Genomic DNA, 69,711 nt, shown 5'->3' with positions numbered 1-69,711 from the left:
GGAATGGAACAGCTTACTTAAAAAGGCGAAAAGTAGTCCTCAGAAATACTTGTACCATTGACGATTTACTGTATCTAATTCATATGAGCTTTGAACAGTATCCAGAACTTGAAAAAGAGATCAATACATTGAGGAACAGTGTGGAAGCGGTTAACATCTTAATGCAAGTGCGTGATGCCTTTTCTGGAAAAAAGTGGAGTACAGGAAAAATGGAATGGCTGTTGCAATTTGAGAGGCTCAAGGGGAAGAGTTTATGGGACTGCTACGGAACTGAAGAAGAGGTGGTGACCTCACGTCTCTCTTACTCCTGGGCATACCAAGCAGTACTCCACCTGCAGCCACCATGATTGCTCAAAAAAGGAATATCAAAGCGACTCCTCGGAGGTAGTCCTGTGGTGAGCATGCTTTCCTGGAATGTGAAGCTTTTTGGTAGTAAACGGTTGTCTTTGCAATAAACGGTTATCTCTGCAATGTTTCACGTTACTGTTATTGGTGAGCGAGTACAGTAATCTTACTTGGTAATCTTGTTTTTGTGAATGAAGTCTCAGCGATGCCCACTGAATTCATTCCATGTACCATCCTCTTTGCCGTGCACGAGGCACTGTGTCAAAAGAAAACGACCCATCGATGAGCAGAAAGGTTGCCTCCCATCTGACCGCAGTAGAAGGCAAAAGGAGTACTCTTTGTGACATGTTCATGATCACTTCCCGACAGCATACAGGAGTATCACACAAACACTGATGACAATATTAGGGTTTGTAGAATCTTTCGGGCTCAAGCGCCGTGTTCTACTGGAGAAAGTTTTCCTTCCAGACGTTTCGTTCTCAGCTGCGGAGAACATCCTCAGTGGCGTTGCAGCCGGAGCAGGCGCGCTGACCTTCTTGGCTGCTGTGCATTGAGCACATTGATCAATGCACAGCAGCCAAGAAGGTCAAAGTGCCTGCTTCGGCTGAGAACGAAACGTCTGGAACGAAACGTCTGGAAGGAAAACTTTCTCCAGTAGAACACGGCACTTGAGCCCGAAAGATTCTACAAACCCTAATGTTACCAGCCGTGAAAAGCTGAAATCTTTGATAACTGATGACCATGTCGTGTCCAGCCATGTCGTGCCAGGTTGAAGGCTACTAGGGAGCAGGCCTTCTCAGTGATGGCCCCTCGTTGGTGGAACCACCTTCCAGAGATGGTGCGAGCCCTGTGGGACCTGAACCAATTCCGCAGGGCTTGCAAAACATTTCTTTTCCAGCTTGCTTTCGAGATAGAACCCGATTAATCTGACATGTGGACATCTAGCCATCTTGTGGATATTATGATTACAGTATTTAGCACCCATTTTATACATTTTATCTATTTTTAAAATTTATTATGTAATTGATATATTAAATTGTTTACATTGTTTTATGAATCATGGGATCCCCATGTCTGTTAGCCGCCCTGAGCCCGCTTTGGCGGGGGAGGGCGGGATATAAAAATAAAGTTGTTGTTGTTATTATTATTATTATTATTATTATTATTATTATTATTATTATTATTATTATTATTATTATTATTATTATTATTATTATTATTATTATTCCCACTAGAAGGCATGCCACTGAAGCGGGAGTAGTTGCTTTTAAGGGTGTTAATCTGTACCCACCATAGTGATTTCCAGTCCCTATGTAATATACACACCCTTTCAATATTCTCTTGAGAATCACTGTAAAAAAAATGCAGAGGAACGCACCAGCTGGGCTCCCACTTATTTGTCAATGGAGTGCCACCTATGCCGATCATCGCAGCTGCCGTGAAAGGTCCATACAGAAATACCAGCCACTTGGATCCACGAAACTTCCCAGCAGAGCTCTCCGTGCGTGAACGTTAAGCACGTTGCAGGCTCATTCAATATATTACGTTATGTCATTCGAATGTCAATGTGAAGAAGTGATGATTTTGACTATACTTCCTAAAAACGACATTTTAAAAACAAAAGTCGGAATGCATCCCTCCCTTCTTCCCATCACGGCAGCATAGAACATGTGCTGGTACACACAAAAAGTAATAATCTCATCTCTTCTCCCGTTACAAAATTGTTGGCATAACTTGCAACACAGGACAGCGTTTTGTTTGCTTCCACAAATTTGGAAAGAATGGCAGCTGGTGTCTGTATGATGGACTGAAGGAGCAACAACACTCAGGAACTGGCAGCGTGGAAGCTTCAGAAGCCGTCGTCAGCAATATTCTGAAGAAATGTCCACTTCCCAACCACATTGTTGCTGTGCGTCAGTCATGAGTATTAATGTCCCCCCCCCCACATCCCAGGAGGGAACACTCACATTTCCATAGACAATGCCTCAACAATACAATTTGTTTTGACTTGGATCAGCTGGCGGTGATTGCCTGCATCTAGCTTGGGCCACCTTCTTTCCTTTGGATGCTTAGGCTTCAGACAGAAGGATGGTAAAACCAGTGGCTGGTTTTGGTGGAACCAAGAATTGACCTTGGGAATGAATGATGGATCCATTCTCAGCATTACGGTTTCCTTTTGAAATATGCACAATTCTTTCCTGGCTGATAGAACTGCCAGCTCGGAGACTCTCCATGCTGAGGTAATGGCTGTGAGGAAGGCCACCTTCCATGATAGGAAATGAGGCTTCACTGATTTTAGTGGTTCGAATGGGGGTTCAGATAAGGCCCGCAGTATCTTGTGGAGGCTCCATGTGGGGAACCTGTGTTGGACTGGTGGGGCCAACTGACATGTACCTCGTATGAATCTCCTCACATGCCTGTTTGTGGACGGACCTTTGAGCCTGGCTCCGAGGTGCAGCAGATCCTTCGTGGGCACCAGGTGCTACTCGGTGCCATCAAGACTTGCTTCCAAGAGAAGTCCCTGCACTCCCCAGGCGCCACGTTGGTGAAATGATATCCAGAATGTTAACTAAATAAAATAAATATCTGTAAAAGTGGTAGCTGTTCCATACAGAACAATAAAAAAAAAGTTACACGTGTGTGTTTAACAGTCTGGACCAAGTAAGGTTATGAGAACTAGCGAGCTGCGTTGTCATAGTATGACATTTCAGTACGAGGAGCCATTTGCAATAGATGTCGTTTTTTAGCTGGCGCAAGAACAGCTCATTGGGCTATGAGGCAGCACTTGTCCTCTCGAAGGGCGGAGGTGACTGAACGTGGGGGTGTATGGCATGTGGGGTGTAGAGGTGCCATCAAGACTTGCTTCCAATCAAAATAGTTCCTTATTCAACTCTCCTTTGGAATAGAGGCCTCTTGGTGGCACTCCAAATAGAAGCTTGTGGTGCCAGAAGCAGTGTTTGGACCGGGCAGCACTGTAGGGACGGTGGCTCAGTGGTAGAGCATCTGCTTGGGAAGCAGACGGTCCCAGGTTCAGTCCCTGGCATCTCCAAAAAAGGGTCCAGGCAAATAGGTGTGATATGCCTCAGCTTGAGACCCTGGAGAGCCGCTGCCAGTCTGAGAAGACAATACCGACTTTGATGGACCGAGGGTCTGATTCAGTATAAGGCAGCTTCATATGTATGTCCTCTTGAAGGGGACAGTGTCCTGAGAGTGGGGATGTGTCACTTGGGGTGGTCCAAATATTGTTTTGGGATACAGCCTGTCCCCAGTGTCTGTCTGTTTAAGTGTTCTGGGGGCACCTTGTTTTGGAGCAGCTGGCACGAAAACCACTCATTGGACCATGAGGCAGCACATGTCTTCTCGAAGGGCAGAGTCCCCTGAACAAGGGGGTGTATGATATATGGGGGTCCAGGCCTTTTTGGGGGGTTCAGAGTTTTAAAACTCTCTTCAGTGTTTTTGGTTGAATTCACGAATAAGGAATGAATAAGGATCTGTGAATAAGGAACCAACTTCAGCCTCTTTCTTAGCTTGGATTTTAAAAAGAGCTATATAATACAAATAATTAGAAACATTAATGTGATATCTGCATAAATTAGTAATTGCATGCTATGGTTGATGAGGCTCAGGCTGCATCTAAATCGGCAGTTTTTTGCACAGTCTGCCGTAGAAAATAGCAGGTTGCACCCAGGACTTGTCCTTCTCTTCTTACATGACCTCTTTTTGCCTCATTGAAGAAGAGGTACATTCCCGTGTTCTCTGCAGTCAGCAAGATCTTATACCCAGTTAGTTTGATACCTTGCTAACTTTCAGTGGAATCCTGCAAAGAGTTTCCACCCTTGGTAGCCCATTGACTTTTATATTTTATTGCTCACTATTTAAACAATTAAAAACAGCATTTTAAAAATATATATAATAATTCAGTAAAACACAAGCAAATAAGCAATACCAGGGAGGCAGGCAAAAAACCGTTAACAGGAGCATGCCAAACAAACGAAATAAATGTTCACCTGGTGAAAGAGACCGATAGAGTGGTCGTGGTAGTGGAAAGTCACATCTGTGTTATGGTGACCCCGTGGGGTTTTTAAGGCACGAGAGACACTCGGAGGTGATTTGCCATTGCCTCCTTTCAATGTCACAACCCTGGTATTCCTTGGTGGTCTCTCATCGAAAAGAGTCAATCCTACTTAGCTCCCGAGATCTAATGAAATTGAGCTAGCCTAGGCTATCCCGGTCTAACCTAAGTGCCTTCCCTCTGCCAGAGCCGGTCGGAACCGCGTTCCTGTGCGTTCCTGTTAAAAAAAAAAAAAAGTCGTGGCTATAACAGTATGTTAGTGCCAATTTTTAAAATTGCAGGCACCTGGCGGCTGGGGATGGGGGGTGGTAGCCACTGCTGGGGGAATAGGGGAAGAAAAACACAGAGAAACCTGCCATGTGTCTGCAGCAAACCAAGATGCCAGTACATCCTGTGAAGTTCTGCTATGTAAATACTTTGTGTTTTATTTCTGTGACTTAATGTGGGGTTTTTATACGTGTGTTTCTGTGGGTTAAAAAAGTTGGTCTCTAGCAGAGTCCCCATATTTTGAAAAGCAAAAAATAGGACATGTATCCCGATTGACTCCTTCAGACAAGCGATCCCTGTGACAGATCTAATTTTGAATACCCTTATTATTTAAGCTGTGATCATTGCTGCTAACTAGGAATATTCCAAACCTTCAGTCCCCCAAAGAGGATATTTTCATCGGGATTTTTTTTTTTTTTAAAGAGCCCAAAAGAGGACACACGAAAAGAGATAACCCCATCTCTGGAGAAAGAAAGAAGAGGCTGGATGTGAGATTGAAGTAGGCTGTGATTGGGCGGGAGGCGTACTTGAGGGGGGCCTGGCTTGTAGACAGATTGTTCAGTGTGTAGGGAAAGGAGTGTGCAGCGCAGAAGAAATCTGTGTTCTTTGTGAACGTTTTTAGCCTAGGTAGCAAGTAAAGAAAATACGTCTTTTTGACTAGATCTGTTTAAGGAACTTAAGAAGAACTTGTACCTATCTGAAACCATTACACTTAAGAACTTTACTGAACCCATTACACTGTTATACTTCTAATTAAACTCTTTTTAGGTTTAAGTGAAGGCGACTGTTTTATTTCAAGTAAAACAGTCCCCTTTTACCTCAGAGCCACCCACATGCACTAACCATTCTGTTATACTACCAGCTATAACGAAGCCATTCTCTACTTTTCATTTGACTGAGTATTCTAAGGCAAGAGATCTTGGTGGCAGCAAAAATAAGAATAAAGTGTTAAGGAAGGCAAGAAGACCGCATAACACCATCACTTCTGAACACTACAGAGAGGTGCCGTTGCAAATGTTACGTATAGGAAGCCAATGAAAAGGCAGTACACGCATACTTCTTTAACAGTTTTGAAGATATGTTTGATGATCATGATGAAATCCCCTTCCAGCAGGGTGGAGAGCATGTTTGGTGTAGTGGTTAAGTGTGCGGACTCTTATCTGGGAGAACCAGGTTTGATTCCCCACTCCTCCACTTGCACCTGCTGGAATGGCCTTGGGTCAGCCATAGCTCTGGCAGAGGTTGTCCTTGAAAGGGCAGCTGCTATGAGAGCCCTCTCCAGCCCCACCCACCTCACAGGGTGTCTGTTGTGGGGGAGGAAGGTTAAGGAGATTGTAGGCCGTTCTGAGACTCTGTCCTTGAAAGGGCAGCTGCTGTGAGAGCCCTCTCCAGTCCCACCCACCTCACAGGGTGTCTGTTGTGGGGGAGGAAGGTAAAGGAGATTGTAGGCCGTTCTGAGACTCTGTCCTTGAAAGGGCAGCTGCTGTGAGAGTCCTCTCAGCCCCACCCACCTCACAGGGTGTCTGTTGTGGGGGAGGAAGGGAAAGGAGATTGTGAGCCGCTCTGAGACTCTGTCCTTGAAAGGGCAGCTGCTGTGAGAGCCCTCTCCAGCCCCACCCACCTCACAGGGTGTCTGTTGTGGGGGAGGAAGGGAAAGGAGATTGTGAGCCGCTCTGAGACTCTGTCCTTGAAAGGGCAGCTGCTGTGAGAGCCCTCTCCAGCCCCACCCACCTCACAGGGTGTCTGTTGTGGGGGAGGAAGGGAAAGGAGATTGTAGGCCGCTCTGAGATTCTTCGGAGTGGAGGGCGGGATATAAATCCAATATCTTCTTCTATCTACTAAAATTTCTTGTAGGGCGGACTATGTTCAGAACTCTGAATATTGTGTCTGAGATGTGAAAGAACACAACAGCGTGCCTAAAGATGGATGAAAGGGAGAACTGTGGAGCCGTTTTCAACTAAGATATGTGTAGAAGTCCAGTTTTGCAGGTTTGCGCCAATAAAAAGTAGAGCAAAAATCTTCTTGGTCTTTAAAGTCCTACTGGACTCATATCTAGCTATTCAAAGTTCTGGGTGTCAGTACCAGCACCCTTTAGAAAGTAACCAGTAAAGTGGCCCATTTCAAAGTACTTTAAAAAAAAATCTAATAGTACAGAAAAGTACAACATGCTTCGCTGTATGTTACAATACTTGCTTTGGTTCAGAACTTACAGTGCGAAAAATTTGAAACAGTCATAATGTCTAGAACTAGGATAGTTGCATAGATGTTCTCATCTTCAGCATGGCTAGGAAACTGAGGAAAATCTTTAAAATACTCTAGAATTGAGCAGGGGTGAAAGGTTTTTTCCCCAAGATGTTCTGCATAACGGGCTCCTTGATGAAGTAGTTCTTGGAATTTATTAGTGCTGGGCATATTTTGGATGAAGCTTTGCTCTTGAAGGGGGAGGAGTGCTAAGCTGCAAGTGATAGGTCAAAAACCAGCTTGGCTGGAGTCAGGATGGGACCCTCCCCCCCCAAAAAAAATAAAATCCCCCCAGCAGTTCATAAAAAAATTGAAATATGCGTAATACTTCCTTTCATTGCATCCCTAGGTGTATTTTACTGCTTTAACAACATGCACTACATTATTTATAACTCAGCCAGCATATAAAATTGTAGTTTGGCATATTTATGTGATTTAAAAGTATAAACGCCTTAGTTTTCTACAAGCAAAATTGCAAAGATATACAGTGCTTAAGAGATCTGCAAACTGCTGTACCCCGCCAACTTAGCACGTGTCTTCCTTTCTGAGGAGCAGAGAAAATAAAACTTGAAATTAGAAAATAAATATGATGGTAAGCAAAAGCAGGTGTATTAATTGGGCAGGAACAGCCCCATGCCATCACAATAGAACCACCGCCGCCACGCTTCAATATCAAATTGAACTTTATAATGCTGGAAGCACCAATCTCCTTAATAGTATATTATCACAAAACATAATGGCATACCGTTGCCTAAATTATTCAGATTCAAAGAACAAATATACCTTTGAAAATGAGTAGCACGTGTCTACTATAAATAGGAATAATTGTTATTTGATGTTGTAGATTGTTACATCAAATTGTCCTATGTATTTCGAGCCAATAAAACCTAATTTAATAAAGCATTTCACACATTCCAAGAGAGGTTTTTTGGGGGGGTTCCCTGACATTCCCTATATGAGGATGTTGTTGGGGGGGGAAAGGTGTAGGAAAAGTCCTCGTGGAGGGAAAATCACTTTCCTCAAATTTTCCCAAGGTTTTTTTTATATGTATATATATAGTCTTGGTTTTTTTAAAGGCCTTTGGAACGGAAGCATGGGTATAAAGCATGGAAGTGCATGCCAGGCTTAAGTATAACTTCAGTTGTCTGAACTACCTTACCTTAGGGACTGTCTCTCCCCATATGTTCTCCGGAGAGTACTGAGATCAGGTTCTCAGAATCTCCTTACAATCCCCGGGCCAAAGGAGGCCCGTTTGAAGTCAACTAGGGACAGGGCTTTTTCGATCACAGCCCCCTGTTGGTGGAACCAGCTGCTGGAAGAGGTGAGGGCCCCGCAGAACCTTGGGCAGTTCCGCAGGGCCTGTAAGACAGTCTTCTTCTGGTTGGCATACAACTGACCGGCATCTGAATATCTGAATTTTAAGGAAGACTGTAGGATAGTACGCTAACGAATTGTGTTTATTTTTATTGTGTAAATTATTAATGTATTTTAATTCTTGATTTTATCTGTGTTGTGAGCCGCCCTGAGCCCGCTTCAGTGGGGTAGGGTGGGATATAAATCGACCGACATACATACATACATACATACATACATAAAATATTGTTCTGACTGGCAGATGTATTCAGGATCTGCTCTCTGCACTGCGGACCAGACTTTGCGTAGGATTTGGCTAGGCTGCCTGAAGACTCTGGATCCATGCCGTGGTGACATTGAGACTAGATTGCTGTAACGTATTCTCCATGGGCATCCCCTTGAAGTCAGTTTGTGCAAAACACCGCAGCTCGGTTATTGTCAGGAAATAGGTGGAGCAGGTGTACGGCACCCGTTCTGCTCTCACTCCATTGGCTGCCCGTCAGTTACCAGTTCAGTTCAGGGTTCTGGCTATCCCATACCAAACCCTGTGTGGCCTCGGTACCCTCGGGACGGCCTCTCCCTGAATTTGCCACCGTAACGGCTTTCGTCATCCATGCAGGACCTTCCGCTGGTGCTGCTCTGCAACTGGACAAAACCGGCAACTGCCTGCATGCGTGCATTCCCTGTTGTGGCCCCTCCATTATGGAGCAGCCTGCCTCAAGAGGTGAGGAAGGCTTCCACCCTCCTGGATTTCCTCACCCCATGAAAAACTAAATAGAACATATGAAGCTGCCTTATACTGAATCAGACCCTGGGTCCATCAAAGTCAGTCTTGTCTACTCAGACTGGCAACGGCTCTCCAGGGTCTCAAGCTGAGGTTTTTCACGCCTATTTGCCTGGACCCTTTGTAGTTGGAAAGGCCGGAGATTGAACCTGGGACCTTCTGCTTACCAAGCAGATGCTCTACCACTGAGCCACAGCCCCATTCATGGCTCTCCAGGGTCTCAAGCTGAGGTTTTTCATGCCCACTTGCCTGGACCCTTTTTAGTTGGAGATGCCGGGGGTTGAACCTGGGACCTTCTGCTTACCAAGCAGATGCTCTACCACTCAGCCACTGTCCCTCCCCTAACATATGAAGCTGGCTTCTACTGAATCAGACCCTGGGTCCATCAAAGTCAGTATTTTTCTTCTCAGACTGGCAGCGGCTCTCCAGGGTCTCAAGCTGAGGTTTTTCACACCTATTTGTCTGCACCCTTTTTAGTTGGAGATGCCAGATATCGAACCTGGGACCTTCTGCTTACCAAACAGATGCTCTACCACTGAGCCACCATCCCTCCCCAAATATGAGGCTGCCTTAACTGAATCAGACACTCGGTCCATCAAAGTCAGTCTTGTCTACTCAGACTGGCAACGGCTCTCCAGGGTCTCAAGCTGAGGTTTTTCACACCTATTTGCCTGGACCCTTTTTAGTTGGAGATGCCGGGGATTGAACCTGGGACCTTCTGCTTACCAAACAGATGCTCTACCACTGAGCCACAGTCCCTCCCCAAATATGAAGCTGCCTTATACTGAATCTGACCCTCGGTCCATCAAAGTCAGTCTTGTCTACTCAGACTGGCAGCGGCTCTCCAGGGTCTCAAGCTGAGGTTTTTCACACCTACTTGCCTGGACCCTTTTTAGTTGGAGATGCCAGGGATTGAACCTGGGACCTTCTGCTTACCAAGCAGATGCTCTACCACTGAGCTACCGTCCCTCCCCTAATTATTCGGCAGGGCTTTGTTACAGAGATAATAAAGCTATTGTAATGGAATGGTTGAGAAAGATGCTTTAATAAAAGGAGATCAAAACTGTAGGCTGCATTACTGTGTATAGCATGTACTGTCTGTTGCTGTTAAGTAACGTGAATTTGAGCAGACTTCGGAGGATGGTGAAAGACAGGAGGGCCTGGCGTGACTCAGTCCATGGAGTCGCAAAGAGCCAGACTCATCTGTGCGACTGAACAACGACACAATGTAATCCCTGCTTGATTTAACATGTCACGTTAACGCTTAGCTTTGTCTCAGCTGGGTTTTTAGATTTCCGCCTTGTTTTGCAGACCTCTGTGATCCAAACCTCATTGCTTCGTTTGCTTGCATTTGACTTAACGCTGCACGATCAGCCTTGAGTCTTAGTGAGAAAAGTAGACTGTAAATAAAGTACATAAATACATAATGGATAGCCCTGTTGGTCTAAGGCAATAGAACAAAGTTTAAGTCCAGTGGTGTCTTTAAGACCGATGAAATTTAATTCTGGGTAGAAGCTTCCGCGTGCATTCATACTTCTTCGCACGCAGGCGCAGGAAAGCTTCCGCCCAGAATTAAACTTAAAACTACCCAGAATTAAACTTCTTAAAGATGCCGCTGGAGTCACACTTTGTCCTATGAATAAATAATGTCGAGGGCAGCAAGGGAGGGTGGTCCTTTGCGGTGAAGTAACTTCTAATTCCCTTTCTCCAGAGTTCAAGACCAAAAGTCAAGGATATTTCTCTTGAGACTTGCCACCATGGAGACGGAGAGCGAGCAGAACTCAAACTCAGCCAGCGGAAGCTCGGGCTCTGGAGGAAGTAACCGCCCTCAGATCTCACAGATGACGCTCTACGAACGGCAGGCAGTGCAGGTGAGGAGCTGCCCCCCCCCAGTGTTCTCCCCCCCCCCCCGCAGTGTTCAGCATCCATCCATCACCATAAAGCCAGGCTAATATGGCAAGCTCACGTGCAGAGAGCCTGTGTAGTGTAGGGGTAAGAGTGCTGTCGGATTAGGATCTGGGAATCCCCTGGTTTGAATCCCCCGCCCTGCCGCAGAAGTTTGCTGGGTGACCTTGTGCCAGTCACACTCACCCTCAGCCTAACCAGCCTTATGGGGCTATCATGAGGATAAAATAGAGGACAGGGGAATGATGGAAGCCGCTTTGAGTCCCCCACTGAGGACACAAGCGAGGTGTAAATGAACTGAATAAATAACTCCATCCAAGCACCTGTCAGAACAAGCGATGCGGTGTTTGGCGTTTTCTGTGCCAGACCAAGCAGTGGGTTCAGTCTTGCCTCTCTTCTCATCACCCGGGATGATGCTCACTCAGCTTCAGGGTCTTTCCTTCTCCTCCTGTCCCCAGTCCCGTTTCTTATCTCCAAAGAGATGACGCAAAGGCAATAATAGCTGCGCAGGTTGTCCTGTTATTGATGCTTGTAGTCAAGATGGGGAAAGGCCAGCTCCTGAGAGGGGATAGGAGCAGTTTGTGTTGGGGCCTGATGTCCCTGACCAGGATGCGTTCCCTTCTTCCCCTGCAGCGGTTTGGCCATAAACAGTCCTCCCCTTAGAAGTTATCAGGGAGGAGCACTGGCAAGGTAGTGCACCTTTGTCCCTTGCTCGTGCCTCTGCTATGAGCAAATGAGGGGCTGCTCTTGAGGTCTCTGGGATGTGGTCCATTCGTAGATGTCCACCACTGGCTTTACGCCTTTGTGGCTTTCTTAATCCAATGAGTGCCATTCTCTTCAGGAAATGAGGTCATTTGGCGTCTGTGAAGCCCTCCAGGTCTCCCAGTGCGCAGAGCTAGGAGTTGGGCCACCTCTTTTAGAGACACCTTTCTGGCCAATGAGGGAAGCAGCTGCTGGTGAAGAGGCTGCGCCCTCCAATTTAGTGTGGAGAGGTGCTGAGAAATCAAGCTGCAGGGCACCCTATAAATTATTAGCTGATTGTTCCTGCTTTCTGTCTGCTAACAAACGCAGCCCAGTATTGCGCTTCTAGTGCCTCTGTTATAGCAAATGGCATCCATTAGTCCACCAATGCTATGCTGGGAATTATTAGGAAGGGAATTGAAAACAAATCAGCCAGTATCATAATGCCCCTGTATAAATCCATGGTGCGGTCTCATTTGGAATACTGTGTGCAATTCTGGTCACCACACCTCTAAAAGGATATTATAGCATTGGAAAAAGTGCAGAAAAGGACAACTAGAATGATTAAAGGTTTGGAACACTTTCCCTATGAAGGAAGGTTAAAACGTTTGGGTCTCTTCAGCTTGGTGAAACGTCAACTGTGGGGTGACATGATAGAGGTTTACAAGATAATGCATGGGATATCCTTTTCTCCCTTTCTCCCAATGCAAGAACTCGTGGGCGTTCGATGAGATTGCTGAGCAGTCAGGTTAAAACGGATAAAAGGAAGTCCTTCTTCACCCAAAGGGTGATTAACATGTGGAATTCACTGCCACAGGAGGTGGCGGCTACAAGCATAGCCAGCTTCAAGAGGGGTTTGGATAAAAATATGGAGCAGAGGTCCATCAGTGGCTATTAGCAACAGTATGTGTGTGTGTGTGTGTGTGTGTGTGTGTATTGGCCACTGTGTGATACAGAGTGTTGGACTGGATGGACCACTGGCCTGATCCAACATTGCTTCTCTTATGTTCTTAAGTTACGCTTCCTGTCTCCTGGGAGTGGTGGCTCAGCTCCTTTGGGTGCCCTTGAAGGGTTTCTCTTCCTCATAGGCTGTTATCAATGGTCCCTCGTTGCCTGTGAGAATGTGAGGCTTGAGATTCTGTGCTCTAAGCAGTGTCTTCTTCCGCTTATGACAGGCTCTCCAGGCCCTGCAGAGGCAGCCCAATGCAGCCCAGTATTTCCACCAGTTTATGCTCCAGCAGCAGCTCAACAGTGCGCAGCTTCACAGCCTGGCTGCCGTTCAGCAGGTAAGTTGGATGCCCCAAAGGGTTGGGATTGCCTGGGATAGGGTGGCCTGGAGGAGAAGTCACAATTGGGGATGGGGAAAGAAGGTTTTGCGTGGAGTGATCCCAAGTTAGCCGGTGTGGATGGGTGGGCAGGGGAGCTTCATTGGCCATTAAAATTGTGCTTTCCTATGTATGAAGATGTTAGAGAGGGGCTGTGCTCAGTGTTCGAGCGTCTGCTTTGCATTCAGAGGGTCCAGGGTTCAATTTTCGGCCTCTCCGGTTAAATGATCTTAGGTAGCTGATGTTGGAAAACGCTTAGGAGGAGATCTTTTTTGGACAAAGTTAAGGGCTATTATATCCTTGCAGAGAGTACAGCTCTTCAAAAGGACAAAGAAATGGGTGACTTGGACTTGGTGTGGTGAGAAGCTGTAACCCGAGTGGAACAGTCCATATAAATGTGTTAGGTGGGGTAAATGCTGATTGATATAAGGGCAGGCATTTATCAAAGAGAGCATTAATTTAAGCTTGGTGTTGTGTTAATTTCAAAGAAGGTACAGTAGTGAAGCATTCACTTGTGCTTTAATATGCCCAACTGATGTTGACTCTAACAATTCCAGAGAGCCAGTTTGGTGTAGTGGTGAAGTGTGCGGACTCTTATGTGGGAGAACCGGGTTTGATTCCCCACTCCTCCACTTGCACCTGCTGGAATGGCCTTGGGTCAGCCATAGCTCTGGCAGAGGTTGTCCTTGAAAGGGCAGCTGCTGTGAGAGCCCTCTCCAGCCCCACCCACCTCACAGGGTGTCTGTTGTGGGGGAGGAAGGTAAAGGAGATTGTGAGCCGCTCTGAGACTCTTCCCTTGAAAGGGCGGCTGCTGTGAGAGCCCTCTCAGCCCCACTCACCTCACAGGGTGTTTGTTGTGGGGGAGGAGGGGAAAGGAGATTGTAGGCCACTCTGAGACTCTGTCCTTGAAAGGGCAGCTGCTGTGAGAGCCCTCTCCAGTCCCACCCACCTCACAGAGTGTCTGTTGTGGGGGAGGAAGGGAAAGGAGATTGTGAGCTGCTCTGAGACTCTGTCCTTGAAAGGGCAGCTGCTGTGAGAACCCTCTCAGCCCCAGCAACCTCACAGGGTGTCTGTTGTGGGGAAAGAAGGTAAAGAAGATTGTGGCTGCTCTGAGACTCTGTCCTTGAAAGGGCAGCTGCTGTGAGAGCCCTCTCAGCCCCACCCACCTCACAGAGTGTCTGTTGTTTGGGAGGAAGGTAAAGGAGATTGTAGGCCACTCTGAGACTCTGTCCTTGAAAGGGCAGCTGCTGTGAGAGCCCTCTCAGCCCCACCCACCTCACAGGGTGTCTGTTGTGGGGGAGGAAGGGAAAGGAGATTGTGAGCCGCTCTGAGACTCTTCGGAGTGGAGGGCAGGAGATAAATCCAATATCTTCATCTTCTTGTTTAAAAATAAATAGTTTTTTTAAAAAGGAAAACACCTTTTCCTGCTTTCGAGCTTGCGGAGCTGTTGCTTGTTGGTGTAGACAGTTCTACTCTGCGCCGCCTTACACATCCTTGAAGTCTTCCCATCAATCCCTATGGAGAACAGGAAAGTGCTGCTCTTGAGAAAGGTGTTGCTGTAAGGTCAAAGCAGTGCAGTTTGCCCCTCCCGGCCTTCAGTAGCAGGGATCCTGCAGCCAGATACAGCCATAAGGGTGGAGCAAGGAAAACGTACATTCTAACCGCCAAACATACAAGGCACCAGTGTTCCCTCCAAGCTGTGCGAGTGACTGGCTGCTCGTTAGCCCCGGAACCCCTGCCTGGCAGCAATCTGGAGCCATGGAGGATCCTGCAGCTGTGCACATGGCCCATTTGAAGATGGCAGCAGTTCCATTTCGCTCAGGATGTGAACTGCTCCACTCGGGGGAGGGGGGGGCGAAGAGGGAACGTTGAATCCAGTACTGGTCAGTACCAATGAGCATTTTGCTGGTGAATTTTTGCCAGTTTGCATTCCTCCCTCCGGCCCCCTTTCGCTCCAGCTCACAAATAAAAATCCCTTGCGTGTGTCTCATGTCCTTGCGTACCCACCGCTCCTTTGTGCTGCTCTGCTGTTGCGTTTTAGGCGGGTAGCATTCGGAGGAAGTCCTCATAACTCAAAGATGAGTGTTGAGAAACTGTATGAAACTTACGCACGTTGAGCTTCTTTTTTTTCCCCTGGCCAGTTTTGAAGCCCTATGCGTAATTCTGGCCGAGAGCCCGTAGATGTCACGTTGCGTTTTCTTTCACAACTGGTGAATATGGAAAGGCAGAGAGAGCCTGTTCTGCCTCTCAGTCCAGCATGGCTCTTTCCATCTGCTGTGTGTCCTGTGCAGTGCTCCAGCCAGCAGCGTGTCTGGCTCAGCAGCAGCCATTGCCTTGGGCAGCTGAGCGCCGTGTGGGACGGGGGGTGCGCAGCTCAGTGACGCAGGCCAGGATGGACCTTGGCTGCAATTAAGCGAACGCACGTGAAGCTGCCTGATACTGAAGTAGAAATCAAAGAAGGAGTCGCAGTACATATGAAGCTGCCTTCTACTTGGTCCATCGAAGTCAGTATTGTCTTCTCAAACTGGCAGCGGCTCTCCAGGGTCTCACGCTGAGGTTTTTCACACCTATTTGCATGGACCCTTTTTTGGAGATGCCGGGGATTGAACCTGGGACCTTCTGCTTCCCAAGCAGATGTTCTACCACTGAGCCATCGTCCCTCCCCTGACTGGCAGTGACTCTCCAGGGTCTCAAGCTGAGGTTTTTCACACCTATTTGCCTGGACCCTTTTTTGGAGATGCCAGGGATTGAACCTGGGACCTTCTGCTTCCCAAGCAGATGTTCTACCACTGAGCCATCGTCCCTCCCCTGACTGGCAGTGACTCTCCAGGGTCTCAAGCTGAGGTTTTTCACACCTATTTGCCTGGACCCTTTTTTGGAGATGCCGGGGATTGAACCTGGGACCTTCTGCTTCCCAAGCAGATGTTCTACCACTGAGCCATCGTCCCTCCCCTGACTGGCAGTGACTCTCCAGGGTCTCAAGCTGAGGTTTTTCACACCTATTTGCCTGGACCCTTTTTTGGAGATGCCAGGGATTGAACCTGGGACCTTCTGCTTCCCAAGCAGATGTTCTACCACTGAGCCATCGTCCCTCCCCTGACTGGCAGTGACTCTCCAGGGTCTCAAGCTGAGGTTTTTCACACCTATTTGCCTGGACCCTTTTTTGGAGATGCCAGGGATTGAACCTGGGACCTTCTGCTTCCCAAGCAGATGCTCTACCACTGAGCCACCGTCCCGTATATATATAAAACACAATATGATAAGACCTTTAGAACTGTGCCTGCACTGTCCTCTACTAAAGCTCCTTAGTTATGGAACATCAGTCACAATGATGACAGTATGGAAAAATGCTGTGTGTACTTTGACCCCGAGAGAACTCCAGTTTTCTGGTTACACCTCTGAGGATGCCCGTCACGTTTGCTGGTGAAACGTCAGGTCTCACAATGCCAAGACCATGGCCACGTAGTCTGGAAAATCTACAACAGCCAATGCCCTGTGTATTAATGAAATGACTTCATTCCACACATCACAATACAGCATGAAAGGGCAATTAATAAAGTCCAAATAATGTCCTGAAGTCCACTGGGTCCAGTCTAAGACGAAGACGCTGATCTTTTGCCCTTGTTTTGAAAATAATCTGTCTCCTGTCTACCACACTCATGGCTTGTATTCTTTCACTGACAGCACAACTTATTCCAGCGGACACTGAATATTGAGCACTACGCAACGCAACGATCACTTCCTCTGTTCCATTAAAGTCTCATTCGAAATGGATTAATTTCTAGCCTCGCATCGCTGCTACCGATTCGGTCGTGGTTAGAGCTGAGCTTCTAATAATAATCACAATTATTGCAATGTCCCATACCTAAGTTGTTTTAGTAGGGAATCGCACAGGCACTGTTCTAAAGGTCTTGTCATATTGTATCGATCCTGGAGTAGACCACTGGTCCATCGGTGTCAGAGGTTGGGAACGGTGGGGCAGAGGGCTCCTGCTTGGCTAACTGTTGTCCATGTCTCTTCCAGGCCACCATCGCAGCCAGCCGACAGGCCAGCTCTCCGAACACGAGCACCCCTCAGCAGGCGACCACCACGCAGGCTTCCGTAAGTCGCGGCCTTCCCTCGATCTTGCCGTTCCTAAGGTTCGATTCTGGGCTGGGAATGACGTGTTGGGTTGGGAAACAAGGCTGAACGTCCGCTGGGGAAGAAAAGAGCTGGAGACGACATCGTCTTGGGGAGGAGGAGCTGTTGCAATCAGTGCCTTCTTTCCGTTGCATCTGGCTCATCGACTGCGCCCTCGCTTAGACTCAGCTGGCCTAGCCGTGCTGATCCGTGTTACTGTGCCCTCCAGATTAGACTAGTGGAACGTGCTCTGCATGGAGCAACCTTTGAAGACTTCTCAGAAGCTTCAATGGATGCAGAACAAGAGTCCTTCTGGTGTCAGCTGCTCGGAATGCAGAACTCCAGCTTGCAGTGGGCTACCACCTGCTGCTTATGCCCTCGAAAGCATGGGTTGAGACCCTTCACATTTAGCGAACTGCGTTTTCCAATATTCTGACATGTGCCAAGTGCGTTCTTCTCTGCCCAGCCAGCAACGGTCAGATTCAGGGCTTTGTTTGTGGCGGGGTTGGTCCTTCGGAACGGCTTGCCAGAGTAGGCGCGGGAATGAATTGGAAAGGCGAATGAATTGGAAAGGCGTTTAGTGGCATGTGAATGGTCGGGGCTGACCGGGCTGTGTTTTGAATTTTTGACGGGCCGTTGCATGTCTGCGGCTTGTTGCTTCATTAGCTACCTTGAGTCAAAGGCGATAAGGATGTCAGTCTTCTCAGCCAGTAATCTAGCGTTGGTTGGGTGAGGCAGGTATGGAAAACCAAAGCTCCGGGGAATGGCCACAACCTCACCTCCTGCACAGCCCCAGCCACGTTTCCAGTCCCACTAAGAGCCTTCGGTCAGCCAGAGCTCTGCAAGAGCTGTCCTTGAAAGGCCAGCTTCTAGGGGAGCTCCCTCAGTCCCACCCACCTCACAGGGTGTCTGTTGTGTGTGGAGGGGGGGGGGGAGAAGGTAAAGGAGATTGTGACCGCTCTGAGACTCTGTGATTCAGAGTATAGGGCAGGATATAAATCCAATATCGTCATCTTCTTTGCTGGGCTGGCCTTGAAGTCCCATGGTCTTGTGTTTTGTGTGGTTGTTGTGTAATTGTGGCTTTCTGTTTCCAAATCTTGCTGGAGATTGTATTTGCGCCTTTTAAAATACATGGAGGTTTGACCCACGGTTGTGGGGGGGGGGGGCGCTGGCTGGCTTTGGCAGAGCAGGCGAAGAGCTTGGCAGTTTGCAAAAGCAGATCGGTGCAGTCGCCTGGAGGGCCTTCTGTCTGCTGCAGTTGGTCTCTCGCTTCATGGACTCAGCTGACCTGGCCATGCTGATCCGCGCTTTTGTCTTTCTCTTCAGTGGGGACCCAAAGCGGCTCGCCCTCGTATCCTCACAGCAAACCCTGCGAGGCGGGTTAGACTGAGGGCTTGTGGTGGGCCCAAGCTTCCGGGGCAAAGTGGGGCTATGGACCCGGGTCTCACGGTTGGATTACCGTAATGCCCTTGGAGACAGCTCAGAAACTGCGCCTGCTTCAAAATGTGACAGGCTATATTCTCAGGCACTACCAGACAGGAACATCTCTATTAAAACATCTGCTTGACTGCCAGTTTGTTTCCAAGTGCATTTCATGGAGCTGGTTATGACCTTTAAAGCCCTTCACAATCTGGGGCCATCTCTCTGGTAGATGGTCTCCTTTCGTACTTGCCCATACTCCAGCCAAAGTCCTCTAGTTGCCACCTCCTGGCTGTTCCCCCACTTAAAGTAGCCCACCAGGCATCAACCAAAGCCCATGACTTTTCAGTGGATGCGAGGGGTGGGCCTTGGCGAGATGTCTTCAGACCGTGTTGTGGGGACGTTTCATTGCAAGATCTTGTAATTTGTTATTAACTGCAGGCACTGGTTAAGGGGAAGGGGTATTCTTACTGGTTTGGAGTTGTACTGTTTTAACTGTGATGTGAGAGTTGCTTTGAGTCACAAGGGAAGGCGAGATGTTAATATTTTAACTTGTATTTCACAGCCACGTGTGGCCTTTCTAAGCGCTTCAAAAAATGTACTCAACCGGGCCACTCAGAGATTTCTGCAAACTCAGAGGAATCCTCAAGTTTGCAGGAAACTGTTAAAAACTTAAAAAAAGAGCTGCTTTGAGTCACAAGGGAAGGCGAGATGTTAATATTAACTTGTATTTCACAGCCACGTGTGGCCTTTCTAAGCGCATCAAAAAATGTACTCAACCGGGCCACTCAGAGATTTCTGCAAACTCAGAGGAATCCTCAAGTGCGCAGGAAACTGTTAAAAACTTTAAAAAAAAAAGTGAAGGAGAGAAGCGAGCCCTCCTCGTAACCTGTGTCCTTTGATAACAGCTCTCAAGAAGGCCTTGTGAGATCTCAGGGGCCATTTCGTGTTACTGTGGCAACCCCAAAGAACAGAGTGCTCTCAGGGGAAATGACTCTCAATGCTGGGTGGGGTTTGGGGAGAGGGGTGAAATCGTCGAGACTGTGTGGGGAATCTCCGTAAAGGTGGCCACATGGGGGAGAAGGAGGTTGATGTGGGGAGGCAGGGAAGGAGGCATAGTAAGATGGCGGAGGAGGAAGTGGAGATGAAGGGACAATGGACCCAGAGGTGGAGTAGGGTTCCAGAGAAAGTTGGGGTGAAGTGGAAGGGGTTATAGAGCCAGTGCAGGGCAGAGGGCCAATGAGGAAGTGGGTGGGATTTCTCCTGGGTGACCAACATGAGATGGTCTTTTCCCATATGTTTATCCTTCACCTTAACAGATGAACTTGGCCACGACATCTGCCGCGCAGTTGATCAGCCGCTCACAAAGCGTCAGCTCACCTAGTGCCACGACCCTCACCCAGTCTGTGCTGCTGGGGAACACCACCTCACCGCCTCTCAACCAGTCCCAAGCGCAGATGTACCTCCGGGTAAGAGCCGCACACCCCCACCGCTTTCGCCTCTTGTAAAGACTCGGACCTCTGGGGATGTTCTGCTGCATCTCTGGACCAGTCTTCAGCTTGGCGTGTGCTGTCCGTTCTTCGGCTGCAAGGTGGGGAGTCTTGAGTCCCTTGATCCACCCATTTGATTCTCAGCCCCACAGTACAATGTAGGTGTGGTGGAGAAATGGAAGACACACAGTGGCTATCATTTGCAGGCTTCCCCCCCCCTCCCGTGAATATTAAAGATCCCATGGCATTTTTGTGAGATTGTGTGTACTGTGTTGGCATGTAGATCGCTCTTCTTGGCAAACCTGGGCCTTGGAACTAGGTCTGAGTTGCCTGTCTGAAAAATGGCTCACTTGGATCGGTTTGAAGACCCAGTTCATAATGCTGCCTCAGCCCATTCTGTCTGGTGGGAGACACCTACCTATCTTAATAAGACTGAAGGAGAAACAAAACTCTCTCCACCATTTCCCCATCTCACCGATCTTCCGTGGGTTTCAGCTGTACATCTGCAGATTAACTTAGCCTCTTTTTTATTTATTGAGTTGGCCTCAGATTTTGACCTTGCATTTGATCAGTCTTAGCTGTAATTCTCCGACATAAAAGAACAGAGCGTTTTTTCTCTCCTGCCCCACTGCCCTGTTGTCTGTTCTTAGGCAGCCTGTCCTGCTGGCCCCTCATGGAAACATGACTGGGGCTGAACCTCTAAAATTAAGTAGTATCTCCCCCCCCCGCCCCGCCCCCAATCTCCTGCAAAGAGGGCGTGACGAAGAGGACACGGCCGAGACGGGATGAGTGTCGGTAGGCGGCCCCGAGTCACGTTGTAATCTGTTTTGCTTGTGGTTCGCTTTCTTTCCTCCTTCCTCTCCCTTCTGCTCTTCCCACCTCCACACCACCCGACCCCTCCCCCAACAGCCGCAGCTGGGGAACCTGTTGCAGGTGAACCGGACCTTGGGCCGCAATGTGCCTCTTACCTCTCAGCTCATCCTGATGCCGAACGGGGCTGTGGCTGCTGTGCAGCAGGAGGTGCCGTCCGCTCATTCTCCCGGGGTCCACGCAGACACGGACCAGGTCAGTGACGCCCTTTCCCGGGGTCCCCACGACCAGCCTGGTCCAATCCTCGGGTGCTTTCCTTGCTCGGAGCATTAAAATCTGCGCTGTATTCTGGGGTTCGTGGCAACACCCATTCCATTTTTGCATGCTTCAACTCAGCACCCTTTCTCTTCTCAAGCACAATACAACAATCAAAACCTCACCGGTTGAATTATCGCTCTCACACAGGGAGTGTGTAAATTAACATTCAACGTGCAATTTGTAATAAAGTCCATACAGCAAAACAGTAGGAAGTACAGCCTCTCACCGCTCCCCCCCAGTTCGTTTTTCTGTAACATAGTCTCAGAGGTACCGCCTTCAGCCACTTCTCACAGTACGGAGTCTGGGTGGAGTCGGGGAAATTGTCCCGCACAATTTCTTGTAGAGAGAACAAAAAGACCGTATTTCCTGAATTTTTTACAGTTTCGTTGAGTTTACCCTTCGTCAGCCTTCTCTCAACGCTGTTTAAGCTGGGGCTGTTATTAAAATAACTATGCCTATCACGGCACAGACCACCACCATCTCTTCCCAGTCTTGCAACGATACACTTACCCTCAGTACAATGAATTCAATCTTGGATCGACGCTTGCATGCTCAAGTCTCTGCTATCTGCTCTCAGCCGTTACACCTCTCCTAACCGCTTGTATCGCTCAAAGCTTTTAAAGAGGCATACAGCAATCATTGATACGGAGTCTAGTACATTCAACCATCATTTAACAGTACTCATATATAACCACTATATTGTACAGAGTTCGCTTGTTTGAAATTCCCTGCCCTGGAGTGGGACCAGCTAGGCCATGAGGCTGTGCAGGGCTGCTCGTGACGCAGCCGTTCCTTCTGTTCTTCTAGATTTCAGCTGGGAAGCGTTTCAGAGTCAGGTTCTCTGCCCTCCATCGGTACCTGCTTTCTTTCTGCCCTCCCTCATGCTTCTTAGATCCAAGCCGTGTTGTATTTTCCCCAAGTGCAGTAGAAAGGAAGTGTTTCAGAAGGCAGGAAGTGTGGCTGCTATGCTCTAGGGAATGTTAGGTTCCATGCTGAAGGGTACGGGGTAGGGAAGGCAGCTCTGTATTGAAGGAGCCAAGCGGAAGGATGCCGGCAGCCTGTATGTGAGGGGGGCTGCGTACGGGGAGGCGAGGGTCATCTTTGGGAGCTGTGTCCAGAAAGTGCCATGAGATCTTTAATTTTCAACCTAAGAGAGGGGCCAAGATCGGGATTTCTCACCAAGGGGCTGGTCTTTGCCTTGTCTGCTTACTCGGTGGGTGGTCTGCTGAATCCAGCTGATGCTCTTTTTTTTGGACAGGAGCGAAAAGGAAAGCAGCTCCCAAGAGCAAAGATGAGCTTCCGAGCAGCTTTTCAGCTGGCTCGGTGTCCCAGTTGGTTGCGCCAGAGTGTGTTCCTGGACTCCATGCCTCCCTCTCTGCAGCCTTCGCTAAGGGTTCCCTTTCTCTCTCTGCGTTTTCCCCAGGTGCAGAATTTGGCCGTCCGGAGCCAGCAGACTTCAGCAGCCAACGTCCAGCTCCAGGCTTCTGCTCCAAAGGCAGCTTTGCCCGGGAATTCCCAGGCTTCGGTTCAACCCCAGGCGACGCACGCTGGTCAGACATTGACGGTAACCCAGACGTCTTCCGGCAACATCGGCCAGTCGCTCAATCTCAGCCAAGGGGCGGCCGGAAGCAACGGCCTCTCCGGGGGGGTGGTGTCTTCCGTGGGCAACCAAGCTCCCACCAGCCTGAGCCAGGCCACGCCGTCTGGCATGGCGGGCAGCTGCCAGAGGAAAGGGACCGGTGTGGTTCAGCCGTTGCCAGTGGCCTCCGCTGCCCAGGCCGTCACTGTAAGCCAGGGGAGTCAGACGGAAGCGGAGAATGCGGCGGCAAAGAAGGCCGAAGCCGACGGGACTGGTCCACAAACCGTGGGCATGAACCTGACCAGGACAGCGACGCCAGCCCCGAGCCAGACCCTCATCAGTTCTGGTAGGTGATTCTGGGGGCTCACCATCCTGGAAGCTTTCTCCTCTGGTTTGCTCTGATCCCCCCGGGCACGCCCAGCCCCTCGCCCTGGGCCAGAGGGAATGTGGCCCATGTGACGCTCCTTGTTGACGCTGAACGGGGCAGGGCCCTCCATTTCAGTGGACAGAACGGCTGATTTCTTTGGCTGCGTTTTCTTTATTTGGGACAGGAGGGTCATCCTGCTGGAGAGCCAGTTTGGTGTAGTGGTGAAGTGTGCGGACTCTTATCTGGGAGAACTGGGTTTGATTCCCCACTCCTCCACTTGCACCTGCTGAAATGGCCTTGGGTCAGCCATAGCTCTAGCAGAGGTTGTCCTGGAAAGGGCAGCTGCTGTGAGAGCCCTCTCAGCCCCACCCACCTCACAGGGTGTCTGTTGTGGGGGAGGAAGGGAAAGGAGATTGTGAGCCGCTCTGAGACTCTGTCCTTGAAAGGGCAGCTGCTGTGAGAGCCCTCTTCAGCCCCACCCACCTCACAGGGTGTCTGTTGTGGGGGAGGAAGGGAAAGGAGATTGTGAGCCATTCTGAAACTCTGTCCTTGAAAGGGCAGCTGCTGTGAGAGCGCTCTCCAGCCCCACCCACCTCACAGGGCGTCTGTTGTGGGGGAGGAAGGGAAAGGAGATTGTAGGTCGTTCTGAAACTCTGTCCTTGAAAGGGCAGCTGCTGTGAGAGCCCTCTCAGCCCCACCCACCTCACAGGGTGTCTGTTGTAGGGGAGGAAGGGAAAGGAGATTGTGAGCCGCTCTGAGACTCTGTCCTTGAAAGGGCAGCTGCTGTGAGAGCCCTCTCAGCCCCACCCACCTCACAGGGTGTCAGTTGTGGGGGAGGAAGGGAAAGGAGATTGTAGGCTGCTCTGAGACTCTGTCCTTGAAAGAGCAGCTGCTGTGAGAGCCCTCTCCAGCCCCACCCACCTCACAGGGCGTCTGTTGTGGGGGAGGAAGGGAAAGGAGATTGTAGGTCGTTCTGAAACTCTGTCCTTGAAAGGGCAGCTGCTGTGAGAGCCCTCTCAGCCCCACCCACCTCACAGGGTGTCTGTTGTAGGGGAGGAAGGGAAAGGAGATTGTGAGCCGCTCTGAGACTCTGTCCTTGAAAGGGCAGCTGCTGTGAGAGCCCTCTCAGCCCCACCCACCTCACAGGGTGTCTGTTGTGGGGGAGGAAGGGAAAGGAGATTGTGAGCCGCTCTGAGACTCTTCAGAGTGGAGGGCGGGGTATAAATCCAATATCTTCATCCAAACAGCTGTGAACATACAAAGTTGCCATCTGCTGAGCGTGAGGCCGGTCTTCCTTTCGAGCCCTCAGCCTCCTGGCTGGGACAGAGATGAAGGACCATGCTCTTTTGACCCCCCCCCCCCACTCCCTGCAACTCAGACTGGAGCGTCTTGCATGCAAAGTCTGTGCAGGAAGTTCCGGGCCAAGTTGCTGGGGCTCAAGAGGGCATGGGCTGCCATCTCCATTGCTGCCAGTTGGCCTTGTGCCCAAGTTCCCCTCAACCCCCCCCCCCCCCGAGCGCGTGCATTCTCCAGTTTGTGTCTCCCCAGCCCCTGAGTGCTGGCGTTCCCAAGCTCCCCGAGTTTCTCTCTCCTTCCGCAAAGGCTCCCCCCCACCACCGCAAAGGCCCCCCCGAAGGGGCGGCGTCACCCTGCCTTTCTTCTTCTTCCAGCCACCTACACCCAGATCCAGCCCCACTCGCTGATCCAGCAGCAGCAGCAGATCCACCTCCAGAAGCAAGTCGTGATCCAGCAGCAGATCGCCATCCACCACCAGCAGCAGTTCCAGCACCGCCAGTCCCAGCTCCTGCACACGGCCACCCACCTCCAGCTGGCCCAGCAGCAGCCCCCGCCTCCCCCGCAGGCCCCGCCCCTGGCCCCGCCGCAGGCCCCGCCCCTCCAAGGCCAGCAGCCGGCCCAGACGCTCGTGGTCCAGCCCATGCTGCAGTCGCAGCCCCCGCAAATGCAGCTCCAGCAGCAGCAGCAGGACGGCCCTTGCCAGGCGGCCACCAAGTCCCCCATCCCCATCCAGTCCAAGCCGCCCGTTGCCCCCCTCAAAGCCCCCCAGCTGGGCGCCGCCAAGATGTCGGCCTCCCAGCAGCCCCCGCCTCACATCCCCGTGCAAGTGGTGGGCAGCCGCCAGCAGGGCTCGGCCCAGGCCCAGGCCTTGGGGCTGCCCCAGGTGAATGTGGCCGGCCAGCCTTCCCGGGGGATGCCCGCCGTAGTCCAGCCGGTGTCCCAGGCCCACGCGGCCTCCCTGCTGCCCCAGGGCTCCTCGGCCACCTTTTCTTCCTCCCCTCCTCCCCTTCCCCAAGAAGCTCCTTCCCCGCTTGCCCCCGGAGGAGTCAACGTGGCGCAAGTCCAGGGCACTGCCCAGGTGGTGAAGAGCGTGACTTCCTCGCCCAGCATGGCTCAGGCACCAGCAGCCGCCTACTACGTTCAGCCCATTCAGCTGCCTGTAAGTGACTCCATTGGGACTGGCTGGGGAAGAAGGGGGAGCCTCACTGCACAGCTGCCTGAGGGGGGCGCCGTATCCCAGCAGGCAGTTCGCTCTCCGCCCTCCTCATCTCTGTGGGCGGAACTAGAGGGGTGATGTTGGGCCCAGGTCCCTTGTCCTGACTAGAATAGGCTTGCGGGCGGACGCTGCTGTTTTTAATAAGGAAAAGAATAAGGTTTTGAGTCCAGGGGCCCCTTTAAGACCAACAGAGTTTCGTTCTAGGTTTTACCTTTCGTGTATGCCTGCTCACAAACGCTTACCCCCAGAATCGGCAGGTCTTAAAAGTGCCCCTGGACTCCGACTTTGTTCCGTTGCTTCAGACCAACCCGGCTGGTCCACCTGAATTGAATTTAACAAGCCAAGTTTGCCAGGACAACAGAGTCTGGCCCCAGGGGTACGAGAGCTTCAGCCTTTTCCCACCCTGCCGTTGACCTGACTCGGGGGTGGCACTGCCTGCCCAGTTGAACATATGAACATATGAAGCTGCCTACTGAATCAGACCCTTGGTCCATCAAAGTCAGTATTGTCTTCTCAGACTGGCAGCGGCTCTCTAGGGTCTCAAGCGGAAGTTTTTCACACCTATTTGCTTGGAGATGCCGGCGATTGAACCTGGGACCTTCTGCTTCCCAAACAGATGCTCTACCACTGAGCCACCGTCCCTCCAATTCCATCACCTACTGCCTGGACCCTTTTTAGTTGGAGATGCCGGGGATTGAACCTGGGACCTTCTGCTTCCCAAGCAGATGCTCTACCACTGAGCCACCGTCCCTCCATCTCCATCACCTACTGCCTGGACCCTTTTTAGTTGGAGATGCCGGGGATTGAACCTGGGACCTTCTGCTTCCCAAGCAGATGCTCTACCACTGAGCCACCGTCCCTCCATCTCCATCACCTACTGCCTGGACCCTTTTTAGTTGGAGATGCCGGGGATTGAACCTGGGACCTTCTGCTTCCCAAGCAGAGGCTCTACCACTGAGCCACAGCCCCATTCATGGCTCTCCAGGGTCTCAAGCTGTGGTTTTTCACACCTATTTGCCTGGACCCTTTTTTGGAGATGCCAGGGATTGAACCTGGGACCTTCTGCTTACCAAGCAGATGCTCTACCACTGAGCCACCGTCCCTCCCCGGAGGGTCTCACAGGCAGCCTTTAGGACGCCTGCAGCTCCCCAGCAGGGCAAACCGTCTCTTCCCGGTGCTATTTCAGGTCAGGGAAATGGTGGTGGTTGAGGCTGCAAGCCTCCTCCCCCACCCCCCATGGCCATAGTACCACAGTCCCTGTCTGAATCTGGTGGATTTGGAGCCATGCTTATCCCAAGAGGCCTGCAAGGTCCTGCTGGCGTGTCCCTGAAATAGCCCCGAGCTGAGTCCGTTCCTTTCTTCGGAGCTTATCTTCTTCTCCCCACCCAGAGCAAGCCCCAGACTCTGGCAGTCAAGCGCAAAGCAGAATCCGAAGAGGAGAGAGACGAACCCAACGCGCTGCCTTCTCTCCTGCCTGCCAAGTCTTCTCCCGTGGCAGAGAGTCCCAAAGTTACAGAAGAGAAGAGCGGCCTGGGAGGCGAAGGGAACAGAGGCAAGTTCTGCGGGATTCCAGCAAAGCGGGTTGTCTTTTGGGGGTCTTCTGGGGTGAATATATGCTTGTACGAAAAGGGACAAGAATCTGGGGAAGGGGGTAAACTTGACGATTCTGTCTTCAGACACTCAGAGGGGTTTAGTTGGGTTGCATGCAGATTAGCACTTGAGTGGCTTCGGTCTGTCTTAGCAAGTCATATGCTGTCTGTCCTGACGGTCCTGAGTCGGGACTCGAGCAGGCCGCCCCCTGCCACAGGCAAGCCAGATGCCCAATCCCTGGCCCAGAAGCAGGGCACCCCGACACCCGCCAAGGAAGCCCCTACCTGCCCGTGGGCCTAAGAGGCCAGCTCTGAGCCGGGGGAGCCCGAGCCCGCCTAGTTGCCACCAGAAGAAGCATTGCAGCGGTGGAGACCCAACAGCAAAGACACCCACAGGGCATGGCCCCAAGTGCAAAGAAGGTGGCGCTGCGCTGCGGCAACTGGGGGAAGCGAGAAGGCAGCCCAACAGAGAGGAGCGGTACGGGGGGGAGGGGAGGGTCATATTCCAGGCTGCAGCAGCTCACGCCACTTGTGTCAGAGCAGCCAGGAAAACGGCATGCCCTCCTGCAGCCCGGAAGCATGGCACGTGCCAGGAGCCCCGCCCGAACATCCCAGCGTAAAGAGGGCGGGGCCAGAGAGGGGAGGGCCCGGAGAGGGGTGGGAGCACAGGGGAGAGAAAAAAAGGCCACAAGAGAGAGGTCAGGGAAGAATGACCAAGAGGCTGCACACCTAGAGAGAGGCGGAGCCTGCCAGCACCTAGCCAGGGAGAGAGAGAGCCAAAAAGGGGTGATGCAGCTTGGCTTCCTCCCGTTTCTGAGATCTCTGGCCTGGGACAAAGGACCAGCTAGGGACCTTTAGGGCGACGGCGGCTCGAGTGCAGCCCGAGGGGGCTCCAGGGGCACAGTGACACATGCAAAGGCTGATTGTCAGGGATGCAGAACTTGTTGCGCCATGATGTCCAGCCACTAAATCAGGGGTCCCTAATCTGGTGTCCATGGCTACCATGGCACTCGCTAATAGAAGAAGATGACGACATTGGATTTATATCCCGCCCTCCGCTCCGAAGAGTCTCAGAGCGGCTCACAATCTCCTTTCCCTTCCTCCCCCACAACAGACACCCTGTGAGGTGGGTGGGGCTGGAGAGGGCTCTCACAGCAGCTGCCCTTTCAAGGACAGAGTCTCAGAGAGGCCTACAGTCCACTTTCCCTTCCTCCCCCACAACAGACACCCTGTGAGGTGGGTGGGGCTGGAGAGGGCTCTCACAGCAGCTGCCCTTTCAAGGACAGAGTCTCAGAGCGGCTCACAATCTCCTTTACCTTCCTCCCCCACAATAGACACCCTGTGAGATGGGCGGGGCTGAGAGGGCTCTCACAGCAGCTGCCCTTTCAAGGACAGAGTCTCAGAACAGCCTATAAGCTCCTTTCCCTTCCTCCCCCACAACAGACACCCTGTGAGGTGGGTGGGGCTGGAGAGGGCTCTCCCAGCAGCTGCCCTTTCAAGGACAACCTCTGCCAGAGCTATGGTGGACTCAAGGCCATGCTAGCAGGTGCAAGTGGAGGAGCGGGGAATCAAACCCGGTTCTCCCAGATAAGAGTCCGCACACTTAACCACTACACCAAACTGGCTCGCTTCCCCCCATGTTTTTAGAAAGTGGGTGGAGCGAAGCACCTGATTGGCTGTTGGAGATTTGATCGGCTGTGGCAGATTTTTAAAAACACTGCTTTGGCGGCAGCTGCTGCCATAGCACAGTGTGACTGATGGTAAGTGGTGTCAGCCATTTTGTTGCTGGCCACACCTCCCGCAGCCACCATTTTGCAGCTGCCATTTTGCGGCTTTGCCCATCACACTATGTCAGAATTCCGAAAGTGCCCACCGGCTCAGAAAGGTTGGAGACCACGGCACTAAGGGGAACTTTGGCGTCATGTACCATCAGCATGCCAGTGACGCACAGCTCTAGATTCCTGTTAAATGAACCTCCAGGATCTGCCTTTCTAAGCAGGTCTTGTGCTGTGTCTTAGTGGCTTAGGAAGAACAAGCCACCAGTCCTTCCAGATAAGGTACAGGGGGTTGGGGCAGAGGAAATCGTGCAGCTTTATGGTCACCGACCCCCAAGGTGAGACCTGGAGATCTCCCAGAGTTGTAACTCATCTGGAGAGGACATAGGTCAGTTCCCGCCGGAGAAAGCGGCTGCTTTGGAAGGTGGGCTCTGTGGCGTTAGAGCCCCCTGAAGCCCCTCCCCTCTCCAGGCTTCACTCCCAACTCTGCACACATTTCCTAACTTGGAGTCGACAACCCTGTGCTAGTTGTGGTTGAACGGAGCGGAGCCTTTGGCTGGTTCTGTTAAGGACTGAGCCTTACTGCTTAAGAGGCTGGGGAGCGTGGCGGCGAAGGGGCCTTTTCTTAGGCACAGAGCTTGGCATCTCTGCTAGACGTGCCTGATTTGGTCACACCGAGCCCTGCTAGCGGACCCTCGAGGCAGCCGACTTCCAGCCACCCTGTGTGGCTTTCAGAGCAGGAGGCCAACAGAAGTGGCTTGCCGTTGCCTGCCTCTGCGTAATGACTCGGGGTTTCTGTGGGGCGTTCCCATCCCAGCGCTAACCAGGGCAGCCCCTGCTTAGCTGACGGGAGCCGATGAGATCAACTAGCCTGAGCCCTCCAGGTCGGGGTCTCCTTAGCGCTATGAACATATGAAGCTGCCTTCTACTGAATCAGACCTTTGGCCCATCCAAGTCAGTCTTGTCTCCTCAGACTGGCAGCGGCTCTCCAGGGTCTCAAGCTGAGGTTTCTCACGCCTACTTGCCTGGACCCTTTTGAGTTGGAGATGCCGGGGATTGAACCTGGGACCTTCTGCTTCCCAAGCAGATGCTCTACCACTGAGCCACCGTCCCTCCCCTTAGACATATGAACATACGAAGCTGCCTTCTACCGAATCAAACCCTTGGTCCATCAAAGTCTATATTGTCTTCTCAGACTGGCAGCGGCTCTCCAGGGTCTCAAGCTGAGGTTTTTCACACCTATTTGCCTGAACCCTTTTTTGGAGATGCCGGGGATTGAACCTGGGACCTTCTGCTTCCCAAGCAGATGCTCTACCACTGAGCCACCGTCCCTCCCCAAACATATGAACATATGAAGCTGCCTTATACTGAATCAGACCCTTGGTCCATCAAAGTCAGTATTGTCTTCTCAGACTGGCAGCGGCTCTCCAGGGTCTCTAGCTGAGGTTTTTCGCACCTGCTTGCCTGGACCCTTTTTTGGAGATGCCGGGGATTGAACCTGGGACCTTCTGCTTACCAAGCAGATGCTCTACCGCTGAGCCACCGTCCCTCCCCTAACGATGTTAGACGACAGTCATGCATATTCTGAATCGGGCTGCCCTTAACGATGAGTTGGAAATGCCAGCTGGTCAGCTCACTGAGACACTCAGCCCTCGCTGTGGAACACCTGCGCTCGGGGCTGATCTGTCTCTCAGCCCAGCTGAAGGTATTTCTGCTTGTCCTCTCATCGCCTGGAGCCCAGATGCTCGAAGGACCACCTCTCCCGCTATCAGTGAGTGCAGCTATGAAGCTCTGCCCAGCTTAGGGCTGGGAGACTGGCCACGGCTTGAACTTGGCCTTTTCTGAGCTAGCCCCCGTGTCCTGGGTTGGATCTCAAAGGGGGTTTTGTGGGTGGGTGTGTGTTTTAAATTGGTGTGCTTGGCCTGGGGTCCACTGTAAAAAGTGTGTGTCCTTTTGTAAATGAATAAACTTGGAAGAAGGTTTTTTTTAAAAAAAAAATTGATAATGACATAGATTGGTGCAAGTGGAGTGGGGAGGGGGGCGGGTTGAGCCAGATCATGAGCGCCTCGTTCTGTATATTTCACCACTGGCCTTCCTCTGTCTAAGAGGTGAGGGCCCAGAAAAGAATCAGAAAAATTCGGAGGGATTCCGTCCTTTCGGCCTTTTCCCAGTGGAAAAATTATCAGACGCAGTAACGCTTGAACTCTACAGATGGCACCAGCCGCAGATCTTACCCAAGTCACAGACGTCTGCAATTGGGATGCCAGATTCAGGTGCGCTGAACCGCTCGTCCTTCTTTCTGTCCTTTTAGAGAAATCAGAGTCCGCCCCCAGTGCCGCCTCAAACGCTCCCGCAAGCGAGCCGGGCTCCGTCGCGCCCTCCTCGACGGCTTCGTCTCTGCTGGGCATGGTGTCGCGTCAGCTGGGAGACTCCAAGCCTCCGCAAGCCATCGTCAAGCCGCAGATCCTCACGCACATCATCGAGGGCTTCGTCATCCAGGAAGGGGCAGAACCGTTCCCGGTAAGAGGGCTCTTTGTGCTGCCCAATGCCGTTCTCGCTACCAGGTGTGACGGAGCCGAGAAAAAGCGTCTGTGGTCCTGCGGGGTCACCTAGGGAGCGTCCGAGGAGGAGGTTGCTGATTTCTTCCAACCCTTTCCCCACAGGTGGGTTGTTCTCAGCTCCTGAAAGAGTTTGAAAAGCCTCTTCAGGGAGGGGCTTCCTCCAGACAGACGGAGAGCCAGCCCAGCAACTCCCCAGGAGGAGACAGCATGACAGCAGGTAGGAGGGGCTCGATCAGACCAGGGGGAGGGTTAACTCCAAAGACCTTTATTGACATATCTACAGTCAGAAGCAAATAAAGCCTTATAACATAGCAATAAGGTCTAGGGGAAATTAAGCGCGTTTAAAAGCGGCGCTGTTGGATGTTTGAAAATGTAAAAATTCCTAAGAGAATTAGCATTGAGCCAAAGGAATCAGATCTAGGATTCCATACGGATAAGTACAGTAAAGGACATTGCTATCTAAAAATTTTGAACTTTAAGAACTCCTATAAGAAATTCGGCGACGGCATTAGTGATCTCAGGGACCAGGTCATTTAAGAGAAATTGACATTTCAACTTAGTATTCAGATACCTTTTGGGACAGAGCCAAGTTAAGAGCAGTTTTCCCCGGGATACCTCATACAGAGGGCATTCCGCAATGATGTCCTCTGTTGTGTCCAGGCGGTTAAGACTACAAGGGAGGGTTAACTCTTTCCTTCCTGCGAACTACTCGTCCTTGGACGTCACCTCCGCCCATATTTCTCTCTCCTTGCAATTGTGCTGAGCCAAGTTTGTTGATTGGCTCCCTCTCTCAAAGGGAGGCCGGAGGAAAGAAACACGCCAGGATTTCTCTGTATCTTGGGGGCAGTGTTGGAGGGTGCTTGTCCTTCTGGGTTGGGATGGGCCATAGTTCAGTGGCAGAGCATCCCCTTGGCATGCGGAAGGTCCCAGGTTCAATCCCCAGCAACTCCAGGGAAAAGGTCTAGGCAGGAGGTGATGGGAAAGAGCTCGGCTCGAGACCCTGGAGAGCTATTGTCTGTCAGAGCAGGTTTTACTGATCTGGATAATGGATCAGTCACCTGATTCATGTTTATATTAACAGACTGCTGTCGTGTTGTATTGAGGGAAACCAGATCTTTTAACAGGACTCCCAAAGATTGCTTGGAGAAATGCAGAGTTCTATTTATAGGGTCATAATTTGACTATATCTTGTTGTAATTTTGAACAGGCTTCCAAATTCCTCTTAACACAGGCTAGGGGTGTGCACAAAAAAAAAAAAATTACGGAATTACACAGATTCGGAAATACACAGGGCCAAAAAGATACGGAATGCCGTGTGTTTCCTATTACCGTACTTGGAATAGCCGCATATACGGTAGATGGCGCTGCTATTCCAAATATACGGCCCCATTATACCCTATGGCCATTGAAATCAATGGCAAAATAGGGTATATTGGAAGCCGCCTGGAGGGGAGGGGGTTTGAGGGAGAGCCCTCAAATTTGCAGGGGACCTTCAAGGGACTCTCCCCTATAAAGGACAAATGCTTTTTCACCACAGATCTGGTTGCCCTGAAAACAGCTGGCACAATGGTCCTGCTAAGGGTGGTTCTAGCAGGAACTTTGTGCCAGGGCTCCAGGCACTCGAGCAACCCTAGCACCCCAGGATTCTCGACCACTGCAAATGGAAGCCCATGGACGACCGACCTGGCAAGGTTCCAGGCAATCACCTTCCTGCCATACCTGATTCCCCCTCTTGGCACACAGGTGCCACCCCTACCAAACATCTCAGGCAGAGATGGCTGGCGTTCCTGTACTCCCATGGAACGCTCCTGGAGAGCTCCAGAGGCAGTCGCGATGGGACTGACCTCCTGGCTGGGTGATGTTGGCCGCTTGGGCACCACAGCATCAGCCTGCTTCTCCCCCTTAAGACGCACCACCGGGTGATGCTTCCGCAGGTGGTTTTGCATCCCCCCCCCCGGAGTCAGGTGGGCAGGGTCCCGCCCACGACTGATCCGGGCCCTGCACAGCTGGCACTGCGCATAGCGTGGATCCTCCATAAGTTTGAAATACTTCCAGACTTCGGAGGTGTACGGATGCCCAAGCTGACTGGCAGCTTTGGTGTCCGGAGCCACCTCCTGTGAGGTGCTCGGGGCAGACACATCGTGTCTCGGGGTGGCAGGAGGGGCTGGCCACCAGGGGGAAGTGGGCGGAGATGGAGGCACCTTGTGTGTCTCCATCTCTTCCCCCACCCCATGCGGCCTCCCCTCCTGGCCATCCCCTGAAGGACTGCTGGTGCCTGAAGGAACCGAAGAAGGGGGCTGGTCCTCCTCAACCAGCTTCTCCTCCAGCTCCTGCACGACACTCTGCACCCTCCTTGGGGTGGTCGTTTTGGACAGAAAACTGTCCCCAAAGCTCATCTCCAAGGAAGGCTGCTCTTGCTGCCCCTCCTCCGGCTGCTGAGGCCGAGTGACATCACCTGGAGGAGAGACTGCCCGAGCAGCAGACCCCTGCTCAGTGCCAGCACCTAATGGCACCTCTGCTGGGGGCGCCCCAGCAGCAGCCTCGATGAAGGGCCCAAGGCGGGCCTTCTTCTTCATCACACTCTGGCCAGAGGTCGGAGTGCTGCTAGGCGGCTGTGGAGTGGCCCTACGCACAGGTGGGGGGGAGACCTGGGTCCTCCCCCTCCCCTCTAGTCTTCTCCTTGGCCTTGCCCCCAGGGCCCCTCTTCTGCTGCCTGTCACTCATGTCACCCTTGGCCAGTCTCACACAACCTGAACTGAAAGTGGTTTTTTTTTACAAACCTAACTCACTGCACTGTACCCTGAACCAACAGGTGCCCTGACTTCTTTTTAAAAACCCTCCCACCAAAACTTGTTTGTTTTTTTCTTTGGTCCCTTAGCTGTCTTTCTTTGGGTTGGGGTAGTAGTGATCTGGTAAAGTTTAGGAGCCTAGGTGATCCTGCCTCTACCTGGCTACCGTTTTTAAAAGGCTACCTTGAGATGAAGGCAATCCTTGTTATATCCTCCTAGTGAAATAATCTCCTAACTAGATCCTGGGACAAACCGGATTTCCTTGCAAACTAGAAATCAGGTGTCCCCTAACTTGAGAGAAGTTGTGGTTTACACTATGGAAATCTAAGGATGCACCAGCTTTCAGTGGCTGAAAGCAAGATGCACTGCAACCCTAGTCTCTTTAAAAGGGAGCCTGATGTGGCCTAGTAGTCACGCTGCCTTTTATGAGAAACCTAAAATCTTTTTAAATCGCCCCTATCTGGCCTAGTTGAATTTTGAAAGAAGATAAAGCCCTAAACTGGATTAATTTTTTTTTAAATTTCAAAAAACACAATCCCTAAAAACACCCTTATTAGTGGGGCAACCTATTTAGTGGCCCTAGGCAAACCGAAAGCAGCCTCAGACTCCAAAAACAACTCTATAAAAACCCCACCCCACACAGCCCACACACCAACCCCCTCACACCAACCAGAGGTAACTTAAAAAAACCAAAACGTGACAGAAAGAAACTTAACTTTGAACCCCCCTTTTCGCCAATAAGAAACCTCAGGCCAAATCAGTCAACAACACCCCCCCCCCCCCCACTAAACCCAGAACCAGGAAAAGGGACAACAGGAGAAGGCCAAGATACTCAACTGTTAAAAAAGTGGCCTTTTCACCAATAAGAAACCTCAGGCCAAACTAGTCAACAACACCCCCCCCCCCAAACCCCGAACCAGGAAAAGGGACAATAGGAGAAGGCCAGGATACTCAGCTGTTAAAAAAGTGGCCTTTTCACCAATAAGAAACCTCAGGCCAAACTAGTCAACAACACCACCACCCCCAAACCCAGAACCAGGAAAAGGGACAACAGGAGAAGGCCAAGATACTCAGCTGTTAAAAAATGTTATTCTCACCAATAAGAAACCTCAGGCCAAATCAGTCAACACCCCCCCTCCAAAACCAGAACAGGAGGATGCAAAATCTGCAACAGTAGATCCAAACAGAAGGCCAAGAAACTCAGCTGTTAAAAAAGTGGCCTTTTAAACAATGAAAATGAGTCCAAACAGCCCCCCCCCCAAGAACCAGAAGCAGAAGAGAAAAGGAGCAACAGCAACACCACAAAGACAGCAGCAACAAATCAAACACAGAAGCCTTTTAAAGCAGTAAAAAACTTAACTTTTAACAATACAGGAACTTTACCAACCCCTCCCCCCCAAAAAAAACCTTCACCCTAACCCCAAGAAATCCAAGCCATCCAAATCAAGAAAAGTAAAAGGACACTGCACTTTTAAAAGTCCTCTCACTAAAGTAAGATACGGGCAAATTGGCAAACCCCCCACCCCACCTAGGGCCCCCACCCCCAGCAGAACCCCCTAACCCCAAATAACGCCCCCACCCAGTACTCACCCACCAAAATCTGGATAAGTAAAGGGACTCTGAGTCCTTTTACTAACTAAAATAAAAACAGGAACCCCAAGACTGTCTTACCTTTAGACGTCTTCTCTTCTCCAGGCACTGTCTGGCAGGTCAGGCAAGGCTGAGGTAGAGCAGCAGCAGCTGAGGCCAAGGGCCAGCGCAGCACAATCTCTGTCTCACACCAACACAACAGCAATGGAGGAGTCCAGCCAGGCAGACGCCTTAAAAAGGTTCTCTGACCCACAGAGCAGTTTCAAAAAATAGCACCGCTCTGTGATTGGCCAGAGAACACTGTTTACTTGGATGCCCAAGTAAACAAAAGAACAACAATGTAGCTGATGGCTGAGGGATTAGCCCAGCTATCAGCTACACAACAGCCCTGCAAAGCATGCATTTGCAATGCATTTTGCAAATGCGTGCTTTGAATTGGATGCTGGGGCTCCTATCCCCCTCCTTCCCTGATCCCAGGGAGGCTATGGGAGAGGTGGGGAAAGGCATCCAAAGGCGGGAAAGGAAGCAAGCAGCTCCCCTGAGGCTGCAGAAGCTCCTTTCCCACCTTTTCCATTGACTTCCGTATACTTCTGAATATCTATACGGAAGTATACGGGGAGCCATATACGGCTCCCGTTTAATGGCCTGAAAATGGGATTGGTAATATACGGTGCCGTATACTACCGAATCGGGTGATTCGGTGCTCTACGCGGTTCGGCCGAACCGAATGCACACCCCTTACACAGGCACTGGTGTATTAGCAATGGCAGAATTCAAAACTGCACCGGTTCAATTATTACTTTCACATATAAAGTGTGTAAATAAGCATTTAGTGCAATGTAAAAACAGAAAAAGGATTCCCCCCCCCTTGCTTTCAGCAGATGACCTGTGCTGCTACTAGTCGGTGAAAATTTCTTGGGTTGTTCTCAGTGTTTTCCTGTGCTTTTCATTCCATAGAGCAAGACAAGAAAGGGAACCTGCTGAAATGTGAATTCTGTGGAAAATACGGCCCCGCCAATCAGTTCCGCGGTTCTAAGAGATTCTGTTCTGTGACGTGTGCCAAGAGGTAACGGCAGCTGGACGTCCTTGATATTCAAGGGGCATAAGTTCATTGCACGAGAATTTAAACGGGCTGTTGTGGTAGCGTCATCAGGTACATCGGGAGTGGCACTGATTTCTTTTGGAAAAGGAAAGAAGCCCACAAATGAACAGAGGAAAGGGAAGTTGGCTGGCATTACTATTGGCTTTTATAGAACAAAGTAGGAGTCAATTGATAGAACAAAGTAGGAGTCAGTTTGCACCTTTAAGACCAACCAAGTTTTATTCAGAATGTAAGGTTTCTTCAGACTTCTTCAGACAAGGAATGAAGTACAGTGAGCAGAGCCACTTATTGCTGGAGGGCAGCGGTTGAGAATGCAAAATGGTGCATTTTGCCATTGGATTTTAACTTTGTACCGTTTTGCATTCTCAACCACTGCCCACCAGCTGTATGTAGCTCTGCTCACTGTTCCTCATTCCTCGCCCGAAGGAGTCTGCACGCACACGAAAGCTGACATTCTGAATAAAACTTCGTCGGTCTTAAAGGGGCTACTGGACTCTTGCTTGGTTCTGTTGCTTCAGACCAACGCAGCTGCCCACCTGGGTCTGTTTGCTTTTATGTTCAGAGTTCCTTATGCCAAGATCTGACTGTAGTATAAAGGTGGGCAATTAGGCCAGATGTTCCTTCTCTGTGTTATAGGCGGGCGGGCGAGCAAATGGAGATAGTCTTCAGGCAACTCCGTAGGGTTTTAGTGGTCGAGACATCCGGCCGTTTTGCTGAGAGAGGAGGAACTGGCAGCCCCCCAAAGGGCTTTTGTGGCAGGCAAGACTCCGTCCTCGCCTCTTCTTTCAGGTACAACGTGGGATGCAGCCACCAGCTTCGTTTGCAAAGGAAGAAGATGAAGGAGATCCAGGAAGCCAGCTACGCCCGTCGACGGCGTGGGCCTCGGCGCAGCAGCTCAGAGATCGCCCGAGCCAAGATCCAGGGCAAGCGCCACCGGGTGAGGCTGCCGTTTCCTCCAGCTGTTCTGTGCCTGTGGTGGGGAGAGGGTGGAGCTGCCGTTGGCCTCGCCCTTTCTGCACCAGGGTGGGCTGGATTCAAAACAAGCCCCTTGAAATGGTGCCAGGGGCCGAAATTGCTTTCAAACTGAACAAGCTTTGTGTGTGCAGCTTTGAGGGTCCGTACAACACAAGCTTCTTAACAATTTTGAGCAGGTCTGCTTAGACAGGCCATTTTATTCAGTGGGGTTCATTCCTACGGAAGTGTTCTTAGCTGAATTTTTGAATATTTTTAGAAAAGGATAATCAAGGTATTGCATATTTTAGGCAGCGTAATGCTCATCGCCCCAAATAGGGTCCCCCCCCACCCCTCAACTTGCAGCCTTAACAGGTGGCATTTGTGATTATTTTTTTTAAAGGCAGATGGTAGTTGGCTGGGAGAGGTCTCTTCTTTCCTGGCTGCTTTCTGCTTTTGTCTTCCCCTTTCCTCCACCCAACCGGCGTCAGTCCTCTCCACCAGAAACCAGGGCCAGTGGTGGTCACTAGACTGGGCAGATCAGCAGGAAAGAAATCTGTATCCTTCTTCTGCATTATTTATGGGAGTCTTGGCCCACGTGCAAAGCATTAACCAGCAATAAATGATGAGGCAGCAGGTGATACCTAGGGCGAATGGTCAGTCCCTGTGTCCTCCCCGTCTCCCCCTCCACCATCAAGCTGGAGAGCCAGTTTGGTGTAGTGGCTAAGTGTGCGGACTCTTATCTGGGAGAACCGGGTTTGATTCCCCACTTCTCCACTTGCACCTGCTGGAATGGCCTTGGGTCAGCCACAGCTCTGGCAGAGGTTGTCCTTGAAAGGGCAGCTGCTGTGAGAGCCCTCTCAGCCCCACCCACCTCACAGGGTGTCTGTTGTGGGGGAGGAAGGGAAAGGAGATTGTGAGCCGCTCTGAGACTCTGTCCTTGAAAAGGCAGCTGGTGTGAGAGCCCTCTCAGCCCCACCCACCCCACAGGGTGTCTGTTGTGGGGGAGGAAGGGAAAGGAGATTGTGAGCCACTCTGAGACTCTGTCCTTGAAAGGGCAGCTGCTGTGAGAGCCCTCTCAGCCCCACCCACCTCACAGGGTGTCTGTTGTGGGGGAGGAAGGTAAAGGAGATTGTAGGCCATTCTGAGACTCTGTCCTTGAAAGGGCAGCTGCTGTGAGAGCCCTCTCAGCCTCACCCACCTCACAGGGTGTCTGTTGTGGGGGAGGAAGGTAAAGGAGATTGTAGGCCATTCTGAGACTCTGTCCTTGAAAGGGCAGCTGCTGTGAGAGCCCTCTCAGCCCCACCCACCTCACAGGGTGTCTGTTGTGGGGGAGGAAGGGAGAGGAGATTGTGAGCTGCTCTGAGACTCTTCGGAGTGGAGGACGGGATAGAAATGCAATATCTTCCTCATCTTCATAAACACAGGAATTCTTGTGCTGTAAGGTGGCCGGTGATGTTTCCTGACAGCCAGTTTGGTGTAGCGGTAAAGTGTGCGGACTCTTATCTGGGAGAACCGGGTTTGATTCCCCACTCCTCCACTTGCACCTGCTGGCATGGCCTTGGGTCAGCCATAGCTCTGGCAGAGGTTGTCCTTGAAAGGGCAGCTGCTGTGAGAGCCCTCACGTCACAGGTTGTCTGTTGTGGGGGAGGAAGATATAGGAGATTGTAAGCCGCTCTGAGTCTCTGATTATGAGAGAAGAACGGGGTATAAATCTGCAGTCGTCTTCTTTATGCAGGCCCCCCATGCTGTCGCAACGTCTTGGCTCCTCTAGCGCCATCCACTTTCCTCAGGACTTCCCTGAACTCTTCCTCCACGTTCCTCTTGGACCACTGCCTATATACTGCTTAACGAGAGGATTGTGAGGCTAAGGACCCAGGCAGATAAAAAGGGAACAAAATTCACAACTCGTCGTTTTTAGGGAGAGCTGATTAGTGTTGGCTTGTAGGGACAAGAACCTCCTTCCCCCCCCCCTCAAATCCCTCCCTTTCCACCTCTGGGGATTTGGTTGCGCCTCATTCCTCTTCTGATTTTGTCCATTCATTTTTGAACCTTCACACACACGTGTATTTGAAGCCAAATATCACAGGATGGTGGATTCTGCAGTTTCTTTGCAGAGTAGCAAACCGGGAGCACAGTGTAAAACCCAACAGGCTATCTGTCACTGTGATTTATGGCTACTCTGTTCTGTAGTTAATAAAAATACATATTACACAGGTAGGAGAAGACTTATCACAACTAACAGTGCGATCCTGTGTCGCAAATTGAGGAAAGCCCCATCCTTGCGATGATGTAGTACAGCTTCTGTAATAAATTGTAATATACGACAAGCGCGTGAGCCCATTTTGTAGTTTATCTTCCTCCGAAGTTTTTCTTAATAGATCTTCCTGAGAGATTATCTCCCTAGAATTAATGATAATCAGTATAGCGCAAGGGACACCGTGTAGCTGAATGGAATCTTAGTATAAAGGAGCAAATGCTGTGTCATTTAGACTTACCTCTTATTCACAACTCAGCATTTATGCAGCAAGCAAGCCGATCCTTAGTAAGACACAAAGCCTTTTGCGCTAATACTTGCCGGCAAAACACTCTCCAAACATGCTGGCAACATACCTTTCTTTAAGAAAAACTATCAAACGTAATTATTACATGTTACAGAAGCTGTTCTACAATATCACAAGGATTAATCTTTTCTAAATATGTGATCCAGGGCCACATTGTTCATTGCGCTAGTTTCTCAGTCGCCCACAGCCACGCCTCCAGACTGGGTCCTGGGGTTACGCCTCCCCCCCTCATCTGGAGTTGGCACCATGGGGGTTTCCTGGCTGCCCTGGCAGGAGGCCATGGCCCAGAATATTGGTTGCCATTTTATTTGTTAAAACATTTATACCGCACCTTCCCTTGTGGTTTACAAGGAGTTAAAACATAAGAACATAAGAGAAGCCATGTTGGATCAGGCCAATGGCCCATCCAGTCCAACACTTTGTGTCACGCAGTGGCCAATATATGTGTGTTTGTATACACACACACACACACACTGTGGCTAATAGCCACTGATGGACCTCTGCTCCATATTTTTATCCAATCCCCTCTTAAAGCTGGCTATGCTTGTAGCCGCCGCCACTTCCTGTGGCAGTGAATTCCACATGTTAATCACCCTTTGGGTGAAGAAAGACTTCCTTTTATCCGTTTTAACCTGACTGCTCAGCAATTTCATTGAATGCCCACGAGTTCTTGTATTGTGAGAAAAGGAGAAAAGGACTTCTTTCTCCACTTTCTCCATCCCATGCATTATCTTGTAAACCTCTATCATGTCACCCCGCAGTCGACGTTTCTCCAGGCTAAAGAGCCCCAAGCGTTTTAACCTTTCTTCATAGGGAAAGTGTTCCAAACCTTTAATCATTCTAGTTGCCCTTTTCTGCACTTCTTCCAGCGCTATTTTTCTTCACTTTTTCCGGAACACTGCTGGCTTAAATTTGTAAAAATGCCATACATTTTGAGGCCATGAAAAACCCACATTTTAAATCTGTTCTCCCCCCCCCCTCGAAAAAAACCCATAATTTTTGGGAGAAATTGAAAATGCAATATTAGTACTCCTTGCAGAGTGAAAGTCACCGTTAACGTTGAGAACATAAAGTGCATTGTGCATAAATTGGCTTGGCATAAAAATATCATACTTGATACCAAATTGTATCAATATTTTCTGAGCATTTGAATTGTATCCCATCCAAGGCTTGCTTTGAGCAGAAACGCAGTTCCGGCTGGTTTGATGTCAGGGGGTGTGGCCTAACATGCAAATGAATTCCTGGCAGGCTTTTTCTACAGATACCCCTATGTGAAACAATGGTGACATTGAGGGGTGTGGCCTAATAGGCAAATGAGTTCCTGCTGGGCCTTTTCTACCAAAAAAGCCCTGCATCCAGCATTTGCTTATCCTCAGTATTGCAATGATTTGATACTTTACATCAGGGGTATCGAACTCATTTGTTGTGAGGGCCGGATCTGACAAAAATGAGACCTTGTTGGGCCGGGCCATGTGGGATTGGGCCGTGTGTGTATCTATTTAAGATCAGGTAGCAGAGATATAAACTTTATAAAGGACACAAATTAAATATATATTTTTTAAAAACTTAAAACATTCGCACTCGGTCTTAAAGGTGCTTGCTTTGTATTTCTCCCACGGGATCCAGGGAACTAGGCAAAGGAAGCGCTGGCTCTTTCCCTCCCTCCCCAGGGGACCAGGAGGGGGAGGAGCCTCAGCCAACAGAAGGAAGAGAAGCTTGGCTCAGTAGCTCTGCTGTGTGATTGAGAAAGCCTGGCAAAGCAAGCTGTTATGCAGAAGGAAGCAAGATATAGGAAGAAGAAAGCAGACAAGAGCCAGTTGCTCAGGGGCCTGATAGGAACCCTCCAGGGGCCTGATTCAGCCCCCAGGATGCATGTTTGACACCCCTTTTCATGTTACGTAGTTTTTAGAAATAATATTGGAGGATAAAATATATGAACGCCTTGTCATAAATATGCTGTTTATCAGTGTAAAAGAAAATATTTCATAATCTTTCTCTCCCGCTCCCCCCCTAAAAAAAAGTTCACTTTTCCCCTGCAGGCCTTCCTATCTCTACCCCAACTAAATCCAAAAATAAAATGGCAAATCCCAAATCTCTTTTCTCCCCCTCCTCCTCTGCTGATTCAGTCCCCCTGGCTAACGGGCAGGCCTCGTAGTGCCCCCTGGAGATCTCCAAGGGCCTGTGTTGCTCGCTCTCCTCTCTTCCGGGAGCCCCTGCCACAGAGCTAGAGCTGGAGAAGTCCCAGGCTCTGGTTAGAGCCAGACTGGCCACCCTAAGCGGCCGCATTGGTGGGGGGCATGTTGACCAGGCTGGTGACATGTGCCCTGAAAAACGGTGATGAACACCTCTTGGGGGAGGAGCCTTCCTCCCTCTTGACCAGAGGCTTCCAGCGCCCCCAGACAGCAATTCCTGAGGGAGGTGGGATTGTCTAAGCAGTTGCCTCCAATTCCTAACATACGTACTGGCTACTTTCCAGTAGTCTGAGCTCAAGTCAGGGGGGGGGGTGGTATAGCCAGTGTTCTGTTTGTTGTCCTGCTTCTCAGGGGAAAGGACTCTCGTGTCCTAAGCATTTCCTCCCTTTCCGGGTTGCCTGGATTGTGCAGGGCCAAGAGGACTCCAGCCGAGGGTCGGACAACTCCAGCTACGATGAAGCGCTGTCCCCCACGTCTCCGGGACCCCTCTCCGTCAGAGCGGCTCACGGAGAACGAGACCTGACCAGTTCGAGCATGATCCCGCCAGCCGCGGACCTTCACGGCATCAATCCGGTCTTCCTCTCCAGCAACCCCAGCCGCTGGAGCGTAGAGGAAGTGTACGAGTTCATCGCATCCTTACAAGGCAAGGCCTCCGGCACTCCTTCTTACCGACACCCAGGCCAGAGAAAACAGGCTGATTGGCCTCCATTTTATTATGCCCTTCAACCAAGGAAACTCTGGGCATGGTCTCCTGTTTTCCCTCCCCACCTCCACCCCCCTTTTATCTTCCCAGCCAGCCTGTTGAGGTAGAGGGAAAGTAGTCCAGGTGTAAAAGCATTGGCTCAGGGGCAGCCACGGCTTATCCCCTCGTTCCCCCGGGCATCCAGGTGCAAGCAAGGCTTCCATCAGTAGCCTTCTGATAATGCTTTCTCAATTCCTGGCCCAGTGGCGTTTATCTGCTGACCAGTGCTCCCTCTGAGCTGAGTTAGCGTGGGCTAGCTCCGTTTTTTTAGCCTCTGGCTCACGTATTTTTGCCTTCGTTCAGGAAGGATGGCCCCAGAGCATGCAGTAGCCAAATCACTTGCTCAAAACTTCGCTAGTAGCTCACGAAGGAGAATTTTTGCTCACGACAACCCTCAGCTTGGAAGGAGCATTGCTGCCGATTTGCGTCCCCCTCCCGCTTTGTCCCACATACCCCTTCCCTCCACGGGTATGGTAATGCAGCCGTGTCAAAGGGGACCGTGAAATATTTTGTACCCTTGGTTAGTAGCAAATGGTGGGTTCGTTCACTTGTTTGCTGAATGTGTCTCCCCCCCCCCTCCCCGTTTCTCCCTAATGGGGACCCGAAATGATTTATGACATTCTCATCTCCTCCATTTTATCTTGACAACAAACCGGTGGGCTGGGCTGGGCTGAGCGTGTGATTGGCCCTTATAAGGTCCCCAGGTAAGCTTCCATGGCAGTGTAGGGACTCCAACCTGGGCCCCCCAGATCCAAGCTGGGACCGTCCAGCCCCACTCCGCCATAGCCACTAGGCCTGTCCCAACACAGGGCACCCTTCCTTTCTGTGGTCCCCAGGTAAGCTTCCATGGCAGTGTAGGGACTCCAACCTGGGCCTCCCAGATCCAAGCTGGGACCGTCCAGCCCCACTCCGCCATAGCCACTAGGCCTGTCCCAACACAGGGCACCCTTCCTTTCCATGGTCCCCAAGTAAGCTTCCATGGCAGTGTAGGGACTCCAACCTGGGCCTCCCAGATCCAAGCTGGGACCGTCCAGCCCCACTCCGCCATAGCCACTAGGCCTGTCCCAACACAGGGCACCCTTCCTTCCCATGGTCCCCAAGTAAGCTTCCATGGCAGTGTAGGGACTCCAACCTGGGCCTCCCAGATCCAAGCTGGGACCGTCCAGCCCCACTCCGCCATAGCCACTAGGCCTGTCCCAACACAGGGCACCCTTCCTTTCCGTGGTCCCCAGGTAAGCTTCCATGGCAGTGTAGGGACTCCAACCTGGGCCTCCCAGATCCAAGCTGGGACCGTCCAGCCCCACTCCGCCATAGCCACTAGGCCTGTCCCAACACAGGGCACCCTTCCTTTCCGTGGTCCCCAGGTAAGCTTCCATGGCAGTGTAGGGACTCCAACCTGGGCCTCCCAGATCCAAGCTGGGACCGTCCAGCCCCACTCCGCCATAGCCACTAGGCCTGTCCCAACACAGGGCACCCTTCCTTTCCGTGGTCCCCAGGTAAGCTTCCATGGCAGTGTAGGGACTCCAACCTGGGCCTCCCAGATCCAAGCTGGGACCGTCCAGCCCCACTCCGCCATAGCCACTAGGCCTGTCCCAACACAGGGCACCCTTCCTTTCCGTGGTCCCCAGGTAAGCTTCCATGGCAGTGTAGGGACTCCAACCTGGGCCTCCCAGATCCAAGCTGGGACCGTCCAGCCCCACTCCGCCATAGCCACTAGGCCTGTCCCAACACAGGGCACCCTTCCTTTCTGTGGTCCCCAGGTAAGCTTCCATGGCAGTGTAGGGACTCCAACCTGGGCCTCCCAGATCCAAGCTGGGACCGTCCAGCCCCACTCCGCCATAGCCACTAGGCCTGTCCCAACACAGGGCACCCTTCCTTTCCATGGTCCCCAGGTAAGCTTCCATGGCAGTGTAGGGACTCCAACCTGGGCCTCCCAGATCCAAGCTGGGACCGTCCAGCCCCACTCCGCCATAGCCACTAGGCCTGTCCCAACACAGGGCACCCTTCCTTCCCATGGTCCCCAGGTAAGCTTCCATGGCAGTGTAGGGACTCCAACCTGGGCCTCCCAGATCCAAGCTGGGACCGTCCAGCCCCACTCCGCCATAGCCACTAGGCCTGTCCCAACACAGGGCACCCTTCCTTCCCATGGTCCCCAGGTAAGCTTCCATGGCAGTGTAGGGACTCCAACCTGGGCCTCCCAGATCCAAGCTGGGACCGTCCAGCCCCACTCCGCCATAGCCACTAGGCCTGTCCCAACACAGGGCACCCTTCCTTCCCATGGTCCCCAGGTAAGCTTCCATGGCAGTGTAGGGACTCCAACCTGGGCCTCCCAGATCCAAGCTGGGACCGTCCAGCCCCACTCCGCCATAGCCACTAGGCCTGTCCCAACACAGGGCACCCTTCCTTCCCATGGTCCCCAGGTAAGCTTCCATGGCAGTGTAGGGACTCCAACCTGGGCCTCCCAGATCCAAGCTGGGACCGTCCAGCCCCACTCCGCCATAGCCACTAGGCCTGTCCCAACACAGGGCACCCTTCCTTTCTGTGGTCCCCAGGTAAGCTTCCATGGCAGTGTAGGGACTCCAACCTGGGCCTCCCAGATCCAAGCTGGGACCGTCCAGCCCCACTCCGCCATAGCCACTAGGCCTGTCCCAACACAGGGCACCCTTCCTTCCCATGGTCCCCAAGTAAGCTTCCATGGCAGTGTAGGGACTCCAACCTGGGCCTCCCAGATCCAAGCTGGGACCGTCCAGCCCCACTCCGCCATAGCCACTAGGCCTGTCCCAACACAGGGCACCCTTCCTTTCCGTGGTCCCCAGGTAAGCTTCCATGGCAGTGTAGGGACTCCAACCTGGGCCTCCCAGATCCAAGCTGGGACCGTCCAGCCCCACTCCGCCATAGCCACTAGGCCTGTCCCAACACAGGGCACCCTTCCTTCCCATGGGCCTCACGGTGTGCTCAACCCCGCAGGCTGCCAGGAGATTGCAGAGGAGTTTCGCTCCCAGGAGATTGACGGGCAGGCCCTGCTCCTGCTGAAGGAGGAGCACCTCATGAGCGCCATGAACATCAAGCTGGGTCCCGCCCTCAAGATCTGTGCCAAGATCAACATCCTCAAAGAGACCTAATGACACGCACCGCGCTCGTTACGAGGCCGTTTCTTCAAGCTCTTGACGCTGGCGGGAAGGAAAGAGACCTCTCTTGTTAGCCTGCATCAGTGCTATGGAGTGAGGCCTTGAAACGTCTCCCTTGAAGAACAGCCTTTGCTGCTGGGACATTCAGTCCCTGGCCTCTGAACTGTCCTGAGGGTAAATGTGGCGACGAAGAGAGCGTTTCCTTGTCACGGTCTCCGGAGGCTCCCGAGGGCAAGGGACAAGGAAGGGGGCCGTCCGTCTTCTCCGAGCAGAGTTCTCCTCAGAACCATTAGATGCCCGGGAAGGGCATGGCTAATGCAGGATGTTGGACAAGCTTTGTCTTATCGAAGGAGGAAAGTGGGCAGAAGGGGAAGAACACCAAAAACGTTGTCCGCTGCCTTTTCTTTTCTCCCCACAGCTGGAAATCTCCAGTGCCTGACGTTGGGTGGAAACTATCCACAGGCCTCCTCCGCACACCTTGGTCAGGGGAGGAAGGGAAACGTTGCAGATGAAAGATTGGGGGCTTGCTAGGGCCTGGTAGGAGCCTTGCTCAGAAAACCTGAGCACATCCGGTGGTGTGGTTATAAAGGGCGTATGTGTGTGGGGGACACCCTTTTTAAAATAAATAACAAAGGTCGGTAGTACCACAGCTATCTGCCGGGGTTAGGATCTACCCTTCGAGATCCAAAGGAAACACACAAGTTTGCTGAAGCGGCAGCTGTTTTGTCTAACATTTTGCATTTTTCTTTTTTTTCCCATTTTGTATCTTGTCCTCGCCCCTAAGAGAGCATATGAGACAAAACTTCTGCAAGCAGGTTTGTATCCTCTTATCAGAGGCCTGTTTTATTTTTGTTTCACAGAAATATTCCCTCAGTAAAAGAATGCTTCAAAAAAAAATAAAAAATAAACCGCTAGTCCTCGTTCTGTTGACCGGTTACGTGTTGATGGAGCGTAGGGTGCTTTCCTCTACCCTGAGGAGTCTTAAAGTGGCTTGCAATCGCATCCCCTTCCTTTCCCCACAATGGGCACCGTGAGGTAGGTGGGGCTGAGAGGGTTCTGACAGAACTGTGATGACGCCAGTGCACGTCTCTCTGCTGTCCCTCGAAAGAAGCTTCCAAGATCTTTTGACTTTCAGTAACTTCAGAAGGCCCTTTTGAAACTGATGCTCAGCTTGGCCAGAACCGTTTCAGCTCCACAGGGGCACGTTCAGCCCACGTAGCTCAGCCAGTGATGGGGCCCTTTTCACTTTGCTCAAACAACTCGAATAGGTAAGCCCATTATCGCTACCATAATCTGTCCGGGAGAGAGGCTAAAGAATGACGTGGCAGGGAACTGGCAAAGGTTGCAGCCGTTTCCCAGCTCAGCAGAAGATCTGGAGCATTCTGGCGGAAAGCACTGCTGAAATGCAGCCAACATGGCCACCCCACAAGAGCCTACAAGGAGTGGCTTGCCGTTGTCTGTTACGACCCTGCACTTCCTTGCTATTCTCCCACTCAAGTACTAACCAGGCCGGCCCTGCTTGGCTTCTGAGATTCGACAAGAGCTGGGTCAGCTGGGGCGGGACATGGGGTATCAGATGCCTTGGTAATTCCCTAAGAACTTAAGAAGTGATGTGACTTGACAGGCAGCCTGCCAGCCATCTCGAACAGGATAATCTTCTCTGCAGGGTAAAAAATAAACTGAAGTGTTATCAAGACTGAAATCTGATCATATCGTTTCAAAGATCCATTGGGCCTTGGAATAAGGAAGTTTAAAACAAAGGTAGCTTTATATGCCAAGATTTGCCACGCTGCTGTTCTCTATACGACGTCACCGACTTTTATGGCAAAGGCGACTTGTTAAAAATACAGCTTTGCCCAGTAGAACATTAAACTGTAGCCTGTTTCTACTAGAAGTTTCAAGAGAGAAGCGTTTAGGTGACAAATTACTTAACCCTCTGCCTTACCGTTGTGCCTTAATCTACCACCTTCAGGGGAAACCCCCCTCCCCAGAAATTAGTGCTTTTACTCCTGACACCATAGTTCACTGGGAATAATTTCAGTGGTGCTGACTGTAGTGGATAGAGGAGGAGTATTGCCTTGCATGTATAAAAGGTTCAATGGCGCACCTGAACTGGTGTCCGCCTCGGGAAGGAGGCAGTTCTAGTGAGGGCGGAAATACCTGCCAGACACCCCATCAAATCCAAAGCTATTTCAGTGGCTCTCCTAGCTTCACAGTGTCTGACATGAACAGTCCTGATACCGAAAGGAAGTGAAGTCATACAGATGGCGAGTATCTCTCGGCTCTCTACCTTGTAATAATACCGAAGCAGGCTTCGGTTTTGCCCCTTCCCCGGGGCTGTTTTAATCAGCCGTTCGAAGCGTCTTTTAATTAATCGTTCTCCACACCTGCTTCAGGGCTTGCCAGCCATTTTTTATTGAAAGTTTTTGTACAAAGTTTTCCAAACACCACCATAAAAAAGTGACCACTGCACAGTGACTTATGATTATTCCTGAAGCTGAGACGCTTGACCATCGAGGCCGCTGGGTCTTCTCTCCCCGCCCTTCTGCTTTTAGTCACTCAAGGGCAGCAGGTCCGTCGTCGTCCTTGCCCGGCCGGTGGAACAGCGGCTGGAGGAGCAGGGGGTGACGTCCGTGCCCAAGGAAGCTGGTGCTGCTAGTGAGACTTGGATGTGGACGGCATCATCCTGGCTCCGGCGGCAACCGAGATGCAGCCCGACTTCCCTCCAGGAAGCCGACACCTTCTTCCTGTAGCCGGCAGCAAAAGGAGCCACCCCCCAAAGCAAGAAGGCCCTGCCTGTCCCATCCCACCCAGAAGCAAACGCAGGCACAGGTTAGACTTTCGCATCTCAGCTAGGAGTTCAGAGCTGAGATGGACTTTCTCACCTGTTGTAAACAAAACTGGTAGAAACTCACCTCCTGGTGGGTTCTATGCCTTCAGTTAACATTTCCTAGGAGGGATGTCAGCTGTAGGCGGCCGGAAAAAAACAAACCTTTGGCGTTCTTCTGATGGTCCGGGGGCTCCAGCTCCCCCTTCAATTAAGTATCATCTATCCCCCTGCATAACTGAAGTGACCCCCCCGTTGGTGTTGGACAGTATTTCTGCACTACGTGTTTCCGTCTCTGCCACTATCACGTTTACAATTAAAGCTGAACGACCCGTCTTACTAATAAAGCTTTCAAAGGGAACGGACTGATCCGAGGGAGTTACTGCCCAAACCAAAACGTTTTAAGGAAGGGGCTCCCTCCCTCCTCTTAACCCCTTCGGGAAACAATGTCTCTCAATTTCCGTTCCGCCTACTTGACAAAATTAACCCACTGCCAGCAGCATTCCTTGTCCAGTGGCCACAGAAACCTCCTGAAGTCTAGGCTTTGGTTAGAAAGCGGGAAAGAAAACGCTTCGCATTGTTTCGCTCCTGTACCACCCGGGAAATTTTGAAAATGCTGGAGGAGAGCTCCCTGAAGTGATCCCAGAAAAGTACAAACGAGCTTTTGCTTATGCCATTGCTATGCAGATCAGGAAAAAAAAAAGACAGCTGAATCATTCAAAATAGAAATCCAGTGTGTTTCGTAGAACAAGGCCTATAGAAAAAAACGGGCAGAATCACTGAAATCCCAGCAGCTGTCCCCAAACTCCGATCGGCCGGGGGTCACTTCCTTGTGCCTTCAGGCCCCCTCCTCTGTTTCTCCAAGAAGACGAACCCCATTGCTGTAGTCGAGACTTCCAAGGATTTCCCCCGCAGTGGGAAGAAATCTCAGCCTCAGGAGGCAGCAGAAGTCCAGAGACGCGTTTTGCTGCAGTGAATCCCCTTCCTCGACAGCTCTCCGTTCATCACAGGCCCCCCTGCCTCCCCAGAGGATGCATTCAGATAAAGGAGGGAGAAGGGGGGGAAAACAGGACAGCCATAGTGAAAGCAAAGCAGCTTAAGAGGTGAGAGGCAGAGATCTGGGAGGGGAGGGGGCAAGAAAAGTGGCTGGGCTAACACCTGCTTATGTGAACACCAAGGGCAGGAAATGGAGGAAGGCAAATCACATGGGCAGCAAGTGGTCATCCCGCTCCTCGGGTTCCTCGCTGAGCTGGTCGTCCCCCACCCCGCGGTATGCATTGGGCACGTTCCGAGGCTTCGAGCGGCACACGAAGTCACAGCCGTCCTGTGAACACACGACAACATCAACACGCGTGCCGGCCTTGATGTCAGCACAAAACACCTCCCTCTTTAGCCAGCCTGTGCAGATCTGTCTGCTGCATTCAGAGTTAAAACACTTAAATCACGCCAGCTTCTCCTAGAAAGTGCAAAGAACGGCAACCTCCTTGGTCTTCGAGGGGCCACAACGTACATGGACACCAAACGGCAAAGAAGTCCTACCCAGGGCTAGCCCCCCCCCCACTAGGCAAACTAGGTTCCTGCCTTGGGCGCTGGCCTTCTGGGGTGCCAGAATTGGGTGCCCCCCATGTGACTCGGTGACACGATCAGTGCAGAGGGGGCCTCAGAAGTTAGCCTTTGCCTGGGCTGCCCCTGGTCCTACCTAAAAAACGACTGAAAGGGCCCGGGGCCTTGGATTGGATTGCTAGCAATAAATGTTAAATGTTCGAAAGTCTGAGATGTTCAGATTTACACTATTTTTATTAAACTGATTCCACACACACACACCCCCCAGTGACATCAAGCATTTAGAAACTGAAGTAGTTTTTAGGGGTGAAGGCTGCTTCCCCCACAGATGTCAGGGCCTCGTTCAAGCATTTGGCCCTCGCCTCTCCACAGGCACAAAACCGAAGGGGGGAGCGAGAGGCCGTTCAGAGTTCCCACAAAGAGGCGAGGCTCTGCTGCAGCCCTTTTCCCAGCTGTGAAAAGCTCTGTCAGGAATTTATGAGCTGCAGGGAAGGTGGCTTCCCACAGCCACGCCCTTCCTTTGGAGGGACTGTGGCTCAGCGGCAGAGCGTCTTGGTTGGCGTTCAGAAGGCCCCAGGGTTCAATCCCCGGCATCTCCAATTAAAAAGGACCAGAAGAAGAAGGCCTCTTGCCTGAGACCCAGGAGAGCCGCTGCCAGTTGGGAGTAGCCAGATTCCCCAGCTGTTAGACCCAGAGGGGACAGGCAGTCACTCAGGAGTGCCCAGCCACCCTCTAAGCAACTAGAAGTTGCTCCCTGGTTCTCCCAGAGCTGCTGGAATCACCTTATTTATCCCCCAGCCGCTTCTCTTCTGTGAAGAGGAGGTGGTTCGCCCTCGTTTCGGATGGGAAAACAACAGCCCCGGCCTCCTTTCCTTTCTGCTTCCCCTCTTTGAGTGACGTGTGCGGAGGCACCCTTGCTCAGGATGGGAAAGTGCGTTCGACCGGCCTTTTCCCCTCGTAGCAACACGGCTCCTTAACCAGAGGTAACTGCAGAGTTCCCCTCAGCCTGACAAGTTATAATGGGGTGGAAGGTGATGCTTTGCTTTTGGAAGACAGCAAAGGAAAGGTTTTCCTCAGCTGAGTCCTGCAAATCTCTGAAGCGCTGAACAAGCGGTGACCAGTAGCTCCCAAAGCTCTTGGCAAAAGTAAGCTCCCAGAAACGAAGGCTTGCCCCTCCCTCCCTCCCTCCCCTGTCGTTACGCCATGTGGGTGGCTTGTTGGTACCACTTACCGCCACTAGGTTGCCCATGTCTTGCCAAAAAGCAAAATGGGGAAACTGCTCCATGCCTTTCGCCCCCACCACCAGGCGCTGGTAGAGGAAACCCCCGACGATGTAGACGGCGACCAGCGAAGCAAACCTGGAAGAGAGTGTCGACACATTAGCGCAGCAGGCGGCCGGTCAACGGTCCAGCGGCTTGTAGGTGCCGCATATGGACTGGAGATGGGATGGCCAATGAGAAAGGCACATTTATGCTGCAGCCTGCAGTGGCCCCGAAAGAGCCTTCTCTGGGGGAAGTCAAAACTTCATGGTTACAGAGGAAACTTGGAATGCGCACAGGTCTCTGTCAAGTACTGCGCAGCTTCAGCAATCAATACTCCATCTTTAAAAAGGGATTTTTTTTATACACACACACACACACACACACACACACAGTGGCTAATAGCCACTGATGGACCTGTGCTCCATATTTTTATCTAAACCCCTCTTGAAGCTGGCTATGCTTGTAGCCGCCACCACCTCCTGTGGCAGTGAATTCCACGTGTTAATCACCCTTTGGGTGAAGAAGGACTTCCTTTTATCCGTTTTAACCTGTCTGCTCAGCAATTTCATCGAATGCCCACGAGTTCTTGTATTGTGAGAAAGGGAGAAAAGTACTTCTTTCTCTACTTTCTCCATCCCATGCATAATCTTGTAAACCTCTATCATGTCACCCCGCAGTCGATGTTTCTCCAAGCTAAAGAGCCCCAAGCGCTTTAACCTTTCTTCATAGGGAAAGGGTTCCAACCCTTTAATCATTTCTGCATCCCCTCCAGCACTCCAAGGCCCCCTAACGTTGCAGAAATGAAACCATGGAAGTCTCTGGGAGCTAGACTGCAGTCCGTGGCCTTGGAGGCACTCTGTAACCAGTTCTCAGGGCTGAAAGTGGATATTTGATATGTTGTGGACGTAACAGGTCAGTGTACAGAGCAAAGCAATAACAGCCAAGCAAGATCCAAGGGTTAAAAGGTCCAGGTAGTCCCCTGGGCAAGCACCAGTCATTTCCAACTCCGGGATGACGTTGCTTTCAGAACATTTTCACGGCAGACTTTTTACGGGGTGGTTTGCCATTCCCTTCTCCAGTCATCTACACTTTCCCCCCAGCAAGCTGGGGACGCCTTTGACTGACCTCGGAAGGATGAAAGGCTGAGTCAACCTGGAGCCAATGAAATTTCAATGAAATTGCTGAGCAGTCGGGTTAGAATGGATAAAAGGAAGTCCTTCTTCACCCAAAGGGTGATTAACATGTGGAATTCACTGCCACAGGAGGTGGTGGCAGCTACAAGCATAGCCAGCTTCAAGAGGGGACTGGATAAGCATATGGAGCAGAGGTCCATCAGTGGCTATTAGCCACAGCGTATTGTTGGAACTCTCTGTCTGGGGCAGTGAATGCTCTGCATTCTTGGTGCTTGGGAAGGGCAAAGTGGGAGGGTTTCTGGAGTTCTGGCCTCCATGGTGGACCTCCTGATGGCACCTGGTTTTTTGGCCACCGTGTGACACAGAGTGTTGGACTGGAGGGGCCATTGGCCTGATTCAACATGGCTTCTCTTATGTTCTTATGAGCTGGCTACCTGAACCTAGCTTCTGCCAGGATTGAACTCAGGTCGTGAGCAGAGCTTAGAACTGCCAGACCCAGAGGCAAGGAAAAGACAAGTATAGTTCAAGATCTTTATTCCAGCATCATGAGCAGCTACAGGCCTTGTCGGAACTGGCTCTCCCGCCGGTTCCTCACTTATAATCCTTTGTCCTGACCGTTGCAATTCAAGCCAAGTGCGCCAAGCTGAAGTGGAGAATTCTGCGCGGGTTCTCTGCTACTCTCTCATCACCCCAGGTGTGTTATCAGCCCCCCTGGTTACATCTCTCCAACTCTCCTGACCTTGGTTGCGCAGTAACTAGCCAGTTTCCAGACATGCCACCCTCCAAATAAGCGGCAAGAAGCTTCAAAGCTAGCATAGCAAGGCGCAGCATTAGCATTGTATAATTGGATACATACGGCAAGAGGAACAGACTGGAATAAAACAAAATAGAGTGACTCTTGACAACAACTGCAGTACTGCAGCTTTACCACTCTGTGCCACGGGGTTACTGCTGGTTAAATACAGGCCCGACTCCTTCCCTACAGCAACATGGCGAGAAACGCTCTTGACAGTCTCACCTGCCCACCTGTTCAGAAATTAGGCAGGAGGCTGCCTGGTTTACTGATGAGTGACGGAAGGTTTCTGTCTTCTGCTACGCACTGACCTCCCCCCGCCCCCCCCCAAAGCCTCCCAGCATCTAACTTCTGGAAGGAAAGCCCCTCACGCTGCTAAAAAGTACCCCTCAACTTACAGCCATTGAAAAATGCAGGGGGCCTGCAAGATTTTACAGATCCTCTGACGCAGCTGCATCTAAAACCCAGGGGCAGGAAGGGGATGTCGACACCCGTCCTCTCCTTCATAGGAAAGGGGAAATGGAGAAGTACGTTAGGATTCCCGCTTATGATCCAACTTGAGCTCGATTCTGCAGGACCAAGATATTCCATTACCATCCTAAAACTTTACACTGGCCTCTCTTGGGGGAGGGGGGGGGAATTGCTTTTTCTTCTCTTGTTACAAGCTTGAGCCAAAGAAAGCTCAGACGCTTTGATGAATTCATCCATGCTAGGATCTAGTGGGGAGAGATCGCCCTCGCTGGCGTTCTTCAAGCAAAGGCTGGAGAGCCATCTGGATTTCCTGTACCAAGCAGGGAGTTTGACTGCGTGGCCAATGAGGTCCCTTTCAACCTTATGGCTCTACAGCTGTTCCGTACACAAAACCTGTACTCTGTAGAAATGCAAATGCATCGTAATTCGAATCAAGTTTGCACAAATGTGTCTGGTGCACAAAACAGTCCATGCCGGGGTTAACTCACGTGATCAGCAAGATGGAACCCACGCTTAGGTGTGAGTAACCCACGCTTAGGGGTGAGTCCACAGGAGAGCAGGCCACACTGCTCCCCATCTCGAAAAGGTAGAAACATTCCTCGGTCTTCTCCCGCTCCTCTACCATCATGTGGAAACCCTCCTGGATTGAAAAAACGAGAGCCTTACATTAGCTTGACGGAACGACGAGCCTTAATGCTCCAGACGAGAGCAGAAGAATTTAGCTGTGCTGGAGTTCTACACAGACGACTGGCCTCCACTTCTCACCCCACTCCTGCCTGTAAACCAGCTAAGTCAACAGCCATTTGCTATAATCATAAAAAGCCTGCGGCCCAGCCCTTCCAGGACAGACTGAAGGTAACAAGCTGTACGTCTAAACAGTTTCCTATAACAAGAAGGGCTCAGTAGCACTCACTCTGCGGCTCACAGAGCACCACCTCAGCAACTGCCATCCACCACCACGGTTACCTCGCGCTGGCACAAGGAAGGGCCTGCACCAGCTGCTTCGAGGTGGAAACTATCTCGCCTGCTGGACCTTGACCCCTTTCCAGAAACACAGGACAAGTGCCCCATTGGGTACGGGCACTCAAGAGGGATGGTGGCCTGTCGAAGAGCCATGAATAACACTTCAGCCACACTGCCTCCAGGGCACTTTTCAAAGAGTCTCCCTTTGCCCAAGTATTCAGAAGGTGTGCTGTCCCCCACATCAGGTCGCCGCACCTCAAAAAGGATATCATAGCATTGGAGAAAGTGCAGAGAAGGGCAACTAGAATGATTAAAGGGCTGGAGCACTTTCCCTAGGAAGAAAGGTTGAAACGCTTGGGGCTCTTTAGCTTGGAGTACTGTGTGCAGTTCTGGTCGCCGCACCTCAAAACGGATATTATAGCATTGGAGAAAGTTCAGAAAAGGGCAACTAGAATGATTAAAGGGTTGGGGCACTTTCCCCATGAAGAAAGGTTGAAACGCTTGGGGCTCTTTAGCTTGGAGTACTGTGTGCAGTTCTGGTCGCCGCACCTCAAAACGGATATTATAGCATTGGAGAAAGTTCAGAAAAGGGCAACTAGAATGATTAAAGGGCTGGAACACTTTCCCTATGAAGAAAGGTTGAAACGCTTGGGGCTCTTTAGCTTGGAGAAACGTCGACTGCGGGGTGACATGATAGAGGTTTACAAGATTATGCATGGGATGGAGAAAGTAGAGAAAGAAGTCCTTTTCTCCCTTTCTCACAATACAAGAACTCGTGGGCATTCAATGAAATTGCTGAGCAGACAGGTTAAAATGGATAAAAGGAAGTCCTTCTTCACCCAAAGGGTGATTAACATGTGGAATTCACTGCCACAGGAGGTGGTGGCGGCCACAAGCATAGCCACCTTCAAGAGGGGGTTAGATATAAATATGGAGCAGAGGTCCATCAGTGGCTATTAGCCACAGTGTGTGTGTGTGTGTATATATATATATATATTTTTGGCCACTGTGTGACACAGAATGTTGGACTGGATGGGCCATTGGCCTGATCTAACATGGCTTCTCTTATGTTCTTATGTTCTTTTGAGAGTGCAAAGTTAGCCTGTTAAATAGTATGGAATGCAATGCAAGCAGCTGATGGCAAGTGAGGATACGCTCTGACTCACAAGCTCGATTTGTCTGAAAAGCCTTTGGATTGTTACTTCTTTCAAAGCCGCCCTCTTCCTCAGTATCTACTCACTGCAAGTGTCTTCGGGTTGCAGACGATCATCACCATGGCTTTCCTTTTCTCACCCCCGCAGTGGCTGCCGTAGCTTTCCCCCCCTTTATAGGTCAGCAAAATCCACTCAGCTGCCAAGACAGAAACACAGGGATTGCCAATGAGGCCCAGGAGGGCTTGCGGGACAACAAAGGGCGGCTGTTGAGAAATAAGGACCTCTTACTTCCACTAGCAACGTGGGTCTCGTTGATTCGTCCCACCACGGTGGATTTTTGGGTATTCTTGTTCAGCTGCACCAGGCCAGAATTGTCTCCACCGGTACTGACTTCTCGACACACCCGGAAAGTGTATGAGTATTTTTCTTTTCCATCGTCGCTTTCTACTGTAAAACTGCAAGACATCAGGAAGAGAGAAGAGCTGCACAAATGGGTCAGGGCTTTCACACTCAAACAGTCCCAAGACTAAGCCGCTGCTTCACACGATCACCCACAACCAGCCAGTATCATCATGCCCCTGTATAAATCGATGGTGCGGTCTCATTTGGAGTACTGTGTGCAGTTCTGGTCGCCGCACCTCAGAAAGGATATTATAGCATTGGAGAAAGTCCAGAGAAGGGCAACTAGAATGATTAAAGGGCTGGAGCACTTTCCCTATGAAGAAAGGTTGAAACGCTTGGGGCTCTTTAGCTTGGAGAAACGTCGACTGCGGGGTGACATGATTGAGGTTTGCAAGATAATGCATGGGATGGAGAAAGTAGAGAAAGAAGTCTTTTTCTCCCTTGCTCACAATACAAGAACTAGTGGGCATTCGATGAAATTGCTGAACAGACAGGTTAAAACGGATAAAAGGAAGTCCTTCTTCACCCAAAGGGTGATTAACATGTGGAATTCACTGCCACAGGAGGTGGTGGCGGCCACAAGCATAGCCACCTTCAAGAGGGGGTTAGATAAAAATATGGAGCAGAGGTCCATCAGTGGCTATTAGTCACTGTGTGTGTGTGTATATATATAATTTTTTTTGGTCACTGTGTGACACACAGTGTTGGACTGGATGGGCCATTGGCCTGATCCAACATGGCTTCTCTTATGTTCTTAACCCTACTTGTGCAAAATCAGCTAGGATTGTCGGAGAGGAACCCTTAGAACAAATAGTTCAGAAACATTCCCGATTAGAGACCGCAGCCCCCACTTGGGCAACATTGCAAGCCACAGCCATCGTACCTTTGATTGACAAGCGGCTCCAATCTCTTCAGCAGGGCAAGTTCCCTCTTGGACTCGGCGCCTTTTACCCCCACCAGATCGCACTCCTTTTCACCTGCCGCTGCGGTGGCCACGAGGGCGAGCAGCACAGCGGGAAGACAGGCATGAGCCAGGGACATCCTACCACCCGGGAACATTCTAGGTCAGGAAAAGGGAGATGAGAACACAAATGCAGATAAAGAGGTTAATGCTTCTTCCTGAAACATGAAACCTGGACTCCAGAAATCACTACACAGTTAATGGCCAGGCCCTCAATAAACATGCACAAGAGGAACAGCAGAAACGTTGGAAGACAGCCCCACAGTTTTGTATAAGGTGGGAACAACCAAAGGAAAAAAAGAACATTAGGGTTTGTAGAATCTTTCGGGCTCAAGTGCCGTGTTCTACTGGAGAAAGTTTTTCTTCTTCCAGACGTTTCGTTCTCAGCTGCGGAGAACATCCTCAGTGGCGTTGCAGCCGGAGTAGGCGCTCTGACTTTCTTGGCTGCTGTGCATTGAGTGGGGCCAGGGCTGCAGGAGAGCTGCTATTTCTAGGCTGGAGGCGGTGTTATGAAAGCCTAGAAATAGCAGCTCTCCAGCAGCCCTGGCCCCACTCAATGCACAGCAGCCAAGAAGGTCAGAGCGCCTGCTCCGGCTGCAACGCCACTGAGGATGTTCTCCGCAGCTGAGAACGAAATGTCTGGAAGAAGAAAAACTTTCTCCAGTAGAACACGGCACTTGAGCCCGAAAGATCTACAAACCCTAATGATGTTGCCAGCCGTGAAAACCTGAAATCTTAAGGGCCTAATACAAACCACTCCATTGAACTGTTTGGCACTGGAAGAAAAAGAATTCACTGCTTGAGGCACACTCACTGGCACACACTCACCAGGGTATACCTATGAAGGCAACTGTTTTGGACCGGAGAGATTCCAGTAGTACCTTAGACACCAACAATATGGGGGGCAGGGAATATGAGCTTTCCAGAGTCAAATCTCACTTTGTCAGATACAAGAAGGAACATTAGGTCATGAGGCCTTGTAGTCTCCTGTTTTTACTAACACTACATAAAAGAGCTTGCAAACCTTTACCAAAATACATTCATTTCAAATGCCGAGGGCCCAGGAATGAGCTGCCCTTTCTCCTCTGCCCCTGAAAAGCTAAAAGTGATTCACAGCTATTAAGCAGCACAAGAGAATAATAGCCTTAATATACTAGCCAGTTTGGTGTAGTGGTTAAGTGTGCGGACTCTTATCTGGGAGAACCGGGTTTGATTCCCCACTCCTCCACTTGCACCTGCTGGCATGGCCTTGGGTCAGCCATAGCTCTGGCAGAGGTTGTCCTTGAAAGGGCAGCTGCTGTGAGAGCCCTCTCAGCCCCACCCACCTCACAGGGTGTCTGTTGTGGGGGAGGAAGGTAAAGGAGATTCTAGGCCGTTCTGAGACTCTGTCCTTGAAAGGGCGGCTGCTGTGAGAGCCCTCTCCAGCCCCACCCACCTCACAGGGTGTCTGTTGTGGGGGAGGAAGGTAAAGGAGATTCTAGGCCGTTCTGAGACTGTGTCCTTGAAAGCGCAGCTGCTGTCAGAGCCCTCTCTGCCCCACCCACCTCACAGGGTGTTTGTTGTGGGGAAGGAAGGGAAAGGAGATTGTGAGCTGCTCTGAGACTCTGTCCTTGAAAGGGCAGCTGCTGTGAGAGCCCTCTCAGCCCCACCCACCTCACAGGGTGTCTGTTGTGGGGAAGGAAGGGAAAGGAGATTCTAGGCCGTTCTGAGACTCTGTCCTTGAAAGGGCAGCTGCTGTGAGAGCCCTCTCCAGCCCCACCCACCTCACAGGGTGTCTGTTGTGGGGGAGGAAGGGAAAGGAGATTGTGAGCCGGTCTGAGACTCTTTGGAGTGGAGGGCGGGATATAAATCCAATATCTTCATCTACCTCACAGGGTGTCTGTTGTGGGGGAGGAAGGGAAAGGAGATTGTGAGCCGGTCTGAGAGTCTTCGGAGTGAAGGGCGGGATATAAATCCAATATCTTCATCTACCCCACAGGGTGTCTGTTGTGGGGGAGGAAGGGAAAGGAGATTGTGAGCCGGTCTGAGGCTCTTCGGAGTGGAGGGTGGGATATAAATCCAATATCTTCATCTACCTCACAGGGTGTCTGTTGTGGGGGAGGAAGGTAAAGGAGATTGTGAGCCGCTCTGAGACTCTTCGGAGTGGAGGGTGGGATATAAATCCAATATCATCATCATCTTCATCTTCTTCTAAGCAAGACGATGGGAAACGAAAATGAAGAGGCCTTCAGACAAAAGAGAAGCCTGCAGCTGAGCAAGGCCACATGATCTGTTGAAAGTAGTTTAATGACACAATAAAGGATTGATATCTCAGCATTCTTCCCTTCCGGCTTTGTTCCCCAGGTGCGACAGGCTCCGCCTTGACTAAAAATTTGTGCTGGACAGGTTAAACAGGGAGTTGTCACCAGGAGTCTCTCTTCTGAAGAACACGCAGCTGCTGCACGGGAAAACTCGACAGCCCATGTCACAGACCCACCACCTTGTCTGCACCGTCAACCTCGCTGGCAGGGAGGCCTTCTTTCCCCTGCTGGAGTTCCTAAGGAGCTATTTGGGGGCACTGTCTCTGTCACAGTTGTGCTTTGGCTGGAATGGGTTAGCTGGCATGCAGAAGGCTGAAGCATCGCTGCACACGTAGAGTTCGTCAGCTCAGATGACTTTTATATAAAAAAGGATTGGGCAAATCCATGGAGAAGTCTCTCCACTACAGTTTTTCAGACGCCCAAGTGCCAGAGGCTTTGAACACCAAACAGGGAATTGCTTTCTCACTCATGTCCTGTTTGTGAGCTTCTGGAAGCTTCGGCAATGTGAAACTCAGCCAAAGAGCCCTCCTTGGGGCTGACGTTTCAGGGGAACACGGCAACATTTTAACAGTAGTTCCCACCAGCGGAGGGTTTAGTTCTGCACATTCACCGTCAGGCATTGCTGCCCTGTGGAATCTGGGACTGCTTGCCCCACCCAAACCTTAGCGACAATGTGCAAATTCTAGGGCAAGAGAGACACAGAGATCTCCTAGCAGTTGTCCTCAGTCTTTCCCACTTCCACTTGAACATATGAAGCTGCCTTCTACTGAATCAGACCCTGGGTCCATCGAAGTCAGTATTGTCTTCTCAGACTGGCAGCGGCTCTCCAGGGTCTCAAGCTGAGGTTTTTCACACCTATTTGCCTGGACCCTTTTTTAGTGGAGATGCCGGGGATTGAACCTGGGACCTTCTGCTTCCCAAGCAATGCTGTACCACTGAGCCACCATGGACTTCCAGTTTGCTAAAGCATTCCTGCCGGTTCTTCATGAATCATCACTTCCGAGATGTTCCTTTCTTTCTCAAAGGTGGAAGTTGACTGCTGTGTGACTAACTGCATAAATCCTGAGAGCAAAAAAATGTACCCCACAACTCCAATGGAAACTACTTAAAAGAGACGGTCAAATAATGATAAGATCTGAGTGTGGCACCAGGAAGAGGAGAGTAGCCAATCATTGGTTTTGCGAGAGGCTTTACTGCAGAATCTGCAGTAGCCCAAGTGGCTGTGAGGACACGTGCTTTTGATCTGTTCCAAGCGGCCTTCACCAGCTGAAACTACTAAACTGCCAAATAAATTTGCCAGCGGAATAGCACTAAATGTATTCATGTTTTTAGAATGTTTTTAGAATTTTAATGGATTTTAAGTAATTATAGTTAAATGCTATTTACTGTATAATGTATACACTGAGTTTTGCTGTTAGCCGCCCTGAGCCGCTTGGTCGGGGAGGGCAGGATACAAATAAAATGTGACTGACTGACTGATCTTGGGTCTCCAGGAGAGGAAGTGAAACCACCCCTTTGCTAGAAAAACCCCCTTCCTTTCCAAAGACGCCAAAAACACCTTCCTTTCCAGTGTGCATCGTCTGCGACACAACCTTGCAAGAGTTAAGGACTTTTAAGTCCCTTTTATGTAATGCCCTTCCAAATGAACGTGAAGTGGTTTGTTTTGGCCGCTGGCAGTCAATGAAAGTGACAAGACTTCCCCAGTTCCTTAACAGGGCACAGTAAACTGCTTGCTTCATAGACCTACCCTTATCATGCTCCAGAGAGAGAGCAAAGAATCAACAACCGAGAGGGCCATCAGAATTCTCATGACTCAGGCTCAAATGACGCATCGCTAGCGACAGGCCGATTTTTTAAAACCCAAGTTTATCTTGGGCTCAAACATTACCCCTGTTGTGAACACACCAGATGAGCTGCAGTAAATGATTTAACTTTACTTCATTGATCTCGCCTTCCTCTACACGGAGACCCGAAGGGGCTTCCATTGTCCTCTCCTCCTCCGTTTTATCCTCGTGACATCCCTGTGAGATGAGGCGCAGAGTGTGTGACTGGCCCAAGGTCACCAAGTGAGCTTACACGGCAGAGCAGGGATTCGAACCCGGTTTTCCCAGATCCAAATCTGGCACTGTAACCACCAGGAAGCACCAGTTCGCAATGACCCAAACCCATTAACTCTACAAAGCCACCAGCAGAGAGGGCGTTTGATAAAGCAACAGGGAGAGCCTCCCCATCTCCCTCCCAACTGCCAAAGAAGCAGCAATGAAAAGGGACAAAGAGGTACAGCTAACAAGGCAGAAACGCAAGTGTGTTATTTTAGATTTATGGCATGATATAAAAAGAACGAAATCTGACCAACCTCAGAGAGTTACTGTTGCCCAGACAGTGAAACGTTCGCAGGGCTAGATTAACAATTAGGCGAAGCAGCACTGGCCTATGGGCCCCCATGCCTTAAGGGGCCCTGGCCCTGGCCCGGCTCCCCACCCCCACTTCCCCCCTGCTTGCAGCCCTCGCAGCCAGCAACTGAGCGCCGGGTGTGGCTGCTGCTGGCGTCTTTGCCAAGTCTGCCTTTCTCTACCTCTCTCTCCCCTGCAGGTTTTGTCAAAGGGGCTTTGGCGAAGGTGGCTGCAGCTGGGGCCACGGGGGGGGGGGCAAGGCAGGTGGCTCCAACTCTGAGGATAATTCCTGAGGGGGCCCCTGAGCTTTGTGACTGCCCAGGGGCCTCCGCGGGGTTTCATCCAGCGCTGAACGTTTGCAATACCCACAGCTGCTGCAGAACTGCTGACTACTCGTGAGGAGAAGCGTGCAAGTTTGTTCTCCAGCTGCAACAGAAGCCTCCCCGGACCACGGGCTTGGGGGGGTCCCTGCAGAAGAGGCCAGCCTCCCCTCCGGGGACATCCTTTTGGACCACCCACCCCCAAGGGTAACAGGAGGGCTGTACTTCTGGGAGATCTCCCGGCCCTCCTGGCACCCTCGGAGGGAGCCTCACAGCATCTTCTCCAAGCCCCGCTTCCCCCAGGCTCCAAGTCGCCAGGAATTTCCCAACCTGGAGTTGGCAACCGCCGCCAGTCTCTCTCCGCGCCTGCGCAGAGGGGGCCGGCGTCACGTGAGCGCTCACCTGAGGCTGCGGCGACGGCCCTTCCCCCGCCGGTTGACGTCACAGCCTTAGCAAGAGAGCGGCCGGCGGCTAATGGAGGCAGCCTCATAAACAGGCATCCTGTGCCCGGAAGCGGGGAGGCAGCGGGCAGCTCCTGTCAGCGGCTGAGAGGGAAAGGGCGCGGGAGGAGGCCGCCGGCCTCAGCGCCTTCCGCTTCTGAGGAGCCCGGTGCACCGGAAGCAGGAAGAGTCTAGCTCTCCGGACCGGAAGCACTCCCTCCAATCCCGCAGAAGCACCGCCCCGCGGGTCTAGCTCTCGGCCGCCCGCTGCCCAATGAGAAACCAGCTCAGGAAAGGCGGGGCCCAATCCCGTCAGGTCACGTGGGTCCTTTGTCCAATAAAAAGGGGCCGAGGGCGCGCGGCTTTTGATTTGGCGCAGGCGTGTGTTGTCTTGGTGGAGGTGGCTGGGCTGGGTTGGGGGTCTTCAGGAGCGGCTCCCAGCACGTGTGGGCTGCCCTGCGTGCCGGCTGGGTGTGGGGCTGGGGCTCTGGGCTTTTCCTGGTGGTTTGCCCAGGGAGGAGGGGGAGGTTGCAGTCATATGTTTGCTTCATTGACGTTCAGCCTCCCCGCGCCCCAGTGGCTTGCGACCTTCCCCCCTTCTTGCATCTGGGCAGCATCAGCCCTGCGGGGGAGAGGAGGGCGTGTTGGGCCAGCAAGCAAAGGAACATGGAAAGAGCCCTGCTGGATAACATAACATAAGAGAAGCCCTGTTGGATCAGGCCAGTGGCCCCTCCAGTCCAACACTCTGAGTCACAGAAGAACATAAGAGAAGCCCTGTTGGATCAGGCCAGTGGCCCATCCAGTCCAACACTCTGCGTCACATAAGAACATAAGAGAAGCCTTGTTGGATCAGGCCAGTGGCCCATCCAGTCCAACACTCTGTGTCACATAAGAACATAAGAGAAGCCATGTTGGATCAGGCCAGTGGCCCATCCAGTCCAACACTCTGTGTCACATAAGAACATAAGAGAAGCCATGTTGGATCAGGCCAACAGGCCCCTCCAGTCCAACACTCTGAGTCACAGAAGAACATAAGAGAAGCCCTGTTGGATCAGGCCAGTGGCCCATCCAGTCCAACACTCTGTGTCACATAAGAACATAAGAGAAGCCATGTTGGATCAGGCCAACAGGCCCCTCCAGTCCAACACTCTGTGTCACATAAGAACATAAGAGAAGCCATGTTGGATCAGGCCAACGGGCCCCTCCAGTCCAACACTCTGTGTCACAGAAGAACATAAGAGAAGCCATGTTGGATCAGGCCAACAGGCCCCTCCAGTCCAACACTCTGTGTCACATAAGAACATAAGAGAAGCCATGTTGGATCAGGCCAACGGCCCATCCAGTCCAACACTCTGTGTCACATAAGAACATAAGAGAAGCCATGTTGGATCAGGCCAGTGGCCCCTCCAGTCCAACACTCTGTGTCACACAGTGGCCAATATATATGTGTGTGTGTATACAAACTGTGGTTAATAGCCACTGATGGACCTGTGCTCCATATTTGTATCCAATCCCCTCTTAAAGCTGGCTATGGTTGTAGCCGCCACCATCTCCTGTTGCAATGAATTCCACCTGTTAATCACCCTTGGAGTGAAAAAGGACTTCCTTTTGTCTGTTTTAACCTGACTGCTCAGCAATTTCATCGAATGCCCACAAGTTATTGTATTGTGAGAAAGGGAGAAAAGGACTTCTTTCTCTACTTTCTCCATCCCATGCATTATCTTGTACACCTCTATCATAGAGTTGCCAAGTCCAATTCAAGAAATATCTGGGGACTTTGGGGGTGGGGCCAGGAGACATTAGGGGGGGAGCCAAGATCAAGGCTGTGACGAGCATAATTGAACTCCAAAGGGAGTTCTGCCCATCACATTTAAAGGGATGGCACACCTTTTCAATGCCTTCCTTCCATAGGAAATAATGGATAGGGGCACCTTCTTTTGGGGCTCATAGAATTGGATCCCCTGGTCCAATCGTTTTGAAACTTGGGGGATATTTTGAGGAGAGGTACTAGATGCTGTACAGAAAATTTGGTGCCTCTACCTCAAAAAACAGCCCCCTCAAAGCCCCAGATACCCGTGGATCAATTCTCCATGATTTTCTATGGGAATAAATCTCCATAGGGAATAACAGAGCTCCCAGCAGACATTTCCCTCCCCTCCCCCAGCTTTCTGACGACCCTGAAGCGGGGGGAGGGCTTCCAAACCGGGGGATCCCCTGCCCCCATCTGGGGATTGGCTGCCCTAGGGTGTCTGTTGTGGGGGGAGAAGATATAGGAGATTGTAAGCCGCTCTGAGTTTCTTGAAAAGGCAGCTGCTGCGAGAGCCCTCTCAGCCCCACCCACCTCACAGGGTGTCTGCTGTGGGGGGAGAAGATATAGGAGATTGTAAGCCGCTCTGAGTCTCTGTCCTTGAAAGGGCAGCTGCTGTGAGAGCTCTCTCAGCCCCACCCACCTCACAGGGTGTCTGTTGTGGGGGGAGAAGATATAGGAGATTGTAAGCCGCTCTGAGTCTCTGTCCTTGAAAGGGCAGCTGCTGTGAGAGCCCTCTCAGCCCCACCCACCTCACAGGGTGTCTGTTGTGGGGGAGAAGATATAGGAGATTGTAAGCCGCTCTGAGTCTCTGTCCTTGAAAGGGCAGCTGCTGTGAGAGCCCTCTCAGCCCCGGCCACCTTACAGGGTGTTTGTTGTAGGGGGAGAAGATATAGGAGATTGTAAACTGCTCTGAGTCTCTTATTGAGAGAGAAGGGCGGGGTATAAATCTGCAATTCTTATTCTTCTTCTGTTTTAACAAAAGAGAATAAATATTTGTTCATGTTTTGGTATGGGCAGCCCAGGCTAGCCCGAGCTTGTCAGATCTGAGAAGCGAATTAGGGAGGCAATGGCAACCCACCTCTGAACGTCTCTTGGAACCCGCCCTTTTGGGGCTCTTATCTGGCTAGTGAGCCATTACCTTGATTGCCAGATGACCGATACTGTGCTATATTGTCCCTATATATCAGGGGTGGCCAAACTTGCTTAACATAAGAGCCCTATAGAATAAACGTCAGATGTTTTGAGACCCACGAGGAATAGGGTTGCCAAGTCCATTTCAAGAAATATCTGGGGACTTTGGGGGGTGTAGCCAGGAGATGTTGGGGGGTGGAGCCAGATGCAAAGTTGTGACAAGCACACTTGAACTCCAAAGGGAGTTCTGGCCATCGCATTTAAAGGAAGCGCACACCTTTTAAATGCCTTCCCTACTTTAGAAATAATGAAGGATAGGGGCACCTTCTTTTGGGACTCATGGAATTGGACCCCATGGTCCGATCTTTTTGAAACTTGGAGAGCATTTTGAGGGGAGTCATCAGAGGCTATGCTGAAAATTTGGTGCCTCTACCTCAAAAAACAGCCCCTCCAGAGCCCCATATACCCCCAGATCAATTCTCCATTATACCCTATGGGAATCCATCTCCATAGGGAATAATTAAGTGCCCAGTAGACATTTCCCTCCCCCCGCCCGCGTTTTTGATGACTCTGAAGCAGGGGAGGCCCTGCTCCCACCTGGGGATTGGTATCTCTACTCATGAGTTGCTGAACTTCCAACTTCAAAGTAACACAGAGCAATCAAAGGTTCACATTTACCTTTCCTATGCAAACGGCCACTGAAAAGATTGTGCAGCCAACGGAGGGTCTGGATTGCTTTCACAGCCACTGGGAGCAGCCATGTTGTTCTGCCTGCTCCCCCCGCCCCCATTCGGCCTTAAAGACACAGACACCCCATCCCAAGAGGAAGCCTTTCCAAGTGGAGTCTGAAGCCTTCGGAGGTGGAAAGGCACATGGGGGCTGTGCGGGCGGGGCTCCCCCTCACCGGCCAGCTGACTGGGAGCGGGAAGGAGCCTGGGAAAGCGGGAGAACCCCCATTGGGACCTGAGGATTGGCAAGCCTAATGAGGAAGGAAGGAAGGAGGGAGGTAGAAAGAAAGCAACTTTAACTTTAAATGCATTCTCCAAGTTGACAGCCGGCTGGTCTTGGAGAAGTGATCGAAAGAGACAAATGCCTTCTCCAAGCTGGCGGACAGGGTGGTGGGGACTTCAAGAGCCACACAATACTTGTTGAAAGAACCACGTGTAGCTCCTGAGCCACAGTTTGGCCACCCCTGGTTCAGACCCACACGGCTGGCCACTTGGAGCTGTAATGGCAAACCAACAACAATTTACCATCTCTTCTGGGTGCACACAGACCAACGACTGCTTAGAACTAAAGTAGCCGCTGAAGGAAGAGAAGTGAGCTGGGAGAAGAGCTGAGATACCTTATCATATTTTCCCTGTTTTTTTCATTCCCATTTCCTCCCTGTGCTGCCTCCAAACGGCAAGTCTGAACCCAGCAGGGGGCTGAAAATGGTAATTAACAAGTACAAAGTGCTTCTTTGTGGCTTTAAGACTTCCTGAGCAAGCTGGGAACCTGGAGATAAATGAACGGAGACGTATGGAGCTAAACTGGCATTTCTTTTCCAAAATTCAGACTTCCATTCATTCAGCTTGGTGGATGAGCCAGTTTGGTATAGTGGCTAAGTGTTCAGACTCTTATCTGAGGGTGTTTCTACATTCAGTTTGATCCAGAGTTTTAGAGTCTTCAAATCTCCTGCCATTGTTCCGCTTTAATTATTTTCCTTTTACATTTAAGCGTTTCAATTTTGGGGGGGGGGGGTGTCGTCTCTGATCAGAGGGCAGCCGGAATACCAGTGCTTAGTTAAATATTTATGATTCCTTGGAAATCGTGTCAACACTACAAAAGCAATACAAATTTAAATTACTAGATGAGGCAAGCAATGATATGTAAAAATTTCAAGTGCTATCAGTTCTCATGCAGATTACTGCACCTTGTGGCTTTTGGAGGAGTCTTCTAAAAGGCATGAAAACTTCTACGATACAAGTTTGAAACGCCTGTAGAGAAATGACCGGATCAAAATTAGTTTTGAGAAAAATGTTGCCGCAGCAGCGCTGGAACTCATCTCACCAAAACAAATGTAGATGCATTGGGCAGCAACGATGCAAAACAGTTGTGAGAATGTTACAAAATGCAAAAGGTGAGTTTCCAATGTGGTGATAGAGAGTCACAAACTGTCAGTGTAAAAACACCCAATGTGTAATAGTAACTCATCAACATTCCTTGCAAAGGAGATGCCGCCCCCAGTGTGCCGAGAAAGCCACAAGCTGGCAGCTTGGAGAATTGATTTAAAGTTGCTTTCTTTCTACCTCTCCATCGCCATCTATCTTCCTTCCTTCCTATTTGGTGTAGTGGTTAACTGCATGGGCGAACTGGGAGAACTGGGTTTGATTCCCCACTCCTCCACTTGCAGCAGCTGGAACGGCCTTGGGTCAGCCATAGCTCTCGCAGGAGTTGTCCTTGAAAGGGCAGCTGCTGGGAGAGCTCTCTCAGTCTCACCGACCTCGCAGGATGTCTCAGCCCCACCTACCTCATAGAGAGCCAGTTTGGTGTAGTGGTGAAGTGTGCGGACTCTTATCTGGGAGAACCAGGTTTGATTCCCTGCTCCTCCACTTGCAGTTGCTGGAATGGCCTTGGGCCATCCATAGCTCTCACAGAGCTGTCCTTGAAAGGGCAGCTTCTGGGAGAGCTCTCTCAGCCCCACTCACCTCACAGGGCGTTTGTTGTGGGGGAGGAAGATAAAGGAGATTGTAAGCCGCTCTGAGACTCTCATTCAGAGAGAAGGGCAGGGTATAAATCTGCAGTCATTGCCGTCGTTGTCTTCTTCTTCTTCCAGTGGAACTTCTACTGGGAGAACTCCAATTTTGATTTAATTCAGGGGAAAAAAAGGGTGCTGTTTCTTTAATTTTTTTTTTTAGTTTTCTGTTTTTATATTCCCTGGAATGGTGTGCGCAAAACACTCCAATCTACTACTGCATGCCATGATAGAATAAACGACAGGGGAACCCTGCACAGCAGACTCGGAGATGCACACAAAATAAATAAATAATATTGGGAGAAATCAATGGCCTACTTACAGGGTTGCCAAGTCCAATTCAAGAAATATCTGGGGACTTTGGGGGTGGAGCCAGGAGACTTTGGGGGTGGAGCCAGGAGACATTAGGGGTCGAGCCAAG

The 69,711-nt window shown here is 51.1% G+C and overlaps 2 protein-coding genes across 3 annotated transcripts; one reads left to right on the top strand and one right to left on the bottom strand.

Annotated features, from left to right (window-relative positions):
- Positions 1-10,811: 10,811 nt before the first annotated feature.
- Positions 10,812-47,538, top strand: PHC1 (polyhomeotic homolog 1). 2 transcript variants are annotated; one of them, XM_060236782.1, is made up of 14 exons: positions 10,812-10,933; positions 12,884-12,994; positions 17,057-17,134; positions 19,891-20,040; positions 20,971-21,126; positions 22,613-23,114; positions 24,806-25,590; positions 27,037-27,199; positions 31,323-31,531; positions 31,675-31,789; positions 36,909-37,017; positions 37,843-37,990; positions 43,172-43,403; positions 46,470-47,538. In XM_060236782.1, exons 1-14 carry the CDS (start codon positions 10,820-10,822, stop codon positions 46,622-46,624), a joined length of 3,027 nt encoding a protein of 1,008 aa, XP_060092765.1. In that variant the 5' UTR covers positions 10,812-10,819; the 3' UTR covers positions 46,625-47,538. The 2 variants fall into 2 exon arrangements, with proteins under 2 accessions (XP_060092765.1, XP_060092766.1); XM_060236783.1 differs by lacking the exon at positions 20,971-21,126 and having other exon boundaries at positions 27,037-27,184.
- A 1,483-nt stretch (positions 47,539-49,021) lies between these two features.
- Positions 49,022-63,863, bottom strand: M6PR (mannose-6-phosphate receptor, cation dependent). Its single transcript, XM_060236781.1, has 7 exons — positions 63,575-63,863; positions 58,082-58,258; positions 57,085-57,251; positions 56,883-56,992; positions 55,168-55,319; positions 52,252-52,378; positions 49,022-50,781 (listed from the first exon to the last, which is right to left on the bottom strand). The coding sequence occupies exons 2-7, from the start codon at positions 58,255-58,257 to the stop codon at positions 50,659-50,661; spliced, it is 855 nt and encodes a 284-aa protein (XP_060092764.1). The 5' UTR covers position 58,258; positions 63,575-63,863; the 3' UTR covers positions 49,022-50,658.
- Between the last annotated feature and the right edge of the window lie 5,848 nt (positions 63,864-69,711).

This window comes from Heteronotia binoei, chromosome 4, assembly GCF_032191835.1.
Source record: "Heteronotia binoei isolate CCM8104 ecotype False Entrance Well chromosome 4, APGP_CSIRO_Hbin_v1, whole genome shotgun sequence".
In the NCBI taxonomy this organism is placed as follows: Eukaryota; Metazoa; Chordata; class Lepidosauria; order Squamata; family Gekkonidae; genus Heteronotia; species Heteronotia binoei.
This window is presented reverse-complemented; position numbering and strand designations above follow the sequence as displayed.

Bases quoted from the DNA above. Each gene is read 5' to 3' on its own strand.
- PHC1 (XM_060236782.1), top strand. From the start codon at position 10,820: ATGGAGACGGAGAGCGAGCAGAACTCAAACTCAGCCAGCGGAAGCTCG. The intron at 27,200-31,322 runs GCAAGTTCTGCG...CTGTCCTTTTAG, and splicing joins GGGAGGCGAAGGGAACAGAG to AGAAATCAGAGTCCGCCCCC. The intron at 43,404-46,469 runs GCAAGGCCTCCG...TCAACCCCGCAG, and splicing joins GTTCATCGCATCCTTACAAG to GCTGCCAGGAGATTGCAGAG.
- M6PR (XM_060236781.1), bottom strand. From the start codon at position 58,257: ATGTTCCCGGGTGGTAGGATGTCCCTGGCTCATGCCTGTCTTCCCGCT. The intron at 57,252-58,081 runs GTACGATGGCTG...GATGTCTTGCAG, and splicing joins GAGCCGCTTGTCAATCAAAG to TTTTACAGTAGAAAGCGACG. The intron at 50,782-52,251 runs GTAAGTGGTACC...GTGTGTTCACAG, and splicing joins ACATGGGCAACCTAGTGGCG to GACGGCTGTGACTTCGTGTG.